We start from the raw sequence: 72,089 nt of genomic DNA, 5'->3' as shown, positions 1-72,089 counted from the left end.
ATAGTTCATTGCTGCATCACCATATTTAAAGCAAAATAAGCCGGCACAAGTGTTCATCATCAGACCTGCTTTCACTGAAGCATCATTCACAGCTTAACCTTATACCAAAAGAGAATGTTCCTACTACCTAGTCATGTATTCAGTAGTTATCACCAAACAACAGGTGCTGCAGCCTGGAGCCACTGCGCCTTGGGATACTCTTCCTGGCCTATTGAGATGACTCAGCCCTTGGAGCATGGTAAACTGTTGGAGCCCTTGGAGCTTGCTGTGATGATGGAGCCCTTGGAGCTTGCTGAGAAGGTGCAGCCCTTAGAGCTTGCTGAGATGGTGCAGTCCTTGGAACTTGCTGAGATGGTGCAGACCTTGGAGCTTTCCTTTGTCCATACAAGCTCATAAAGATGTTAGCTTTGTGTATGTCGAATTACAAGAAGAAACAAACATGTGACACTTTGCACTTACACTTGGCAAAGGGTTATAAGTACTAGCTTCACTTTGTTTCCTCTTCCTATTAGCATCCCTCTTGATGTGTGCATTTTTCTTCTTGCCTGCTTGCTTGTTGTAAGGGCATTTTCTGATGTTGTGAGTAGTTTTCTGACATAAGCTACATTTCATCTTGATTCCAACCCTGCTCATCTTTGTGCATGTTGGCTTTTCACCACCCTCTCTTGTTCTCTTAGTTTTCTTCCTGCCTGTCATTTTCACATAAGCAGGAGGGTCTGGCCTTGGCATGTCAGAAACAGGCCAACTATGTTCCCCTTCGACAGGTTGCAAGCAAAACCGATAGGTCTTCATGTACCGTGAGATTGAGTAACATGGATCTATGTAGTCATCCAAACTCTTTGTGGAGGTGTAGATAGCACGGATTGCATGTGCACATGGAAGACCGGATAGCTGCCAGTACCTTCAGCTACATGTTCTCTTGTCTAAGTTGACGGTCCATTTCATCTTATCCTTTTCCTTCACCTCAAAGCCATTCTCTCCATTCCATAGCACATAACAGCCTGCTGACCTGTCAATGTTGAGCTTCAATTTCTTAAACACATTTGGACAAATTGTGCCAGTCCATTTCTTTGCCTTGGCCTTATTTTGTTGAATTCTGACCATCACTTTGGCCCTTATAGTCTCATTCATAGAAATGATAGGTAAGAATCGAGAATCCATGATGGAGTTGTTAAATGACTCACACATGTTGTTATCCACTGAGTCACGATTGGAGCCTAGCTTGAAAAAAGCTCTGCTCCAATGCTCAGGGGAGGTCCTTGTGGCAGAACCGCCTAAATTATCCCGGCTCAAGTGCGTAAACCATCACCATAAAGGCAACATTAGCTTAAACGCACTTCAAACGGAACAATTTTTGGTCTGTCGGGTAACGTCCCGATACAACCACCGATTCTCGGATCGAACAAGCATACCTCGCACGAAGGCGAGTCCAGAGATATTACAACCACAAATTTTACAACACAGGCAAGTTCAGTAGTGATTACAAAATAGTTCAAACCATTATTACAAAACCAACTTAAGTAAAACAGTTCTACAAAACATAATTATAAGTTCAGAGTCTAAACAGCGGAAGATGAAACACGATTTCTACAACACGTCGCCAAAAGTATACCAAGCTAGCCCAAGCCGGGTATCACTCGTCATAGTCATTGCCGGCCGAAGACGTATCCCATTCTACGGACCAGCCAGGAGGCAAAGCGCAAGGATAGGTCAAGCTAGCGATCTGATCCTCAAAACTCATACCTGAAAAAGGATTTCAACAGCAAGGCTGAGTATTCTAATACTCAGCAAGACTTAACCGACAACGGGTATAAGTAGCCCACCTTAGCTAGACTATGCAAGGCATTTGTAAGGCTCTGGTTTTCCTTTGCTGAAAAGCAATAAAGAGTAGGTCCTTACTTTCAAGTTTTAGCTTCAAGATTCTAGTTGATTAACCATTCTATGTAAGCATCTACTAACCAAACATGGTGGAACTTCTAAGCAAGCATCAAGATTAATAAGAATATTGTTGCTCTTATTACTCTGTGTGGCAAAGAGATCAAGCAGTCTCATTTCATCGTGAGAGGCGGACGATTCTGAATCGAAATTCAACCTTGCAAGGGTAACCTAGCACACACGTCTGGAATACCGTCGGGTCATTCCCAAACAACCGTTAACCTTTCTTTCCGGCTTGTGGATAGTGCCACTCTCCCCGACTACAGGGCTCCAAGGCCGAACCTTGTCCCTAGAAGTCGTAGTGTTGCGCAACATATAATAAAACCTATCCCTACTGAGAGAGTGGGAGGTATATCCACTCCCCGGTCCAATCGGCTACTAGGCTTGCCGCGTACCATATTTACGGCATGTGACTAGTACTTTCAAAAACTTAACCAGCACTACCACACACCGCGACCTTAGCAAGTTCATCAACACAGACGGGGTCTCACATAAGACATAATATCGAACACAACCCCGTCCGTCGTCCTTATATTGATAACAGAAAGTAAACAAGCAATTCCTATAAAGCTCGCGAGTGACAGGCAATCACTCGACTTTTACCGTTCCTATAAGCTTAGCAGATAGTCGAACTCAGGTCTAGTGTTCAGTACATAGGTTCCTAGGATCATGCATCTAGGGTTTTCAATTCAAATCCTAAGAACTGTAAATGCACAAGTAAGTAACAACAGTAAATGATAATAATTTGAAATATAGGTTATGTCCGGGGCTTGCCTTCTCGGTAATTGCTAACTATTTCAGCGCTAGGCTCTTCCGAACTTTGGTTCGGGGCTTCAGTTAGTTCCGCAGTGTTCACTTGAGTTTCGAGATCACCTCCGTCAGATTCCGGGATCAGCTCGTACGTCCCGTCCGATAAGGCAGTCGTGTCTATATGCAATGCAAGAACAACATTAAAAACAAACATGGGTAAACGTTTATAGAGTAGTTAAATAACAAATTTAACTACACAAGGCATTATGATCAACAGCACAAAAGAAGTTAACTAACTTCACAAAATGAGTGGTGGTGATTTTCCTATACAAGTAAGTCATGGTTTGTAAATAAATTAACAAATCAGAGTACAAATAGTACTAAAATCTAACAAAATTACCCTAAACAGAACGTGAACAAAGTAATCTACCCTGTAAAAATCATGCCAAGACATTTAACCATTTAAACACAAAAAATCATTTACTACGATAACATCTAGAACAAGCAAGAATTACACAGGTCAAACTAAAGAATATCAGAAGCTCAAAATTTAACATGAGATCTACACAGGGATGATCTAGCTACTGTGAATTTTTCATGATTTTATCTACATAGAATTTATTCTGAGAAAAAAAACAAAACAGACATCAGTTTAACAAAAATCAATTTTAACTACTGATCTAGCCATGAACTGAAGCTTAAACTTCCTGAACAAACTAAACTACTCAAAAAGAACATGTCAAAATAAAATCATGATTTATTACAAACAGAAACTATTTACCATAAATAAAGTGTACTAAACAAAGATTAAAACAAATAAATAGCTACACAAGAGGACTGACCATGAAATTTTTATAGAAAAGCTAGTGTTACATAAGTAAACTACCACCAAAATTTCATAGCAATATCAGCTTTCAAGCACCAGATAAGAAAAAGATTAAACATCTAGTATTTCTTTATCTAGTGACACAAAACCATTTATACAGCAAAAACTTGCAACTAAATCCTAACATATTATGGTTCTACTGCATAGAGCTCTTCAAAAGGATTCCAAAACATCAAGATTTGCTATTTTACGAATTTTCTATGAATTGATCTAGAATTTCAAAGTTCACTGAAAATATTACAAAGCAGCCCCTACTGGCACTATTCATCTGAGTCTAGGCCTATGCAAATAACCCCCTGGGTTTTCTTTCCTTTCAACCCGAGGTCCCTGGGCCGGGTCAGAGAGGGGAGGCGGCGGTTGACCGGCCGTTTCCCGGCGAGGGGCTCACCGGCGGCGAGAGGGGAGGGGTGCGTGAGCTTCACGGGTGCAAGGCGCACCTCTGGGTGGCCTAGGGTTGCGCGGAGGGGCTCGGAAGCGGCGGCTCGGCGGAGCAGGGCGGGTCGGCGGCGGAGGCAAGCGACGGCGAGGGTGCTCCGGTGAGGTTCAGGCGAGGGGAAGTGGCCTGGGAGCTGCGCGAGGTCGAGGCGGTGCTAAAGGTGGGGGCTGTAGGGGTAGAGCGGGTCTGGGGTGGCGGCTCCGCGGCGGGGTGAAGCTCGCCGGCGTTCGGGGTGAGCGGCGGCGGCGTTCTGGGGCGTGGGGTTAGGGAACTGGCTAAAAGAGGAGGGGAATAGAGCGCGGGGCTTCTTGTAGTGCTCAGGCGCGCGAAAGATCGAGAGCTGGGCCTCGGGTTTGGGCTCTCCACGGCGGCGTCGCGGTGGCGGCCGCCGGGGAGGTTCTGGGCTCGGCGGGGGCGCGTGGCGAGGGGTGGGGCTCCAGCGCGAGGCAACAGGAGGGGGAGGAGCTCGCCGGCGACGCGTGGGAGCCAGCGCACGGCGAATTGATGGCCGGGAAAGCCGGGAAGGCGTCGGCGGGCGGCGCTGTCGGTGGCCGGCGGCGAGAAGCAGAGCAGAGAGGGGGAGATGGTCATAAGGGCGATTTTGCAATTTCCAAAAGTTCCAGGGACCTTTCTGTAAACAAGCAATAACTTTTAAACCAAAGCTCAAATGGAAAAGTGCCCAACATGAAAGTTGTTCAACTTTTCAAGATCTACAACTTTTATGTTGTGCAAAAATTTATTTGACCAAAGATTCAAGAGTTAAAATTAAAAATCGTTGAAGGATTTTTGAATTCCAGGAATTTTGTCTTTTTCAAAGCAATTTCACTTCAAATGTAGACCTTTAAGCAAAATTGACTACCATGCATTAAATGCACTGAAATTTTGCACAAACACCCTCCACTAAAACTATAATTACACAACCTATTCAACACAACTGCAGAAAGGACCTTGCATAAAATCATAATTACACATATACCCTTTCATAATTACAAAAAGATCCTTTTTAAGCATTTCAAGCACATGATGCAAAGCAAACCTACACCATTACTGTGCGGACACTTATTTAATTACTGTGCAAACACCCGGGGTGTTACAGCCTTCCCCCCTAAAAAGGAATCTCGTCCCGAGATTACAGGAAGAAAAGGGTGCAAAGAATTGGTACCTGGATTGGTTCTAAGAAAGTCGGGAAAGTTTCTTTGAAGAAAATTTTCAGTTTCCCAAGTAGCTTCTTCTACCGTATGCTGATTCCACTGGATTTTGTACATTTTAACTTTCTCCCTTCTAGTACTTCTTTCTTTTGTGTCAAGAATCTTGATTGGATACTCCGTATAAGATAGATCGGATTCAATTTCGATATCTTGTGGTTCAAGGATTTCAGTAGGTACCCTGGTGCACTTCCGAAGTTGTGAGACATGGAAGACATCATGAACGGCGGCCAACTGAGATGAAAGACGAAGTCGGTAGGCAATGGGTCCACAAGTTTCGATAATTTCAAATGGTCCAATGTATCGGGGTGCTAATTTTCCTTTTAAGCCAAAGCGTTGAACACCTTTAGTAGGAGATACTCGCAAATATACAAAGTCTCCTACCTCGAATTGTAAAGGATCTCTCCTTTTGTCTGCATAACTTTTCTGTCTTGATTGAGCTGCTTTAAGATTAACCTGGATAATTCTGACTTGCTCCTCTGCCTCCGAAACTAAATCTGGCCCAAAAATTTTGCGTTCTCCAGCTTGTGACCAATTCAAAGGAGTTCGACACCTTCGACCGTATAATGCTTCAAATGGTGCCATTTGCAAGCTGGATTGATAGCTGTTATTGTATGAAAACTCTGCCAGTGCTAGGCACTTAACCCAATTCTTGCCGTATTGAATAACACATGCTCTCAACATGTCTTCAAGGATTTGATTGATTCGTTCAGTTTGCCCATCTGTTTGTGGATGATAAGCCGAACTACGAATCAATTTTGTTCCAAGGGATTCCTGCATTTGCTCCCAGAAACGTGCTATAAACTGAGGCCCACGATCAGAAATAATCGTCTTTGGAATGCCATGTAAACGAACAATCTGATCGAGATAAATCTCTGCGTACTTCTTGGCAGAATAAGTGGTGTGTACTGGAATAAAATGAGCGGTCTTGGTGAGTCTATCAACGATTACCCAAACAGAATCATGCCTATGAGGAGTAATGGGTAAACCAACGATAAAATCCATACTGATGTCCTCCCATTTCCAGGATGGAATAGATAAAGGTTGGAGAGTACCAGCTATTTTCAAGTGACTAGCTTTAACTCTTTGACAGACATCACACTCAGAAACATATTTAGCGATCTCTCTTTTCATTCGAGTCCACCAGAAATTTTGTTTGAGATCATGGTACATCTTGGTACCACCGGGATGAATCGAGAATTTCGAAAGATGTGCTTCATCAAGGATTTGCTTTCTAAGCTGATGATCCTTAGGTACCACCAGTCGGGATTCAAACCATAGAACTCCCCTATGATCCACTCTGAAACATTTATACTTTGCTTCTCCTTGTGATAACTTTTCCTTGATGACCTTGATACCCTCATCATGTAATTGCCCCATGATGATGCTATCACGAAGTGTAGGCTCAAGGGATATATGGTTCAAACTTCCTTGAGATACCATTTCTAGGTTTAACTTCATCATTTCCTGGCATAGAGTTTCATTGAATGGTTCTACAGATAGACAGTGGCATTGTGACTTGCGGCTGAGTGCATCCGCAACCACATTAGCCTTTCCTGGATGATAGTGCACTTCTAGATCATAATCCTTTATCAACTCTAGCCAGCGTCTCTGCCTCATGTTGAGATCAGCTTGAGTAAAGATATATTTGAGGCTCTTATGGTCAGTGTAAATATTACAGTGAGTTCCCATAAGATGATGTCTCCACATCTTAAGAGCGTGAATAACAGCTGCTAATTCCAGATCATGGGTCGGATAATTCTTCTCATGATCCCGGAGAGCTCTTGATGCATAAGAAATAACCCGGTTGTCCTGCATAAGCACACAACCAAGTCCCGTACCCGACGCATCACAATAGACATCAAAAGGTTTAGTACTGTCTGGTGTAGACAATACTGGAGCGGTAGTTAATCTTGCTTTAAGAGTTTGGAAAGCTTCTTCACACTTATCATTCCAAACGAACTTCACTCCATTCTTTAATAACTCCGTCATAGGCTTGGCTATTCTGGAGAAATCAGTAATAAACCGACGATAATATCCAGCTAAACCAAGAAAACTGCGAATTTGATGAACTGAAATAGGAGATTCCCAATCCATCACTTCTTGTACTTTAGTTGGATCAACAGATATACCATCACTGGAGATAGTGTGACCTAAGAATTTCACACTGCCCAACCAAAATTCACACTTGGAGAATTTGGCATAAAGATGATGATCTCGTAATCGTTGGAGAACGATACGCAAATGTTCAGCATGATCTTCTTCATTCTTGGAGTAGATCAAGATATCGTCAATGAAAACCACGACGAATTTATCCAGCTCCGGCATGAAGACTGAATTCATCAAGTACATAAAATATGCTGGGGCGTTGGTAAGACCAAAAGACATAACCAAATATTCATATAGTCCATATCTGGTAGAGAAAGCAGTCTTTGGAATATCACAAGGCTTGATCTTTATTTGATGGTAGCCAGAACGAAGATCAATCTTAGAGAAAACCTTAGCTCCAGCTAACTGATCAAACAGAATATCAATGCGGGGAAGAGGATACTTGTTTTTAATAGTGACCGCATTGAGTGGTCGATAATCAACACATAGCCTCAAACTATTGTCTTTCTTCTTCACAAACAGGGCTGGACATCCCCAGGGTGAAGAACTGGGACGTATAAAACCTTTGTCAAGAAGGTCTTGGAGTTGGACTTTCAATTCTGCTAATTCATTTGGAGGCATTCGGTACGACCTCTTAGAAATAGGGGCGGTACCGGGTTGAAGTTCGATAACAAACTCGATGTCTCTATCAGGAGGCATTCCAGGTAAATCATCTGGAAATACATCCGCATACTCCCACACAATAGGGATATCTTCAAGTTTAATTCCTTTTGCGGCATAAGCACAAGAGTTAATATACTCTCGTTGGGGTAGATAGAGTATGGTGGCTCCTTGATGTGGTGAATCTATCTCGACAGCCCGGGAAGAGATATCTAATAGCACTTTATGTGTAGTCATCCAATTCACGCCTAGAATAACATCCATGCCTTCTAAATTTAGCAAGATCAAGTCTGTCTTTATCAATTTGCTACCCAGCTTAATTGGCACACATCTAGTGATTTGATTGGAAGCTATCTTCCCACCAGGGGTTGTTATCATAAAAGATCCCTTAGTATGACAAAAATCCAATCCTCCAGCTGTGGCAGAACCGCCTAAATTATCCCGGCTCAAGTGCGTAAACCATCACCATAAAGGCAACATTAGCTTAAACGCACTTCAAACGGAACAATTTTTGGTCTGTCGGGTAACGTCCCGATACAACCACCGATTCTCGGATCGAACAAGCATACCTCGCACGAAGGCGAGTCCAGAGATATTACAACCACAAATTTTACAACACAGGCAAGTTCAGTAGTGATTACAAAATAGTTCAAACCATTATTACAAAACCAACTTAAGTAAAACAGTTCTACAAAACATAATTATAAGTTCAGAGTCTAAACAGCGGAAGATGAAACACGATTTCTACAACACGTCGCCAAAAGTATACCAAGCTAGCCCAAGCCGGGTATCACTCGTCATAGTCATTGCCGGCCGAAGACGTATCCCATTCTACGGACCAGCCAGGAGGCAAAGCGCAAGGATAGGTCAAGCTAGCGATCTGATCCTCAAAACTCATACCTGAAAAAGGATTTCAACAGCAAGGCTGAGTATTCTAATACTCAGCAAGACTTAACCGACAACGGGTATAAGTAGCCCACCTTAGCTAGACTATGCAAGGCATTTGTAAGGCTCTGGTTTTCCTTTGCTGAAAAGCAATAAAGAGTAGGTCCTTACTTTCAAGTTTTAGCTTCAAGATTCTAGTTGATTAACCATTCTATGTAAGCATCTACTAACCAAACATGGTGGAACTTCTAAGCAAGCATCAAGATTAATAAGAATATTGTTGCTCTTATTACTCTGTGTGGCAAAGAGATCAAGCAGTCTCATTTCATCGTGAGAGGCGGACGATTCTGAATCGAAATTCAACCTTGCAAGGGTAACCTAGCACACACGTCTGGAATACCGTCGGGTCATTCCCAAACAACCGTTAACCTTTCTTTCCGGCTTGTGGATAGTGCCACTCTCCCCGACTACAGGGCTCCAAGGCCGAACCTTGTCCCTAGAAGTCGTAGTGTTGCGCAACATATAATAAAACCTATCCCTACTGAGAGAGTGGGAGGTATATCCACTCCCCGGTCCAATCGGCTACTAGGCTTGCCGCGTACCATATTTACGGCATGTGACTAGTACTTTCAAAAACTTAACCAGCACTACCACACACCGCGACCTTAGCAAGTTCATCAACACAGACGGGGTCTCACATAAGACATAATATCGAACACAACCCCGTCCGTCGTCCTTATATTGATAACAGAAAGTAAACAAGCAATTCCTATAAAGCTCGCGAGTGACAGGCAATCACTCGACTTTTACCGTTCCTATAAGCTTAGCAGATAGTCGAACTCAGGTCTAGTGTTCAGTACATAGGTTCCTAGGATCATGCATCTAGGGTTTTCAATTCAAATCCTAAGAACTGTAAATGCACAAGTAAGTAACAACAGTAAATGATAATAATTTGAAATATAGGTTATGTCCGGGGCTTGCCTTCTCGGTAATTGCTAACTATTTCAGCGCTAGGCTCTTCCGAACTTTGGTTCGGGGCTTCAGTTAGTTCCGCAGTGTTCACTTGAGTTTCGAGATCACCTCCGTCAGATTCCGGGATCAGCTCGTACGTCCCGTCCGATAAGGCAGTCGTGTCTATATGCAATGCAAGAACAACATTAAAAACAAACATGGGTAAACGTTTATAGAGTAGTTAAATAACAAATTTAACTACACAAGGCATTATGATCAACAGCACAAAAGAAGTTAACTAACTTCACAAAATGAGTGGTGGTGATTTTCCTATACAAGTAAGTCATGGTTTGTAAATAAATTAACAAATCAGAGTACAAATAGTACTAAAATCTAACAAAATTACCCTAAACAGAACGTGAACAAAGTAATCTACCCTGTAAAAATCATGCCAAGACATTTAACCATTTAAACACAAAAAATCATTTACTACGATAACATCTAGAACAAGCAAGAATTACACAGGTCAAACTAAAGAATATCAGAAGCTCAAAATTTAACATGAGATCTACACAGGGATGATCTAGCTACTGTGAATTTTTCATGATTTTATCTACATAGAATTTATTCTGAGAAAAAAAACAAAACAGACATCAGTTTAACAAAAATCAATTTTAACTACTGATCTAGCCATGAACTGAAGCTTAAACTTCCTGAACAAACTAAACTACTCAAAAAGAACATGTCAAAATAAAATCATGATTTATTACAAACAGAAACTATTTACCATAAATAAAGTGTACTAAACAAAGATTAAAACAAATAAATAGCTACACAAGAGGACTGACCATGAAATTTTTATAGAAAAGCTAGTGTTACATAAGTAAACTACCACCAAAATTTCATAGCAATATCAGCTTTCAAGCACCAGATAAGAAAAAGATTAAACATCTAGTATTTCTTTATCTAGTGACACAAAACCATTTATACAGCAAAAACTTGCAACTAAATCCTAACATATTATGGTTCTACTGCATAGAGCTCTTCAAAAGGATTCCAAAACATCAAGATTTGCTATTTTACGAATTTTCTATGAATTGATCTAGAATTTCAAAGTTCACTGAAAATATTACAAAGCAGCCCCTACTGGCACTATTCATCTGAGTCTAGGCCTATGCAAATAACCCCCTGGGTTTTCTTTCCTTTCAACCCGAGGTCCCTGGGCCGGGTCAGAGAGGGGAGGCGGCGGTTGACCGGCCGTTTCCCGGCGAGGGGCTCACCGGCGGCGAGAGGGGAGGGGTGCGTGAGCTTCACGGGTGCAAGGCGCACCTCTGGGTGGCCTAGGGTTGCGCGGAGGGGCTCGGAAGCGGCGGCTCGGCGGAGCAGGGCGGGTCGGCGGCGGAGGCAAGCGACGGCGAGGGTGCTCCGGTGAGGTTCAGGCGAGGGGAAGTGGCCTGGGAGCTGCGCGAGGTCGAGGCGGTGCTAAAGGTGGGGGCTGTAGGGGTAGAGCGGGTCTGGGGTGGCGGCTCCGCGGCGGGGTGAAGCTCGCCGGCGTTCGGGGTGAGCGGCGGCGGCGTTCTGGGGCGTGGGGTTAGGGAACTGGCTAAAAGAGGAGGGGAATAGAGCGCGGGGCTTCTTGTAGTGCTCAGGCGCGCGAAAGATCGAGAGCTGGGCCTCGGGTTTGGGCTCTCCACGGCGGCGTCGCGGTGGCGGCCGCCGGGGAGGTTCTGGGCTCGGCGGGGGCGCGTGGCGAGGGGTGGGGGCTCCAGCGCGAGGCAACAGGAGGGGGAGGAGCTCGCCGGCGACGCGTGGGAGCCAGCGCACGGCGAATTGATGGCCGGGAAAGCCGGGAAGGCGTCGGCGGGCGGCGCTGTCGGTGGCCGGCGGCGAGAAGCAGAGCAGAGAGGGGGAGATGGTCATAAGGGCGATTTTGCAATTTCCAAAAGTTCCAGGGACCTTTCTGTAAACAAGCAATAACTTTTAAACCAAAGCTCAAATGGAAAAGTGCCCAACATGAAAGTTGTTCAACTTTTCAAGATCTACAACTTTTATGTTGTGCAAAAATTTATTTGACCAAAGATTCAAGAGTTAAAATTAAAAATCGTTGAAGGATTTTTGAATTCCAGGAATTTTGTCTTTTTCAAAGCAATTTCACTTCAAATGTAGACCTTTAAGCAAAATTGACTACCATGCATTAAATGCACTGAAATTTTGCACAAACACCCTCCACTAAAACTATAATTACACAACCTATTCAACACAACTGCAGAAAGGACCTTGCATAAAATCATAATTACACATATACCCTTTCATAATTACAAAAAGATCCTTTTTAAGCATTTCAAGCACATGATGCAAAGCAAACCTACACCATTACTGTGCGGACACTTATTTAATTACTGTGCAAACACCCGGGGTGTTACAGTCCTCATCATGTCCTTAGCCCCTTCTGGAGTTTTTTGAGCTAACTTGGCCTTATTATAGTAGAATATTATCTGACAAGATGATTTTGCACACCTCCAAATTTTTTTTGAAGCTTATGTCCTCCATATTGTTTCCTCCAATTGGCATAGATGTGCCTTGCACACATCCTATGTGATGCCCTTGGAACCAACTCACTGACAGCTTTCAGTAGTCCCTGCAATACAAATGCAACAATTTCAGCTTTTTATGAGTTCATGAACAGACACACAAGCAACAAAATTAAAGAGTGCAATGTACAAAAAGATTACCTTTTGTTGGTCAGAAATGAGAACCCATACTTCACCTCCATTACTGATATTCAAGTCTTTCTAAAGCAAACCAAGAAACTAGTACCAAGAATCATATGTCTCCAGTTCGACATATGCCCATGCAACAGGGTACATCTGATTGTCGGCATCCCTTGCAATAGCACATAGAAACTCACCATTGGTTGTACCCTTCAAAAAACACCCATCAAGTCCAATTACTCTTCTACAACCAGCATTAAACCCCTTCTTACATGCATCAACGCACACATAGAATCTTTGGAACAGTTTCTTCAGAACAATGTCAGGGTTCAGCATCACCACCATAGTACTACCAGGGTTGCTTCTTTCTAATTCCAATTTGTAGTCATACACCTTGGAATACTCTCCTTTGGTACAGTCCAATGCTTCTTGCAGAACCAAAGCTTTTGCTCTCTTGCACTTGGCAAGGGACACATCACAGTGGAATTCAGTAAGTATAGACTGTCTGATTAATTCAACCTTCCATGTGGGGTTATCCCTGATCTGATCCTTAAACTTGTTAGCAATTCTGCTTGAGGTCACCAGCTTGTTATCCCTTCTGGGTGGGCAGCTATGATCATCAACAAAGGTCACTACTTTGAACCATTCAGACCTACTGGTTTTAAATCCATATATCAGCCACTTGCAACCTTTCCAAGAGCATACAACTTTTACCCTGTTCTTTTCATCTTTTGGAAACAACAAATGCCTGTGTGTTCTTAGTCCATACTTCACAAGAGCTCTCTTGAAATGTCTGCTTGACCTGAAAGCCATGCCAAGACTAAACACTGGTACATGAGCTTTTCTGTCAAACCTGTTCTCCGTACTCTTCCTCCTAACAGCCTCCCCTTCACTATCCTCATCATATGAGTAATCATCACTTGAGTTCATATATGGACTGTCATAATATTCTAAGTTCTCTTCTTATTCTGATCCAACTAAATCTTTGCCTTTAATCTCCATCTTCACTTGCTTGGTAAACTTCCTGACTTGTTCTGCTTCATCATCATCATCTCCAGAGCTGTTCTCATCTTTTGGTTGATAGTCATCATCATCATCAGAACTCTCTGAACTACTACCATCTGTCTTTCCCTTGTCTGCAGCCACATGTTTAGGTGAAGGTGACTTGTAGAATTGTCTGAATGAATCCAAGCCCTTGACTCTTTGCTTCTCTAGGGTTGTGACAACATTGGTAGGCATGGATGTAGGAATATCAACATCCATTTCCTTTGCCTCATCCTCTGCTTCATCCAATGCCCAGTCTTTGGCCTTTTCCTCCTCAACTTGTACCACCTCCTCAGCATATATATCAGCAACTCCACCATCAGTAATGTGTTGAGCAATCTCACTGCAAGACTTGTCATTATATAGCAATCTCATCCCTTCACCCAATTCCATTCTTGGAGGCAACCAGTGCAACTAAGCTCCACCATAGCATGTCACATGATCTGCAAGGTGACCTCCAGTCTCCGGTAAAGAAAGCTTGTTGGCTCTGTATGGGAATTTCATATCAATGAGGAACTCTATTTTATTTTTGTATTTTTGAAAAGAAATTGTCGGTGTCCCGACCCGGGGCCCGGATCCCAACTAGTAAATGCTGCGTGTTTCCTCGTCCCAGATGATGATGCAAGAAGCAACACAGTAACGCATGGTTTATCCTGGTTCCAGCCGCGGGGCCGTACGTCCAGCAAAGGGGGTGTGCGAGGGCACCGTATTATCTTGCACCCGGAGTGCTTGTAGTAGGGGGTACAAGCGAGGCGAGAGAGGGAGGGAAACTCCCAGGTCTCTGCTAGAAGAGGAGTTGAGTGTGGCGATGATCGTGAATGTGGGTGACCGTGGTCGCTGATGTCCAAAAGCGTCCCATCTAAAGGAAGCCCGCCTCCTCCTTTTATAGTCACAAGGAGGGGCGGTGTACATGAGTGGGGGCATAGAAGTCGTTGTTTTCCCCCGAATCGCGGGGTACAGTGGCCGAATGTAACGAACATGGCACCATTGATGCCATTTCGAGTGATTTTGGTGATCGAATGACAACACAACACTTGGACTAATATGATTGTTAAGATGATCATTCTCAGGCTTTTAGGTTCAAGTGATGACAAAGAGAAAGAGAAGATAGGCGTAGCAAGGCCCGATGGACTGCCCCTACGGGGGTTCCGCTACCCGGTTAGCGGACGGGGGTCGAGGGGGAGCCGCCCCTCGCGGGTCTCAGGGCAGCGCCCTGAAAGCTCTTCGATTCAGGAGCACCGGAAGAACCGACGCCAGGGCATCGGAGCATCCGATGGTAGTCGGAAGAACCGACGCCTTGATACTTTGGTGCAGAAGGGAATCGAAGCCAAGTCAGCCTATAGGCACCGGTTGAACCGACGGTCCAAAATAGGGCATCGGTGCAATGGCCGTCCTTTGTACCAGAGACGATGTTGTAACGAACATGGCACCATTTATGCCATTTCGAGTGATTTTGGTGATCGAATGACAACACAACACTTGGACTAATATGATTGTTAAGATGATCATTCTCAGGCTTTTAGGTTCAAGTGATGACAAAGAGAAAGAGAAAATAGGCGTAGCAAGGCCCGAAGGGCAGCCCCTACGGGGGTTCCGCTACCCGGTTAGCGGACGGGGGTCGAGGGGGAGCCGCCCCTCGCGGGTCTCAGGGCAGCGCCCTGAAAGCTCTTCGGTCAGTAGCACCGGAAGAACCGACGCCATGGGCATCGGAGCATCCGATGGTAGTCGGAAGAACCGACGCCATGGTACTTTGGTGCAGAAGGGAGTCGAAGCCAAGTCAGCCTATAGGCACCGGTTGAACCGACGGGTCAAAAAGGGGCATCGGTGCATTGGCCATCCTTTGTACCAGAGACGATGTCAGGTGCCCAGGAGAAGTGTCTTCAGCACCGGTTCAACCGATGGGGCATCGGTGCATACCACCGGTGTAATGACGTCAGCGTCCAGGAGAAGATTCCTTCAGCACCGGTTGAACCGGTGAGGCATCGGTGCAAAGCATCGGTTCAACCGGTGGTCTCTGCGTCAGCCATCAGGAGTCCAACGGCTACTTCGTGTTATGAGTGACCGGATGAACCGACGCTACCCTGCCAAGAGGCATCGGTTCTTCCGGTGGTACGCAGATTTTCAGCTAACCGTTGGAGCAACGGCTACAAGACTTGGTGGCCTATATATACGCCTCACCCCGGCCATTTGAAGATTGCTGGAGTTGCTGGACATCCCACACACACCCAAGAACATCTCCAAGCCATACAAAAGCATCAAGATCATATCCTTAGCCCTTAGCACACTTTGAGAGTGTTGTGTAAAGGATTAGCTCTTAGTGAGTGAGTTTGCAAGGCTTAGAGCCTTTGTGCTGTGGTTCATTAGTGAACCAAAACAAGAGCTTGGTGCGCCGGCACCTTGGAGCGTGGAGCTCGCCGGCAACGTCATCGACCCTCCGACTTGGTGTGGAGCGGCGACGACACCTTTGTGCGGGGGACGTGGAGACCCCCATCCTTTGTGGAGAAGCTCCTTAGTGGAACCCGGGGCCAAGGTGACCGTGATTGTGTTCACGGAAGAGACTTGGTGGCCGAGTAGCAATACTCTTAGTGAGTGCTACAACAACGTGGATGTAGGTGTGCCTTTGTGGCTAACCGAACCACGGGATAAACACCCGCGTCAAGAGTTTGCTATCTCCTATCCCGCTCTTTAAGCTTCCGCATTTCATTCTAGTAATTTGTATGCCTTTACTTTCATAGAATAGTTTCTTGATAGGAAAGGCTATAGGTTGCTAAACTCTTTTGGGATAGGGGTTTTACACTAGAACAACCTAGTTGCACATCTAGATAGCTTGTTTTAGTTTAAGCTTTGTGCAAACTAGTTGGAGCCATAGGTCTAAGTTTTTATTAGTGCCTAATTCACCCCCTCCCCCTCTTAGGCTAGAGCACCCGATCACTTTCAGATGTCAAGTGCCCAGAAGAAGTTTCTTCAGCACCGGTTCAACCGACGGTGCATCGGTGCATACCACCGGTGTAATGACGTCAGCATCCAGAAGAAGTTTCTTCAGCACCGGTTCAACCGACGGTGCATCGGTGCATACCACCGGTGTAATGACGTCAGCATCCAGGAGAAGATTCTTTCAGCACCGGTTGAACCGGTGAGGCATCGGTGCAAAGCATCGGTTCAACCGGTGGTCACTGCGTCAGCCGTCAGGAGTCCAACGGCTACTTCGTGTTATGAGTGACCGGATGAACCGACGCTACCCCGCCAAGAGGCATCGGTTCTTCCGGTGGTATGCAGATTTTCAGCTGACCGTTGGAGCAACGGCTACAAGACTTGGTGGCCTATATATACGCCTCACCCCGGCCATTTGAAGTGTGCTGGAGTTGCTGAACATCCCAAACACACCCAAGAACATCTCCAACCACCATAGAGCTTCATTGTACATCATATAGGCTTAAGCACACTTGTGAGAGTGCTTAGTGCTTGTTTAGGGATTAGTTCTTGCGAGAGCTCCCTTGAGAGAAGTCTTGCTGCGGCAAGCAACTTGTGATTCGTCGTGTGACCCTCCGTCTTGGTGTGGAGTGGCAACGACACTTTGTGCGGGGGAAGAGGAGGCCCCCTCCTTGGTGGAGAAGCTCCGTAGTGGATTTCGGCCGGGTGACCGAGAGAGACGGTGGCGGTGCACGAGACTCGGTGTCTTGTGGGCACTTGCCTTTGCTTGCCGGCATCGCCATTGGTGGCGTAGTGCAAGACGGTGATCGGAAGAGCCTCGGTGTCCCGTGGACGTAGGCATTTATGCCGAACCACGTTACATGACCGTGTCTACTCGGGAGTTTGCATCCCTCTTGCACTTACCTCTTTACTTACCGTATTACGTTTCCGCACTTACTCTACCTTGCATACCTTTACTTTCCTAGTTAGTTTGATTAGGATTAGCTAGGTTGCAAGTCTTTTTAGGGGTAAGTAGAGAGTAGCATAGATAAACCTTAGTCTAACTAGCATGCATAGGACGTGTTAGGTTTATCTTATGCAAGTAGTTTGAGCCCTAGGTTAAAAAGCGATTAGCGACCCTATTCACCCCCTCCCCCTCTAGGGTCGGACACCCCGGTGATCCTTACACCGAATACTATAGAAAGTACACTATGGAGCTTGGCGTTGGGCGTGGCGATCGTCATGGCCATCGTCCTTGGTCCCGCGGAGATCGTGCCGGCGTCTTGCCAACCCCTATAGGCGGAGTGGTCGTCGCTGTAGGGCATACAATTCTCCAGATGTGGCATTCCGTGGGTCCTGCGGGTTAGGATCTTGCGTACTCCAGCGGCGGCGGGGCACGCGGCGGTCCCGGACCCCCTGGACGGAGTGCTGTCGTGCACTCTAGGAGGTCCGGGAGACACGTGGAGGTCTCGGACCCCTCGAGGGGGGAGGTCCAGGCTCCTAGCGGTGAGTGATGGGCGTCCCTCTCCGAGGGGCTCGTGGCGACACCGGACCCCCTCCCGAGCAGGAGGTGGTCCGGGGCCATACGTATGCTGAGGTAGAGTCCGGTCGGCCGGAGTTGGCAGAATAGTGCGGGGAGCAATGCCGGGCACGCTCCGTCCCGCGTCGCAGGTCCCATAGTATCGCCACAGCGCCCGGGATGGCGGAGCAGTGACCGGAGTTGGTGGATGGGACTCCGGTCACAGCCATCGTGGGAAATGGCGGTCTGACACCATCTGTCCTGGGCGCTGTGGAGGAGTGGTTGGCACTTAAAGCCTCCGTACGACGGGCGGGTGAGCCACAGGGCTGTTTGTCCCTTGCGCCGAGGGGTGGCCTCGAGCGAAGCGGAGATGAGTTACTCCCTCGAGGGCGGGTTCGCTACCCTCGAGCGAGGCGAAGATGATTCGCCCGCTCGAGGGTAGGTTCGCTACCCTCGAGCGAGGCGGAGATGTGGGGCGCAGTCGAGAGGTCTCGACGGGAGCCCTCGAGCGAGGCGGAAACCACCCCGCGGTCCGAGGGGAGCGTGGATGGGCCGCACCATGTCGGTGGGCCATGTGTTTGGGCTTCTTTGAGTCCTTTCCTTTCTTCCAGATCAGAGGAAGGCCGTGGGCCTTCGTGGGCCCAGTTGCCTTAACATGTGTTTGCGTTTTAAAGCGATCTTAGTACCCTGATTAGGGTGTCCCTAATCGTGATACCCGACAGAAATACTTTGGATATCAAGCATCACATAGGAGAAGATCGTAGCAACTCTTTTCAGCCATATCATAACCCACAACAACCTAGATTTGAATTCTGCTTTTTGCTACCCACAAGTTTCAAGATTAAGGTTTGAACAACTAGCCACCAAACTCAAAACTTAGACATAGAACAAGGTTGAAACTAGGCATAAGAAAGGAACTAACAGAGCAACTATTCATCATCACAACAAGGAAAACTACACTTGTTTACTACACATATTGGAAAGCAAGTAAATATTTTTGGGTTTTTCTAAGTTTTGCCAATTTTTATTTGACTTTAGGTATGCAAATTTTTATGGATTTTCATAATTTTGAAATTTTTTGTTTGGTTTCACGCAAAGGTTTTGAAAGTGGTAAAGGGTAGAGTTTGATACAAGTTACCTCTCGTGGGGGTCCTCCCCCAAGTTAGCTTCAGGCTCACTGCTGTTGGTAGGGGTTGAACCCAGCCCAACGGTAGTAAGCCCTCCACTCCTCCTGGATTTGTTGCTATTGCTGTTCCATGTTGTGGATCCTTTCGCCTGTGTGTCGCTGCCTGTTCTGGGTTGACTGGATGTGCTGGCCTAGAGACTCGTCGATGTTGTTGGTGCGCATGTTCAGCTCGACCATCTGCTGAGTTAGAGTAGTGAAACCACTGGACAAAGCTGAACGTCTAGCAGAGATTGGGGGTCCACTGGAACTGGAACTAGTGGACCGGCGCCCTGGGGCCTGCTGTGTCCACTCAGCGGAGCTAACACTCTGCCATGACAAACCTCCAGCCTCATATTGTCGTTGAGGCTGAAGTTGTGGCTGCTGAAGTCCTTTCCTTCTGATTCTGCTTCTTGTGACCCTGCCAGGAAGACCAGAAACACTTTGCCTGCGGCATTCCTCTTGTGGGACAAGAGGAGTGGTTAGCGAATGGCAGTTTGCATAACCAAGAGAAAAGAAAATCAAGGAATCATCTGGGCCTTTCTTGAGTATATGACCTTGAACCAAATAAGCCTCATCGATCATAACACGAGGATCCTCAATGAAGGGAATGGGGTTCCTGTCTAAGATTCCCATATTTGATGCGATGCGGGTAACCAAAGAAGTGCATTCAATAGGACCAGTCATCCTAAAATTTGTAAGACATTGCTTAACCATTGCTCTTCTAGGGGAGACTCAGATCTTGTTGACCATGGCGTATAATATCATCAACTCATCGTTGCGCATAGATCGTGGATCTTCTCTTGGAAAGAGAGTGATGGCCACCCACTTGTGCATCAAATAAAGAGTCGCATTTTGGATGTCATTGCACCAAGGTGCAAACTTGCCATGAACAACTTGACCCAAAATCAAACCCCAAAACTCATGTCGATCTAAACTGCGGCAAGCTTTTTTAAGGGAAAACGGCAAGCGGGCATTAAAATCAAGGATGTGGCTGAAATTTTCCCAATTAAAATAGCGTTCGATTCCAAAAAGTCGGAAACAAACACCGTCATCCACCTCTTGAAGAGTGCAATGAAACTGGATGGTGAGAAGACGAGAACCATTCTCCTCAATGGGCACAAAGTCATCCCATCCAACCGCATGCCAAACATGAGCGAAGTCGACGTCCATACCTGTTTTCTCGAGGAGATATGGATCGAAGGCTCTGGTGTGACCAAAGCTTCGATGCTTGATCATGGCCTAGGCTTGATGCTCGCGGTCATCGCGCAAGTCGAGGTACGGTGCATCATATCATCTTCATCTATCTCCATGTCCTCGGCTTGTGGTTCTTCAGCTTGCTCCTCGAATTGTTCTTCCTATTCGTCTTGTTCATAGTCCATCATGGTCGGTGTTGGTGTAGATTCAGGAGAATGACAAGAGCTCGACTCACCCAGTAAATGGGATGAACTTGACCTTGTCATCCTTTTGAGTGCTCCGGATAGTTTCCGACCAACACCTTTCATGCTTGCAACAAGAACAAACAAGAACGACTTGGTTCAAGTTATGTTAGTGAAATGAAAATGAAACTCTTACCCGAAAGTTGCTCCTCCAAGTGTATATACAACCTTGCAGCAAAGAAATGAGAGAGATTTCTTGCAAGCAAACTTTAGCCAAAATCCAATGGAAACTTGAGCAAGAACTTGTGAGAGAGAGTGAGTGAGAGAGGGAATGAAAGAGTTAGTGTGAGTGAAGCACACCCCTCTTCCGGCCTCTATTTAAAGGAGAAACTTGGCGTGCACACCATGGGAGACTGGCCAAAATGGTCAGGTAGCCGTTAGAAAAGGTGGGGCCCAAGAGCCGTTGCTCCTGGGGCGACCGACCTGTGGGGTCGGTCGGCCCCCTATGGGCCCCCCTGACAGTCAGCTTTTGCCAGATGCTTCCTCAATGGTATTAAACTTTGAAAATGTGGTGCACGACCAAAGTTTGCTCGAAAGAGATGTTCAAGTTTATTCTCCCAAGGATTTCGAAACTCAGAAAATATTTTTGGTATATAATTTTGTAAAAAGAAAAGTGCTAGAAAAAATTCCAGCATACAGAATTTTTTTTTTTCAAAATTTAAACATACAATGGAAAAACAAAAGAGGTGAAAGAAATTGAAAAGGGCGAAAAAATCAAATATGAGATAAATACCAATTTACCTTTGGCAATGGCGCGTCGTTTAAAGTCCTACGTGCATGACTTTTCTCCGTCATGTTTACCATTGGTGGGCTTGTCCAGAAGAATTGGACGAAGCCGAACCTTCGACCTTCTGCCGCACCTTCTTTGTTTTCTTCTTCCTTATAGGTCTGGTGGGTTGGTGTTCTGGCTGGGGTAATGGTGCACCCCAGAGTGCTTGCCCTTTGTTATCTTGCTATATCAGGAAGTGCTGCTCTTCCCTGTACTTGAACTTCAAAAACATGTCCTCCTTGCCGATACGAAAGTGGATTTCTCCTCTTCCGACATCGATCCTTGCCCTGGTGGCCTTCAAGAATGGTCACCCAAGTACGAGGTTGACTCCGAGGTCACCCTCCATATCCATTACCACGAAGTTGGCAAGGATGAAGGAATCTCGCATTCGCACCAGGATATTTTTGACTATCCCTTCGGGATATCGAATGGACGAATCTGCGAGCTGCACGAGCATAGTTGTTGGGAAAAGAGTAGGGACTGAAGTTCTTCATAAATTACTGTGGGCATAATGTTGATGCTCGCCCTCAGATCGCAAAGGCATTGCTCGTAGTGTTTGTCGTAGATCGAGCAGCTGATCATGGGGACCCCTAGGTCCTCTTGCACTGCTGCCACTAGCCCATCCCAAGAATCGTTCTTTGGGGGATTGTACCTACCTGCATGGTTAGTGCGTGGTGGCTTCCGGGATGGGTTACCCCATCCGGTAGACACCATGCTAACATTTTCAATGGGAGTCTTGGGTTGCCCCGTGATCTTCCCGCTTTCAACAGTAGGTAAAGAAGCAGCAATTTGAACAAGTTGGGTTTTTATCATTTTATTGAAATTTGATTGGTTTTTAAGCGTTGAAGACAAAGTTTCAAGCTTTGCATTTAAACTTTCTAGGGTTTTATCATTGGCTAAGATCTTTTTATTTACATTTTCGTTTATTTTAACTTGGCCAAGCTCGAGTTCTCTCAAGGGAGGTTGGTTCGAATTGAAAGAAGGATTGTAATTATTACCTCCCTGAAATGGTGGACGTGGCTGGTTCCACCCCTGGCCTCCTTGCTGTGGACGATACCCGTTGTTGTTGTTATTGAGGTAGGCACAGTCTTTATGGGTCTCGGGGCAGTCTTTCCCCGAGTGTCCATTATTGCCACAGAGTTCACACGTAAAGTGCAAACCCATGGCGTATACGGGAGCATGGATTGGTAGCTTGCTCCCTTCCTCCATTTTCTTGATGAGGAGGTCCAGCTTTGTGGCAATCATATCTGTCTCCTTGATGGTATGCATGCCCTTTGTGCGGGGTTGGAGTTGTTCATCACTCCACCCTTGATTGGAGACCATTTTCTCGACCAATGCTTTGGCTTTAGCGATGGTCAGGTCAACAAAGGCTCCTCGAGCAGCAACATCAATATTGGCTCTTGATGTCATTGTAAGCCCGTTGTAGAAGCTTTGTAGGACGAGCCACTCGCCCATGCCGTGGTGGGGACAGGCCAGGATGTATTCCTGTAGCCTATTCCAAGCTTCTGGGATAGATTCCATCCCCGTCTGCTGGAACCCTAAACCCTAAACCCTATTCTTCTGTGTAGGGCATTTGTTTTGCCCAGCGGGAAGAACTTTGCGAGGAACACCTTGGAGCATTTATCCCAGGTGTCGATGTCTTTTTTCTTGTAAAACCACTGTTTTGCCACGTTGGTCATCTATGGGCCCAGCTGTATCTCAAAACGTGTTACTGTATGCATGCCGACGAAATACGTCCATTTGTTTATATGCAAGTAAACTGATACATAGAAGAATAGATGCATTGCACGTGGCCATGCACAATTATATTGACGTGATTAATAGCCCAAAACTGACATTGTGATTACATGATTAATTTATATCTGTCGAGAGTTCCATCATAATGTTAAACCCACAAATTAAAGCAAATAAGCCATGCACGTGCTACGTGTTCATTCTTAGTAACAATAAATCATTAATAGCCTCAAATGATTCATGTGATACTTTAGATGCCAAAATTTCATCATACATGGTGAATGCTTCTAGAACTCCTCAAAATTGTTGTAGTATTCCACTTTTTTTTTGAGGAGAAAGAGCACTTTTTATTACTCAGAAATAAAGTTACACTCCTGAGCAATAATTTGCTCTACACAAATTGGCACCGTGAACCTCCAAACCGCAGAGTGTGTTGTTCGCTTCGCCAACTGTGCAAGCTCATGTGCCGCACGATTGCGCTCTCTTCTCACGTGGACAGTCGTCCACTCTGGGAGCATATTGCCAGCCTCCCTCGTCTCTTCTAGCAAGAACTTTAGCCGCGATCTCTGGAAATTGCCGTGTCGGAGCAGACCCACCACGTAGTTGCAGTCCGATTCCAGGATCACTTTGCTGGGACACCATTCGGCAGCTAGCTGCATGCCTTCCCGGGATGCTAATGCCTCCACCTCTTCCGCATCCGACCCGTGTGCCAGGTACATCCATGCAGACAGGATGACGCTCCCTATCTGGTCCCGGATGACGACACCTATGCCTCCAACTCTAGTGGAGATCTCAAAGGCCCCATCAACATTGACTTTGCACCAGCCATCTCCAGGCTTTTCCCACTGAGTCACTCTCATGGTCTCCCTTTCTCGACGCCCTGCAACTAGAGAATTGCTTATTATTGTTTTACCTTTTGTGTCGTCGAGTCGATGGTCTTGCCGGATTGAGCATAGCTCCGTCCAGTGCTTCGTCAGGAATCCAACTGACTTTGCAAAGGAGAGCTTTTCTGTCTCGTGTGTAATGTTATTGCGCACCTGCCAGGTTCTCCATAGCAACAAGACTATTTTTGCCCTTGTATCAACATCCTGATTATTGACGGAGACGACCAGGTTTTCCGGTGTCAGGGAAAGGAAAAATATTCTCATCCGGTAACATCCAGACCGCTCTCATTGTGTCTCTTAGGGTCTTGGCATGGTTGCACCTGATCAGGGCGTCCATGCACGATTCCTCCTCAACACCACATATTTTTCACATGCTGGTAACCTCTATTCCTCTCCTCTTTTTATTGTCCTGCGTAGCTAGCCCATTGTTGGCTACCTTCCATCCAAAGATGAGCACCTTGTGAGGTAGGGGAATTTTCCAAAAGGATTTCCACACCAGGCTTCCATTCTGGTTGCTCGATGACATTTGACGTGTGCCATTTTCTTCGCTCTGGAGATCTCTAGCTAGCTTGTATGCACTTTTCACCGAATAAGCACCTGACTTTTCATGCAGCCAAGCAATGAAATCCTCTGCTTTTGATCGGGGCAATTTCAGCTGGAGAATTTGTTCTGCATCATGCTCCATGAAGTACTTGTGTACAACGTCAGTTCTCCATGCCATTCTTTCTTGGTCAATAAGCTGTGAAACCCATTTAAGGCGGCAAGCCCGCCTCCTCCATCCTGGTCTCCTGGACCAATTTCTCGGGAACCACGGGTCTCTCCAAATACGAACCTGGTCCCCCGAACCAATCCTCCAGCACACTCCTCTTTTTACCAACTCTAGTCCATGAACTATCGCTCTCCATGTTGGCGACTGGTTTGTTGGGAAAGCCGTATCCAGCAAGTTGCCATTCGGATAGTACTTGGCACTCAGTACTCTTGCACATAAGCTTTGGGGACGTTCAATCATTCTACATGCCTAGCGGCCGATCAGCGCCTGGTTGAACAACCTGATATCACAAAAACCCAGTCCACCTTCTCCTCTTGATCTGGTGAATCTGTTCCAAGGAATCCAATGCGTCTTCCTTTTACCAGTCAACTCTCCCCACCAGAACTGCCTGATCCGGCGTTCAAGGGCCCCATGCAGCGATGCCGGTAATAGAAAGACACTCATCACATACACCGGAATAGCTTGCGCTACCGATTTGATAAGTACTTCCTTGCCGGCTGCTGACAGACATCTCTCATCCCATGCGTTGCATCGTTTCATTAGACGTTCAGTCAGTGCTTGGAACCTCTCCACTTTCATTCTCCCTTCTGGTGTGGGCAATCCCAGGTATTTTGCCTCGAAGTTAACAGTACGTACATTCAGCTCCCGTATCAACATGTCCTTTACTTCTGCACCTTTGTTTAAAATCGAGCACTTATCAAAATTGATTAACTGTCCTGTGGCCCTGCAATACCTGCTTAGAGCCTCTTTAACCCATCTTGTTTGCTCTAAGGAAGCTCGGAAGAAGAGCAAGCTGTCATCTGCAAAAAGCAGACTGGTGATTTCAGGGGCCCGACGGCTCACTCTTAGGCCCTCGAGTGCTCGATCTGTGACCCCTTGCTGCAAGATTTTGGATAAACCATCAGCAACAAAAAGGAACAAGTAAGGGGATAGCGGATCACCTTGGCGTAACCCACGGGTCGGTTGGAACGTGTCCAGTAGGACACCATTGAAACGGACGGTGTAACGCACAGTGGTGACACATGACATGATCCATTGTACCCATGTCCGATGAAAGCCCAGTTTCACAAGAACTTGTTCTAGATAATTCCAGTCGACCCGATCATAAGCTTTGGCAAGATCCGGCTTAAAGGCGCAGAAATTGTTCCTATCTGTATTACCCTGCTGAATAGCATGCAAGCACTCAAAAGCGATTAGTACATTGTCAGTTATTAAACGCCCAGGAACAAAAGCACTTTGATTTTCATCTACTAGTTCCTCAAGGAGGGGCCGCAACCTGTTAACCAGACATTTGGAGACCACCTTATAAATAACATTGCATAGACTAATCGGTCTGTATTCTGTCAACTGCTCTGGGTGGGCCACCTTCGGGATGAGTACAATAGCCGTATCGTTAACACCCTCAGGCATACGACCTTCTGCGAAAAAGGTTTTTACCGCTACAACCACGTCGTCCTTTAGGACACCCCAATTCCGCTGGAAGAACCGAGCAGGAAAGCCGTCTGGCCCTGGGGCTTTGATAGGGCCGATCTGAAAAAGTGCGTCTCCAATTTCCTCTTCAGAGAAGGGTTTGCATAGCTCCAAATTCATATCATCTGTGATTTGCCTCGCAAAAAGATCTGCAACCTTCTGCGGGTGTACACTAGGGTCTTTAGTATATAAATTTTGGAAGAACTCATTTACCATACCTGCCATCTCTTCATGGGAGGAGCACCATTCCCCATCCATCTTCTTTAATCTCCTTATACGATTTCTTCTTGCTCTCCATGTTGCTTTCTGATGAAAAATTTTTGTATTGCGGTCCCCCTCCTTCAACCATGAAACACGTGACCTCTGTAACCAGAGCATTTCCTCTCTGTACAAGAGCTCATTCATCTCATGGATAACGTTCCTGGTAGCTGCTTCATCATCTCCTGCAGCCTGCAACTCAGCAAGGTTAGAGCGCAATTGTTCAAGTTTCTTACGGACTGATCCGAACTTCTTCGTGCTCCATTGTTTTAGGGATCGCATCACCCCCTTCAGCGCACTGCAGATCGTCCCCAGATCACCCCTGGTACTCTCTCCCGCCCATGCCTGTTGAATGCAGTCCTCCAGTGATGCATCCCGTTCCCACATGATCTCGTAATAAGCCTGTGGTCTGGGCCTGGTCCCATTTTCCTCCTGTAGTACTTGCACGAGCAGGGGACAATGATCTGAGCAAGGGGATGTTAGATGATAAACAGTAGCATTATTGAAACAGTCCAACCATTGCTGGGTAGCCACCCCTCTATCTAATCTGACTTTCACATTGCGATTCCCAGTTTTCTTATTGTCATAGGTCCAAGGGACCCCAGAGAAGCCCATATCATGCAAATCACATTCCTCCAAAATATTTCTGAAATTTTCCATTTGTTTCTCCCCCCTTTTAGTTTCTGAAAAGTGTTCAAATTGCCACATAGCTTCATTAAAATCACCCAAAACCACCCAAGGATCCCGCGACCGGTTTTTTAGGCGCTGGAGGATTTCCCAAGTACGATGCCTATCCTCCACCCGAGGTTCCCCATAAATAAAAGTAGCTCTCCGTGGGGCAGAGCTCGGGCTTTCCCTAACAGAGACATCGATATAGCGATCACCCATCGACAAAAGATCAATAAGAATGTTCTCATCCCAAAACAACGCGATGCCTCCTCTCTTACCATGACTATCTACTACTAAACAACCTTTTAGGCCTAATCTCCATCTAAGACTCTTGACACGACTCTCACTTATCATAGTTTCTGAAAGAAAAACAAGCTTGGGGTTATGACTACGCACTAAGGCGTCGAGGTCACGAACTGTCCGGGAGTTCCCCACCCCCCGGCAGTTCCAGACTATCGCATTCATTTCTCCTGACGGGGCTCCTCCAGAGCACCCGTCAGGTCTCCTGGCTGGCCGGCGCCAAGCTCGTCTTGATCTGCCACCTTCTCTAGAGCCTCATTTGCATCATTAGTGAGTCCATCATCCGCCTTGGCCCTACTCCCATGCATCAGCCCATCCCGTAGCTCCTTGATCGTCGCAGCAATTCCTGCTACAAACGCCTTCTTCGCCTTCTTCTGTTTATTTATCTCCTTGACTGGGCTTGGCCCTTTTGCACCCACCTTCCTGTCTTGTGCACGTAGAGCTTTTGTCATCTTTAGCTTTTCCTGGAGTGAGCGTGGCCCCACTCCCTTGACGCCATTCAGTGTAGACAGTGAGGCGTCACTTGATCCAACATAGGAATTAATCCCGGACACCCTCTCGCGCAGTCCACCAGCTTCCTCTTGCACTTCTGACAAGCCCGCATCAGCATTCATATTTAACTTTTGCACACTGTTAGACAGTGCATTGCTGACCTCCGCTGCCACTTGCTTGGGGCCGGCATGGTTGTTGTTTGTCAGATATAGCAACTTGCTTCCCCCGCCTCTTGCCGAAGTAGAACCCAGTCCACCTTTTGTCACGCTTGAGGCTGCCTGCACTTTGTCTCGCTGAGAACCGCTAAAATTCAGAGCACGATTTGGCCGCTGACTTGCTGGCACAGTTAGCTCCCGCTTTTCCCCCTTCTTTTGTGGCGAGCGCCGTAGCCAGTCACCAAATTTCCTGACCTTGGTGGACTCATCATCATCATCCTCAGTCTCCTCCTCAACATCTGGACACTCTTTCTTGGAATGCCCCATCCTCCCGCATGCAAAGCAAAAGAAAGGTACATTCTCATACCTAACGTCGAAGCTCATCTCACCGGACCCTTTAACCTTCACTTCCACAGTTGGCTTTATTGGCTCATCAAGAGGATAAGCCACTCTAGCACGTAAGTAATTCTTTACCGGTCCTTCCACCACCAAGACATTGGAGCTGACTTTCTTTGCTAGAACTCCCGTGAACACCATGCTCATCAGATGAGCCGGGACGTCGTAGAAACGAACCCATAGATTAATGGAATCAATGATAACCTCTGACGGCCTGCTGAGACCATCATAAGGCACAACGATCAGAGCGTCACCCTTATGCCTCCATGGACCACCATTGATCACGTAGTTATATTCCTCCTCCACATCAAATTCCAGAATATATCTGTTGTCCTCCAGGGGTCTAACCAGGATTGGATTCTTACACTTCCAAGCCGCACCCATCTCAACAAATAAGAATCTAGAACGATGACTAGAATAGAACAGCGCCATGGCATACCACTTTGGAGCCTGCTCCATCATGCCTTCGAACGGATCGAGCTCGAACTCATCATTCTCCCCTGGCACCTTCTCTTTCCCCTTCGCCTCCTTCTGCATGACTTGCTCCGTTGCAGCCTGTACATCCCCAGCTATCATCTTCTCCCCTGACTGGGTATCATCCAGCGGCAACTCCGTCTCCTTCGCCATATCCTTTGGCAACACCGCACCCTGCATCATCTCGCGCCAGTTAATCGCGTTCTCTACCGGGTCTATCGTCGCTCACAGCTTCGGGTGGGCAGATCCCTCACCGGGTTCCCTTTGATCACCCCCACTGACAAGGCAAGTCAAGACGTCGGCAAAGAAAATGGAAAAACCCTAGCAGATGGGAGAGGCAGGTTGCAGATGTAGGCAACAGAATGACGTCCTGAAACAAAAAGGAATCGGTCTTCCACCGTATCACGAGCCAACCTCCAAAACTTCCCCAGGAAGTAAAAGACGATCTCCCACGGACCCTATCGTAGCAGATAGGGAAAACGCGGAGTAAAGAACAGGATCGGATCCTACCACGACTTCACCGCAGCCGCACGACCAGCAACCAGGAAGAGACTTTAGCGATTACGAGCTCTTTCTCCCCTGGAAATCCATCTAGGAGTCCGGGCAGATTAGGTCGCCGCCAAGTCGCCAGGAATCGCCTTCATCGCCGCTCCGTGTTTTCCGTGGGTTGTTGAAATAAGTCCCTGCCGATTAATTTCCACCTGTTGTAGTATTCCACTTCATTGTTCTCTTCTGAACAACAATTAGGTAAGGGTGAGTACTCTTATAGTTGGTACTCAGCAACCCTGCCAGGAAGACCAGAAACACTTTGCCTGCAGCTCTCCTCTTGTGGGACAAGAGGAGTGGTTAGCCAATGGCAGTTATACAAGTGATACCCCGCGTTTGGCAATGGGATTTCATTTGCATAACTGAGAGAAAAGAAAATCAAGGAGTCATTTGGGCCTTTTTTGAGTGTGTGGCCTTCAACCAAGTATGCCTCACCGATCATAACACGGGGATCCTCAATGAAGGGAATGGGGTTCCCGTCTAAGATTCTCATGTTTGATGCGATGCGAGTAACCAAAGAAGTGCATTCAATAGGACCCGTCATCCTGAAATTTGTGAACCATTGCTCTTGCAGGGGAGACTCGAATCTTGTTAACCATGGTGTATAGTATCATCAACTCATCGTTCTGCACTGGTCGTGGATCATCTCTTAGAAAGAGAGTGATAGCCACTTATTTGTGCGTCAAACGAAGAGTCGGATTTTGAATGTCATTGCACCGAGGTGCAAACTTGCCATGAACAACTTGACCTGAAATCAAACCCCAAAACTCATGTCGATTAAAACCGCGGCAAGCTTTTGCGAGGGAAACTGGCAAGCGCGCGCTAAAACCAAGGAGGTGACTGAAATTTCTCCAATTAAAATAGCATTCAACTCCAAAAAGTCAGAAAGAAACACCATCGCCCACCTCCGAAGAGTGCAAAGAAACTGGATGGTGAGGAGATGAGAACCATTCTCCTCAACGGGGACAAAGTCATCCCATCCAACCGCGTGCCAAACACGAGCGAAGTCAACGTCCATACCTGTTTTCTCGAGTCTCGCAAGTCGAGGTACGGTGCATCATCTTCATCTATTTCCATGTCCTCGGCTTGTGGTTCTGCAGCTTGCTCCTCAAATTGTTCTTTCTTATTCATCTTATTCATAGTCCATTGTGGTCGGTGTTGGTGTAAGTTCGGGGGATTGACAAGAGATCGACTCACCCCGTGAATGGGATGAACCTAACCTCATAATCCTCTTGAGAGATTCGGACAGCTTCGGTCCTGCAGCCTTCATGCTTGCAACAAGAACGAACAAGAACGAACGAGAACAACTCGATTCGGGTTATGTTAGTGAAATGGAAATGAAACTCTTACCCGAATATTGTTCCTTCAAGTGTGTAGGCAATCTTGCAGCAAAGAAATGAGAGAGAGAGAGAGTTTTCTTGTAATCAAACTTGAGCCAAAATCCAAAGAAAACCCGAGCAAAGTTTGTGAGAGGGAGTGAGAGTGAAGAGAGTGAGCATGAGAGCTTCACACCCCTCTCTCGGCCTCTATTTAAAGAGAACTTGGCGTGTGTACCCGAGGAGAGGAAGGCCACAATAGTCAAGTAGCCGTTGGAGAAGGTGGGGCCCAGGAGCCGATGGCCCTGGGTCGGCCGACCCCAGGGTGGGCCCCCTGGTGCCCCCCTTTGGCCAGGTGCTTCCTCAATGGTCATAAACTTTAAAAATATGGTGCACAACCAGAGTTTGCTCGAAAAAGATTTTCAATTTATTTTCCAAAGGATTTTGAAACTCAAAAAATATTTTTGGTAATTTTGTGAAAGGGAAAAAGTGCTAGAAAAATTCTAGCATGCAGAAAACAATTTTGAAAAATTTAAACATGTAGTGGGAATCAAAACAAAAGAGGTGAAACAAATTGAAAAGGGGAAATATGATGCAAAAGATTAGATAAATACCAATTTACCTTTGGCATGGACATGTCGTTTATAGTCTGACGTGCTCGACTTTTCTCCATCATACTTACCATTGGTCGGCTCGTCCTGAAGAACTGGACGAAGCCGAACTCTCGACCTTACGCCACACCTTCTTTGCTTTCTTCTTCCTTTTAGGTTTGGTGGGTCGGTGTTCTAGCTGGGCTTCTGGTGCACCCCAGAGTACTTGCCCTTCGCTGTCATGCTGTATCATGAAGCGCTGCTCTTCCCTGTGCTTAAATCTGAAAAACATGTCCTCCTTGCCGACCCGGAAACGGATTTCTCCCCTTCCGACATCGATCCTTGCCTTGGCGGACCTTAGGAAAGGTCGCCCAAGTACGAGGTTGACTCCAAGGTCGCCCTCCATATCCATTACCACAAAATTGGCAAGGACGAAGGAATCTCGTATCCGCACAAAGATGTTTTTGACTATCCTCTCGGGATATCGAACGGATGAATCTGCAAGCTGTTGGTGTTTCTTATGCTCAATAGAATATAGATTCCGCAAGCGCACATAATCACCACTGTACCACTTCATCTTGGAGTATTCCAAGGTATCGTAATTTTCCTCAGGGAAGCACTATGGTAAAGAGTATCGAAGAATCGAATGACAAACTTTACTAGAAATATCAACCGACTAACTTAGTGGGGCTAAGCCTGATAGATAAGATAAGATAATGGCCAAGCAATGACCGTCTGACACAGGAGACTCTAATCCTTAGAGAGGTAAGTAGCTAGGAGGACAACGAGCGAGAAAGACTCCTAAAATACTTCTAAACTATCAAGCTAGCCTCTCTAGACTAAACCTTGCTTCTAACTAGTTATCGGGAACCTAGAGCTTACTTCGGCAGCCTCAGGGAAGGACTCAGACTGGGGTGAGAAGGGAGTCCAACGGCAGTCGGCACTACTGCTATGAAAACACCCGAACGTGGTATACTACAAGGGACGGACAGGGCTGTCACCACCTGCCGCCTACCACAACGGTACCGTGGGGTGGAACACACTTTCTAGCTAACACTAAGCTCGGACACCACGTCCATTCTTGGTGTTAGAATTTCTCTTATTGTAGGCAAGAGAAATCCCCCTCAACCTAGGGACCTAACTTGAGTTCCCTAGTCCGGGCGAGAAAACCCGCAAGGTAAGATCCCGATAAACAAGAAAGATATAAAGCCTAAGCTAAAGGAATTACTTCCGCACACAAGTAAGATAACTTGAGAAGATAAATAATGAGGAAAGTAAAGCTGACTCAAAAAGATAAAGAACATAACTATATTGATAAATGTCAAAGGAAATGATACAAGAGCTTATACCGACTTCCGATGACGACTCCGGAATCCCGAGACAAGCTCGACTCGACTCTAACTCCCAACTACCTAACCTACTCTAGAAACTAAGAATGAAAGAAGACAACTCCTTGGTGTGTGTTCCAAGTGAGGGATGAGTGCTCTATTTATAGCCTTCCAGGGTTGGTTCTGAGCAGGTGAAGCATGTGGCATTGGTTGAAGGCAGTCGTAGCAGTTAAGCTTAACTTCCACGCGAAGACGGGACGCCAGAGGCTGCAAGGTGGGGCCGGCCGGCCTCTCCTAGGCCGGTCGGCCTGGAGATGTGGCCATCTGGCCACCGCCTTCTCCTGGATGTCTGTGATCACTCCTTGATGTCGGTGACAGTTGCTTGGATTGTACGCAGGCACGTGCTAGGCCGGCCGGCCTCCCTCTGGCTCTCCTCGGCTCTCTGTAGCACCGACATTGCAAGTGTACGCTTGTGATCTTCCTGGGAGGTGGATTGCTGACTTGGACATGTCCTTGCACTGAATTGTGGGTCCTTTGATCCGTGTGCAAGCCTTTCGGTCCATTCGATCAAACTGACATCCAATCCTCGACTCAGATGCATTTGAACGTGTCACATTGCCCCTAGATCGAAGAGGTGGCATGGTGTGTAGACGTGCCAGGCCGGCCGGCCTAGGAGAGGCCGGTCGGCCTGGGTTTTTGCCCAATTTTGTCCATTTTTGGTTCATCTGCTCCTGAAATCATAACTCATCCAAAACTTGTGGAACTTATTAAAATTAAATAAAATATGTATTGAACATGGTGCAAAGCTCAATTTATTTCCGAGAAGTTGATGGTCAAAATGGAAAATAATGGCCGTCAACACAAGCTTGGGCATTATGTTCAAGCTCGCCCCCAGATCGCAGAGACATTGCTCGAAGTGTTTGACGTAGATCGAGCAGCTGATCATGGGGACCTCTGGATCCTCTTGCATTGCAGCCACCATGCCATCCCAAGAGTCGTTCCTTGGGGGATTGTACCTACCTGCATGGTTAGTGCGTGGTTGGCCTCCGGGACGAGTTGCCCCATCCGGTGGACACCATGCTAACATTTTCAATGGTAGTCTCGAGTTGCCCTGGGATCTTCCCGCTCTCAACGGCCGAAAACAAAGCAGCAATTTGAGCAAGTTGAGTTTCGATCATTTTATTGAAACTTAATTGACACTACAAGAAATGTGGTGATCTATGACGGAAATTTTATGATATTTTAAAAGAGCGTCACAATTGCACACAATCTATGATAATTTTTAATATTTCGTCATGAATTTGAAGATATGGACCATAGGCCCAAAACTTAGTGACGTTTTATTGAATTCATCATAATTGAGCCCACAAAACATGACGTTTTAACATTAATGTCATAGAAATCGTCATAGTTATCTTAACTATATGTTTTGATATTTTTCATTTTTAATTCAATTTTTGCTTCTCTTATTTGATGCTTACGTGGCAGCCTAGTCAGCGCACACGAAAAGCAAACTAAAAGTCTTAAACCAAATTTCAACATTCTACTAAGTCCTATTCTGCTCCCTATCCTCCCGTGGTACATGCATATGTGATTGAATAAAAAAAGTGATTAGAGAAAATTTGAATATGGCGTTTAAACCTGTCATCCTGCAGTATGCATATGTGATTGGGAAAAAAATTGGCGTGCGAAAAAAAGTTAGTGTTAAATAAAAAGTGGAAACAGGGAAAAAAAGTTAGTGTTAAATAAAAAGTGGAAACAGGGAATCGAAACCTGCATCTCTGCTTTGGAGGAGAGTGCAAATACCACCACAACACTTCTACATTTGTGTTATAGAGTCATGTTGTAATTATACATAATGTTTAGTCAGTGAATAAATTTGGCAAAATAACGGCGCCACTAGGATTCGAACCAGCGTCTTGACGCTCCAAACCACAAGTATGCTGCGCCTCTGTTTGTGACTAAGCGAGTTATTATTTAGGTTTATCTAACTACTGCGAAAATAGATCTGCTAATAGAAAAAGCGTGCGGGGTGTGGAGTTGGGGTTCGAACTTGGAAAAATAAGAAAAAATAGTGAGGCAATACTGAATCGAACCGTGGCCATGAGCATTAGACGCGCAAAACTTTTACCAAAGGAGCTACATCTTATGTTGTGACATTCACTGGTATTGCTGTATTTATACAAGTATCGCGTATTGTAATTTCGAGAAAAAAGATATGCATTGAGTAGTGGAAATTCGAACCCAGTTCACGGAGATGAGAAACGGGTGCCCTACTAGGGCGCTAGGACTTCGCTTGTGATTGTATAGGTAACAAAACATTCATATAGTTTGTTTGAAACGTAGTCTGTAATGAAGAACAGATGTTTGATTCATATTTTTCTTTTTAATCTGCAATTAAATTTTATAATTGGTATTTCTCCTGCATAAGAACTCCAAATTTGATGGTTCTTTTTTCTAAACTTTTCTAAAATCATGATCTTTCATTTAATGGCCTTTGTTTATGTTAATTACTATTTCCTGGATCTTTTTCATACGGCTTGTTTTCTTCCACCTAAATTGAAAGTAGAAAAAATATGTTTTTTCACAAAAATTGGTAATGTAAGTTCATATTTTCTAATGATATGGTGAAAATAAGGCTGTGTCCAAATTTGAAGTGCATACGAGTTCAAAAATATGATGAGGTATTCAAATCTCAAAGTTTTGACTTGAATTACAGGATACTGTGTGAGAGATGTATCCGTTATGACCAATATATACTTCAAATATCATAAATTTTTTAAAAAAATTTATGTCAAGATTATACATTCATAAAATGATTCTATAACAATTTACATAATTTTTCAGTGAAGTTTTAGGTATTATTATCATTATTTTGTTACAAGGTTGCAAATAGAAGTTTGAATTATACCTAGCAAACATTTAAAATTTTCTTCCATTTTTAAGATATGAGCTATAATTAAATGGATATACTGAAATATATTTTTTTGCGATTTTTAGATATTATTTAAGATACTTGTGGTTCAAATAGTAATTACTTTCATCAAGCATGCAAAATTCATTTAAATGGTAGAAAATACCAAATCTGTTCGAAAATTCTTGAAACTCCTACAAAAAAGATTATAGGTAGTGTATTATATATAAAAATATATTGGTATATATAAGATAATTATTTTTATATGTTATTTACAATGGTGCAATAAAATGGAAAAATAGAAAATTGTTAGGTATGGGCTGTTTGTAGCTCGGCCTACTAGGCCCAATTATTGCTGACCATCCATTTTCGATCCAACGGCTGTAATCATGATCACATAGTATAAAATCAGCGGAAACCCTAAATCCTCACATCCATTCCCCCTCCCCTCACCGTGCGCTGCGCCGCGCTCCCTCTCCTCCCGAGCACCCCGCGCCTGCACCTCCAAAGATCTGGCAGCGGCGACGGATCTCCACCTCCACAGGCGACTACGGATCTCCACCCCGCATCCTCAGGCGGCCGAGTTGGGCTACTGCGTGTGCAGAGCATCCCGGACGCGCGGCCGGGGGCAGGAGCGCCGGCGTGGTGGCCACTGCGCTGCGGCGGTGGCAGGCGTAGGACGTCCTAGAGCGGTTGGGCTCCACGCTGCTCGCTGGGGCGTCGGTGCTCTCCCTGCCGGCGATCCAAGCTAGTGTGACGGGGGGCCAGGCCAACACCACGCTCCGCCGCATGCCGGCCCGCATCGAATCGCAGTCCCACCTGCGGACTCAATGCGCAGCCGCGCGCGCATGTTCGACGCGGACCAAGTCACTGCCATCATGTCTTCTACCCGCGCGGGTGTGCAAAGGGACGAGGGTGCGAGGAGGCCATCGGCACTCGGCCTGCTCCGCTTTCGGAAGGAGGACGCCGATGCCTGTCGCGCTTGCGCTCAACCTAACCTCATTTGCCTCTCCTTCCTTTTCTGAGGAGCCGCGAAACCCTTATGGGGACTCTGACTGCATATTCTCGTGATCTCATTGCTGCTGGTGGTAGGTCGTGGTGCTATAGCAGGGGCGTGGAGGGCAGGCAAGAGAACTGAGGTGACGGCGTGTTGGCAGTGTTAGGTTAGTTTCTCTCTTCTTTACTTCGTCCTCTGAATAGCCTACCAGATGTAGAAATTTGTTAGCAATCCATTTTATCTGAGTTTGCAATTACCTCATCTGACACACAAGACAAAGAAGATGCTCACAGAGAAGGCAACACAAATGCTCCAGAAATTAACTGTATTTTCTCACCACATATTGAAACTTCTCAATGGTGCAAAAATGTGATACTGACTTCTGTGATTTGTGAATACAGTTTTGGACCTGTTAAACCAAGTTAGCTACTGCTTAGTACACACGTTTCTTGCTAAAAAGTAATGGGAGTAGCACTTTTTGCATATCTAATGGTGATAGTTCAAGTGCATTTCATTTTATGAAATATTGAATCACACTTTTCTTTCAAGAAAGTGACTTAGCTCAGGATACTAAGCCTATTTCTTCTTTAGCTCCTTTTCATGGTGCTAAGAAGCAGCGTTAAAATCTTAGTGCATTCCTGCATAAGGACCTACATAGTCTTCTATGTTTAGATTCAAATCATTTCTATGTTTATTTTAATAATCTATGCCCACACCTCATGAACTGTGTGCTAACCTTTTTTCAATGTGTATGCTGATGTCTGACAATAAGTTGTTTCTTTTTCCAAAAAATGGTCTTTCTCCGTGTGCAGATCAGGAGGGAACAGCTCATCAGTTCTGACTTCTGAGAAGCTCAAGTAGCTCCTAATGGTACACAGTTAACATTAGGTACTTGTATGTGTGCATTCTCTGTTCAAGGAAATTGTTCTGCCAAGCTTTAAAATTGCTAGGAATAGAGTGTTCCTCATAGTTGCTTATCCATGTTCTCTGATTTAGGTGTGCGTCCTCTGACCTATCAGTTATCTGCATCATGATTGAATGGTTTTCTTTTAGTTACTTGTCTAAATTTTTTATGGATTGTACAGCTGCAGCCAGAAGAAAAAGAGAGGTGCATGGGCAGTTGATCCGGATAAAGATAACATGTTGATGCTGTTGTCCATCTCAAACAAAATAGGAGATTATGATGATGATGCTTCTACCATGTTCTCGACGAGTGTTCAGGTTAATTGAACTCCTGAGGGATTTTTTCTGATTAGTTGAGCTTTCAGTTTTATTCCTTTGCATGTTTCAGTAGTGATAGGAATTCGATCCATCTTTGCACAGATGGTACATATATTTTTTTCTTCGAGTGCTTCTAGTGTCAGAGTGCTTCCATGTTTTTTTTATCCTGCAGAATACTTAAAAAAATCTGCTAGTTTCAGTATTTTCCATCACAAATATTGCCTTCTGATTAATATTTGGCAATGTGCTCTTCCATGTTAGGATGAAACGGAACAAGGAACAAGTAATGCGAAGACATGGGAATTTCGAGGCAAATATTGGAACCTTTGCTATTTTTGTTTCTAGTGTATTGCTTTTGATGCAAGATGACAGCATGTAACTTGCTATTTTGATGTGCTTCTCAATGTAAATATGAGATATTCTATTTGATTTGATGTTGTGGTAAATGGGCTGAAAATTTTAGTATATCTTCTAGACTAAAATGGCTATTCTATTAAAAGGGTTGAAAATTGGGCCCAATTTGATGATCAGTGCAAAATTGGGCTGCGAAAAATGGCCCTAGCTCTAAAATGGGCCTATTAACAAATGGGCTGCTAACGCATTATCCATGTCAGCTGCCACATGAGCACCACTTTCCATGCCAGCAGCCATGTCAATTTACACATCATTATTGCCATCGACATCATTGCCATGTCATTAGCCACATCATTTTTCATGTCTTCAATGTGTGACGTGGCAAATGATTTTGTGACGAAAATTATACTGTTTGTGACGTTTATTTTCATCACAAAAACTGGGTTTTGGTTGGGATTTGGGGGCCCGGGTGAATTCTATGACGGTTTCAAAACGTCATGGATCGAGCAATTCATGACGAAAATTTAAAAAACGTCACGAGGTGTGATCTGTGACGCTCAATACATGACGCAATTCGAGATCGTCATAGATACTGTTTTATGACGGGTTTTTAGTGATCTATGACGAAATTTAATCGTCATGGATCAACAGATTTTTTGTAGTGTGATTTTTAAGAGTTGAAGACAAAGTTTCAAGCTTTACATTTAAACTTTCCATGGTTTTGTCATTGGCCAAAAGCTTTTTGTTTATGTTTTCATTAATTTTACTTGACCAAGCACAAGTTCTCTCAAGGGTGGTTGGTTTGAATTGAAATTCAAATTGAAAGATGGATTGTAGTTGTTTTTTTGATGGAAAGACTGTGGGGGAGATCCCCACATCAATTTTATAAATAGGAAAAAAACAAATACAACAGGAGGTTACTTACAACAGCACAGGAGGGAGGGCGGGAGTATACGGACCAAGACTCAAGAAATCTACTCTAGCCATTGAATAATACATGGACACTGATCGTTCGAAACTCTCATGAGTTGGAGTAACACCTGACTTTTAAAAGACCTAACCCAAAGCCTAATTGTTGGTGCGCTATTATAAAAAATCTTGGAGTTCCTGAGCTTCTAGAGCTCCCAAGCTGCAATGATAAAGATCTCCATAAAGTAAGGCAGTTGCAAAGTCGTCATGAGGGCTAACACTCGGTCACTGATATTTTCCACGTCCGGCCAAAAAAAAACCCAATTTAGACTAGCAAGCGGCAGCAAAAGGACAGTTGAAGAAGAGATGATCCGTGTCTTCTTCTGTGTTCAAAGTGCAAAGAACACACCAAGAGTTGGGTTCAACATTAAAGTGACATCAAACAAGCATATTCCTTGTATTCAGCCGATCCACAAACATGAGCCAAGCAAAGAATTTCAGGCGTGGAGTACATTTGGACTTCCAGACTTTCTTAAAAATCAAGGAGGGGTGAAAATTCTGAAATACCATCTTGTAGTAACGACGAGATGAGTAAACTTGGTTACCCCATAAGAAGAACCATCGATCCTTGGAGTTCAAGTCAAAATCCACATTCTGCACATAATCATGCAAGTCAAGCAGCTCTTCAAAAGCAACTGGAGAGAGAGGCAGATTAAAGAGAGAATATAGATCATCGGTCAACACAATTTGCTTGACTGAGATTTCTGTGTTGGTGGCAAAGGAGAAAAGATGTGGGTACTTGACAGAGAGAATGTCAGAAGCCCACAGATCATCCCAGAAAGACACAGACGGGCCATCTCCAATAGTACATCTAGCTACTCCTCTATAAAGTATACTAAGCTTCAAAAGGTCCTTCCACTAGAAGGAGCCAGTGGCAGCAGCAGCATGGGGCACTTTTGTGGAATAATATTTATGCCAAATTAGATGCACCCAAGGGATATCCTCTTTGCAGTAGAATTTATGAAGTTGTTTCAGGAGTAGTGCATCATTCTGCAATCTGAGATTGAGAACACCAAGACCTCCCTTATCTTTTGGCTTCTGAACCATTGACCAAGCAGCCAGGTTTCCACCTTTCTTTGTAGCATCATTCCTCCTCCAAAGGCATTGCTTTCTGGCATGGTCAATATTTTCAATTACCCCTACTAGTAACTTAATAGAACACATAGCATAGGTGACTCTAGGAGTGAGCACCGAATTGATCATCTCCAATCTGCCAGAATATGACAAATAGGTTGAGCAAGCAGAAAGACGCCTTTCAACTCTATCCATTAGAGGAGTAAGATCCTCCATTCTTGGTTTTGTTGTACCCATTGGCAAACCAAGGTAAGTGAAAGGCATAGTTGCAATCTGACAGCCAAATGCATTAGCTAAAGCAACTAGGTTACTTGCAGCAACATTGACTGGTATCATGGAAGATTTAGAGAAATTCACTTGCAGTCTGTTGACTGAGTAAAGGTATCCAACAAACTTTTGAGGTCAGCCCTCAAAATAAGAATAGTGTCATCAGCATGTTGAACTACTGGGAAATCATTGGTTGCATGGGAGATGGGCATTGTAAGATGTCGTTTGTGATAAGCATCATTGATCACATATTGTAGGAGTTCAGCAGCTAGGACAAAGAGCAAGGGGGAGAGGGGGTCTCCCTGCCTAACCCCTCTCCCACATTTGAATTGTTTCCTAGGGACACCATTCAGTAAGATAGATGAGAATCCAGAGGAGAAAATTAGATTTATCCACTGAAGCCATTTGTTTGGGAAGCCCTTAGTTGTCAGTATGATGATATCTCTTTTACTTTGCTGGCATTGGTGTATGTACTCAAAACACCAAGATATACAATCATAGATTGATCTGGTCTTAATAAAACCATATTGGTTTGCATGAATGATCTGTAAGATCAGTCTTTGTAATCTCTCAGCTAGGATTTTTGTCAGCAGTTTGATACTGCTATTAAGCAAGGAGATTGGTCTGAAGTCATTGACTGATTCAGGATTTGTCGTTTTAGGGACAAGAGTGCTGAAAGAATTATTGATGCTTTCCAGCAGTAAAAGAAACTTTGACACAGACCATAGAAATCTTCTTTAATTATAGGCCAGCACTTCTTCATAAACATTCCATTGAAGCCATCAGGACCAGGGCTTTTATCCACTGGCAGCATCTTAATGATTTTATCTATTTCTTCTCTTGCAAAAGAAACTATGAGACTATCCAGGTTTACTGTCAAGGAAATAAGATTGGAAAGATCAAAGGCCATTCTTGGCTGCATAGAGATGCCCATCCTGCTTTTGTATGCCATTAGAAGCAGTCCAGCCTTCCCTTCATGATTAGTAATCAACACCCCATTTTCATCCTTGAGCTGTGTGATTGTGTTTCTCCAAAAAGAAATAGTAGCCATTGCATGAAAAATTTTTGTGCATTCATCTCCAAACTTGATTCTATTGGTTGTGTAGCGTTTCTTCCAGTAAATATTCTTGTATCTGAGCAAAGTCTGCAACTGTTTCTTGATTATTGCTCTGAGATTCCATTCAGGCACAAAGAGGACCCTACAATCCTCTAAAGAGTCAAGAAAGAAGACTACTTTGTTGCAGGTGTCAATTAAATCAGAAAGATTGGACAAATTCCTGCTCCAAAGCTTCAGATTGTATCTAGTATTTTTAAGTCTCCCCGCTAGACTTAAAGCTGAATCTCTATTATTTCTGATTGGTTTGCTCCAAGCATCTTTCACTACATTAAAGAAACCTGGGTGTTCTGGCCAGAAATTTTCAAATCGAAAAAGATTTGATTTTGGAATGGAAGTGCCAATGACTATTTTGCAGGGGATGTGATCAGAGGTCATTGGTAAAACCATGGTATTGGGATAACTAAGGGTCCAGTTGACTGAGGTGAAGAGCCAATCCAAGTGCTCTAAAAGAGGATCATGTTGCATAATGCTCCAAGTATAAGCTCTACATTTGAGGGGTAGCTCCACCAGACCCAAGTGGCCAATGACATCATTAAAGATTAAAGTATCATGAATATTACCCCAGGCCTATTTCTATTTTCAAGAGATCTATAAAAATTAAAGTCTCCCAAAAATAACCAATCTTCTGAAAAAGATAGGTTCTGAGCTCTCAACCACTGAACAAAAGCAGAGTGCAAAGGTTCCTGACAAGGGCCATAAACCGACGTCAACTTTCAGCAGGCACTATTATGCTGCGAGGTGAAGGAGAGTGTTAAGCCAAAGGGACGTTTCTCCAAGGTAGCACCAGCAAAAGTTGCACTATTCCAGAGGACTAGTATTCCACCAAAAGTACCAATTGAGGGGACAAAATCATATGCATCAAAACGGCGAGGAGCAAACTTCCTGATAAAGGACATCTCGAAGTGCTCTATTTTCGTTTCCTGTAAACAGACTATGGAACACCCACTTTCCTCAATTTAATTTCTGCATCATGTTTGTCCACAACATTAAGCCCTGTAATGTTCCAACATAAGATATTCCAATTACGTGAATTTATCATGATAAACATAATAGCAAGTAACAAGCAGGACACAACATAGCTTAGCCTGATGGAAAGAGCACACTTGAAGTACAAAGTTGAAGCGTCCCCTCATAAGAGAAGACTTAAATGTGATACAAACATCAGTCCCAGGAGGCTGATGACACATTTATTACATCAGATGGTTCATCACCGTACAACTCTACGCGGTAGTGAGCAGAGAAGCGCCACTATCGCGAGGATTACAACCCACACCCACACAACGATATTAAATATAAAAAGGGGGTCATCAGAGTCTTTCGCCATGCAGTAACTCCTGCGGGTGACCCTAATCCACAGGCAAGGCTGGGTGTAGGATGGTACCCTACTCGACGTCGTCAGGAACGAAGTCTGGATCCTCCTCTGTAAAAATTAAGAATGGGATGAGTACAAACGTACTCAGCAAGTCCAACCACACCCACGGAGGGGGTATAAACAGAGTATAATGCACATGGTAATTCAAGAATAAGGTTAAGGTTTACTTTTGCGGAAAACAATATCTTATGCAAGGGTTCATTTAAAAGAAAACATTGAAAAAATAGTTTTCTTGTACGGAGTAACACATAGGGTTGATCCACACAGGATCCAAGTTTTAAGACTGCTACCGGACTCCTCATCCGCCGTAGCACACGGCACAATTGCTGGACACATTTCCAAAACAACTCACGCTAACCCATCCCACAATAAACACTAGTCATGTGACCACACCGTAACTCGCCCAGTACCGTGGGCACGGCTATTCGAATAGATTTTAACTCTGCAGAGGTGTGCAACTTTACCCACAAGTGGGGTACCGCAACTCGATCACCTTAGTGTCGGTGCAGATCCCAACAAAGCCATTACCCACCTTAGCTAGACCTGACTAGCCATCACGGGATGCACCAAGGGGTCATTGACCTATCACAGAGGTTGTAACCGGGGCATAAGTCACACAGAGCTAATCCCTTCTCCTTGATCACCCGTTGCTCTCAGCTCTCCTGATGACTATCAGACTAACTAGTGGGGTTTATGCTAAGACGTTGCCCATACAATGGTCGAGTGGTTTGCACGATAGTGGAGTTAGGTGAGATGACACACTAACTCGGTCCTTAGTTGTGACAAGATGGATATCTCCCTTCCTTGCCCTGCCACACAGGCACGAGCACACCAAACGACAAATCACACAGAAATGCCATCCATCGCGTCTAAACTCATCTTTCAAAAATTCTTGTTTTATCCCTTCCCCCCCCCCACACACACACCCCTTTTCTTTGTAAAACAAGTTGTATTGTGTATAAGATCCTAAGCGTTCTAGTAGCGATTAACGTCCAAACAAAACACATTCAGACATTAATCTAGGTGGTCAAGGAATGGTTACAACAAATCAAGGGGTGGTTATCCAACCGTGTTTTTGGCAGGCAAAACATATGCAACTTTGTAAAAGCCGGCAGGTGGCACTGGGCCGGCGTTGCAGTGCTCGTCGGTGGCCAGGGAGTGGGGAAGGAGTACCAGGGGGGCTCGGGGCTCGATTTCCCTCGCTCACCTCGGACTGGAGTGGAGCAGAGAGGCGGGTCGACGGGAGGCAGGTGCGGCGGCGGCGCTGGAGCTTGGGAGGAGGTGCGGCTCGTGGTGATGGCTGTTGCGGAGCTCGAAGGCGGGGCTGGGGTTCCCTTTATAGCCGCCGGAAGGCGGTGGGGGGGGGGTCGAGTCGCAATAGTGGCGGGTTGGTGCCGTCCGGCGAGCGGCGCGGCGGGCCTTAATGGCGCTCGGCCGCGTTCGCGCGTCGCGGAGCGGCGTGCGCGCCGAGAGCGGTTTCTAGGGGCGGGGTGCGCACGTGGGTGGCTGCTATGGCCGACGTCGGCCTCAGCTCACGCCCCCGCGTCGAGGTGGCACAGACAGCGGCGCTGTTCGCGCACAGCGCGCTCGGCGGGCGGCGCGGCGGGGCAGGCGACGTGACGCGTCGCCCAGCGACGAGCGGCGCGGCGGCGTTCTGGGCACGCGGTTCGCATGGTTGCGCACGCTTGGACTGGCACGGTGGGGCGCGCAGTGATGCCACGGCGGGCGGTGCGGCCGTCCCGGCCCGGCGCGGAGAGCGTCGCGTGCAAGTGGGCGCGTGGGTGCGAGCGCGCGCGCGGGAGGGGCAGGCCGGAGCGGGGCGCGCACGAGGAGGGAGCAGGGAGCGAGGGTGGCGTGGGTGGAGCATGCGGTGGCAAGCTGCTCTACAGCGTGAGAGAGGAAAAGAGAGAAGAAAAGAAAAAGGAAAATGGGAAAAAGAAAAAGAAAAAGAAAGGGAGGGAGAGAGAGAGAGAAAGAAAAAAAGAGAGGGAGGTGGAGAGATTCGCGCCGCGATCACGGCGCCTGCCGGCCACGCGCAATGTTGCGTGCGCGCGCGGGCGAGGCCACAGGGAAGCGGTCGGGGGTTGGGAATCAGACACTTGGAACAGATAGAGATTCCGGGGAAAAAGGGTTCGGGGTTTAGGAGAGTTTTGAGCTCGACGAAGAAATTTTTTGCAAATAAATAATTTAGCACGTGATTTAATTTTAACGGATTTTTGGGATGTCACAAAAGTCCAAAGAACAGAGAACCAGATAAAGGATCAGGTCCACAAAAAGTAAAGAAACTGCAACCAAGTCCAACCACAGGGTTCTGAGCACTGAGAAAAAAGGGCCAAGAGTTTAAGTTCAGGAACAAAACGCCCATCCAAGGGATGGGCCCTGACCAAAGCCAACTAAAAAGAAAGCTTGTAGCTGCAAACAGATCAAGCTTTTGTGTTGTCATCTGGAACCTTGTCTTGCAGAAGTGCTTCTGGTGTGATCTCACTAGGAGATACACCACAGTTGAGGCCCCATCCCTGCAGAACATCCAGAGGTACTGAGGCAGGTATTATATCATCAGTAGGCTTCGGTGGATCATTGAGCGAGGGCACTGTTGCTACTGTTGCTTGGTTCTAACATCTTCTTCTTTTGTGAGGTGTATCCTCAAGCTGGACATGCTGGAAACCTTCAGGATTGTGGATCCTCGGACTTCTCCTGCTGCCCAGAGAACTGAGTGGCTTCCTTGGTTTTCCTTTGAAATCAGGGAGGGAAGTGAGACTTTCCCAGCAGGTCTAGGGGGCAAGCTTGAGGCAGTGGAAGAGGCTACATCATCCAAAAGAGGTGACAAACATTTTTTTGCTGGGACTTGTGCTTCAGAAATAGGCTCAACTTCTGGAGCAACAAGCATCTCTTTAATAGGTTCCTCTTGGCCAGAATGAAATAGAGCAGAAGAATCATCATGAGAATCCATAGCAATAGAGCCATCATCTTGAGAGTCCAAAGCAAGAGATCCTGACGACTGAGAAGTTTGAGAGGCTGCCCAGATCTGTAGCAGAACTGCATGTAAAGAAGGCTGGAAGGGAACAATAGCAAGCTCGTTGTTCACAGAGACCGAGTCACTTGAAGAGTGGGAGTCCAAATTCTGCCTCAAGTTGAAACTCAATAAGTCAACTCTGTCCAGGATGACTGGAAAGTGGACTGGTGGGATGGGAACACATGCAGTCTCTGAAATGCCAATGACTCCATCACCCAAAATGATTTCCCTGGCTGAATCTGTAAAAACTAATGTGAGGTGACCTCTGTAGAGGATGAAGAAGAGGAGGAGCCTTCCAAGTTACCAGATAGAATGTCATCGACTATGAGTGTAATCTCAGGATCATTAGCCCTCAGGTAATGAGCTGAAGAACCTGACTGGTCATAAGACATTGACTCTTGTTGCTGTAGAACATCTTGTGGTGCCTGTTGCTGACCAACATTATCTGCCTGATCTACAGGCCAATCATCCCAAGCATCATCCATAACATCATCATTGTTTCCCTGATTCAGTAAGTCATTTTGAACCTCAGCCATCTGCACATCATTAAGTCCATGATCATTTTGAATTTGCTGAGTAGCACCATGCAACTCATGTTGCCAACCCTGTGGTGCATTTTGATTTGCAGCATGGATAGGTCCATTAACTGGATGTGGATTGCCATCAAAAGGGACTGGATCCTCATCTTGTGGAAACCCATCCGGGAATTGACCATTAAGAATAAAGACTGGCACAGACCAGGATCTTCCCATACCTGCCAACAAGGAGCCCTGGGTCACTACTAAGCTTCTGGGAACGCGTTCCGGTGCAAGAAGCAGGCATCTAGCAAGAACTCTGTATTTATTTGGACCTTCTAGCCAAGTGATCAGACGACCAAAAGGAGCAACAGTAGCTCTGACAAATTCCAGCAGTTGATAATCTAGAGGGAAACCCAGGAACATAATCCAACTCTCTCTGATATACGGACAAGATCTAAAATTCCTGGCCACATCATGCTTAAGTACCCTGATTAGACCATGTTCAGACTGAATGGGAGAAGCATCTAACAAACATTCCCTTTGGATTGGATCATCAAACTGAAAAAGCCCTAACCCCAAAGGCGAGGGAAAAGCGGAGACAACTCTCACTGAGAATTCCTCCTGGAGGAAATCAACCACCTCCTGAATTAAGCCATGGACCTGCGCTGGGATGGGCTCCACCTTGAGCACCAAGATAGCGTATTGCTCATGTCAGCGAGGCGGCTCTCCACCAAGAGCGACACGAGCGCGAGCAGGGCGCTACCGATTGTGCTCAACATGTAGACCAGCAGGGGCATACAACATGGGGTTACAAGGAAAGTTTGCCATGTGCGAAGCTGGGTGGTCGAGGTTGGGGACAATGGCGATGGCGGAGGCGGTGGTGGTGGCGGTGGCGGTGGCGGTGGCGGAGTGATCGTCGATGGAGTTGCACTATTGTTTGGGGAAGGTGGGGGATCGGAAGGCAACTGTGGATTCTTTGAGACCACCGCACCAGAATTGGGGGAAGAATGGGCCGAATCCAACTCTGGTACTGACTGAGTAGCAGAGGCTTTGGGGGCCCAAAAGATCTTTGGATGAGCCTTAGTTAGACACCAACGGGCTTTATGTCCATAATGGAAGCAAGACTTGCAGCGCCATGACCCAATGCAACGCCGGGCTAGGTGCCCGTGCGCTAAGCATTTGCCATAGAAGAGATCCACCTTTGAATTTGAAAATTGAAAATCAGCAGGCAAAATATCAGGAGGCAAAGAACACTCCTTGAATTGCAGATCTGTAGATCGACCAGGAGAACCACCAAGATCTTTCCGAAGTCGTCCAAAAACTCTGGAGAATCGAACTGTTGTTGGGACCAAGAAATTAGGCATTGGGGGATCCTGTATCAGTTTTTTAGCAAAACGAATACGTCAAACTCGACGAGATGCAACATCCGAACGAGGTTTTTTGTGTTTGCGAGAAATCACATGAGTCCATTCATGAAGATACTCTTGTTCCCATAAAAATTTCTCATGCTCCTAGTGAGGGGCACCATTGCTCCAAAGATGAAAATAGACATCAAAGCAGGAACCAATATATCGATGAAGATTATAAATTTTGAAGCCCACAGCTTTGCAGGAAACTGAGAAACAAAAATGCCAATCACTTTGAAAAGCGACACGAAGATCGTAGTTGTTACCTCCCTAGAATGGTGGACGTTGTTGGTTCCACCCCTGGCCTCCTTCTTGTGGACGGTACCCATTGTTGTTATTATTGTTGTTGAGGTAAGTGCAGTCTTCACGGGTTTTGGGGCAGTCATTCCCCAAATGTCCATCGTTGCCATAGACTTCGCACGTGAAGTGCGCACCCATGGCATAAACGGGAGCGTGGATCTGTTGCTTGCTCCCTTCCTCCATCTTCTTGATGAGGAGGTCGAGTTTTGCGGCAATCATATCCGTCTCCTTGACGGTATGCATGCCCTTTATACCGGGTTGGTGTCGTTCATCGCTCCACCCCTGATTGGAGACTATCTTCTTGACCAATACTTTGGCGCTAGCGATGGTCAGGTTGAGGAAGGCTCCTCTAGCAGCAACATCGATGTTGGCTCTAGATGTCGTTGTGAGCCTGTTGTAGAAGCTTTGTAGGACGAGCCACTCGTCCATGCCGTGGTGGGGACAGGCCAGGATGTATTTTTGCAGTCTTTCCCAAGTTTTTGGGATGGATTCCATCCCCGTCTGCTGAAAACTTGATATCTTCTCGCGTAGGGCATTTGTTTTGCCCAGCTGGAAGAACTTTGCGAGAAATGCATTGGAGCATTTGGCCCAGGTGTCGATGTCTTTTTCCTTGTAAAACTACTATTTCACCTTCCCCAGCAGGAAGAAGGGAAACAGACGAAGCTTGATCACGTCGGCAGCGACACCCCGTATCACTACGTTGTCGTAGGGCTCTAGGAAGTTCTGCATATGCGCGTTGGCATCCTCATTTGGCTTGCCATAGAACGGGCTAGCCTGCACCATGTTGATGAGGCTGGATTTGAGCTCGAAGTTCACGTCCCCAACATTGATGTTGGGTTGTTGACGCTCACTAACGATCATTTCCAGGCATCAACTTGATCAGAAAATCATGAGAGTTTGTATTTCTTACATGCATCTTTATCCAATAAAGTCCCTAAACCACACTTTACCTTCTAGAAAATGCAAGTTGTGTTTTTGAGCTAATATGTAGGTTGCAAGCACACTTTGGCCTGACATAAAATCATAGACCTGGCCCGTGGGCCCCACCGCCTCATCCAGGCCACGTGGCGCCTCCTCATAGGTCCCCTAGGTCGGTTGCAAGGGTCTCACCCCATGGCTCCCTGCTATAAATACAAGGGGGGTAGAGATTATGACACACACACACACACACACACCACACTTACTCTCCTCTCTTGCTCATCTTGCATAGTCTTTAGGTTTAGTGGAGTTTAGGAGAAGTCTACGAGTCTTCGAGTCGCCGGATCTGCTCGAGTCTGGTATGGGTTCATCTCTAGCTCTCTCTTGTAATATTCGGTTGTTTGTAATAGAATTAAACTATGGTTACCGATACCTGCTCGAAGTATGTTCAGAGTTATCGGATATATGCTTCTTGATATGGTTGCGTTATTATTCAATGCTTGCATTGTATGATCACCCTGTGCTTGAGATGGTTAGTATTTCGTGCTTAAAACTCTATCAACTGCTCCAGTATTCGTATGTTTGCTCTAGTGTGATGTCTATCCATCCGGAGGGTGGGGGCTCCACGCGGGACACTAGAGTATCCCTTACTAGTGTAGACATGGTGTCTAGATTAGCTAAGAGTTGCTGGATGTCAACTATACCCACGGTTTGTAGAGGTAGCCGGCAGGTGGTGACAGCCCTGTCCGAGCCCGAGTAATCCTCTACGTTCGGTATGGGGTGTAGGAGGTGTCAGACTTGGGACAACAGTACTGCTTATAGACATAGTTCTAGAGTAAGGGATAGCTCATGGATGTACCTTACCTCTTTTGTAACTACCCGAATAGGCATAGAACTAGCTGTAGTATAAAGAAAACTACCCGATTATGTTGTAGTAGGACTCCAACTGTACTCGGCTAGGACTTCCATGTAACCCTGTCCCCCCGGATATATAAGGGCGGGCAGGGACCCCCTCCAAACAATCATCAACACCTAAGGCAATACAAACCACACAGGACGTAGGGTATTACGCAAACGCGTGGCTCGAACCTGTCTAAATCTTTGTGTTCCTTGTACCATCGAGTTCTAGAGCAGTCGATCCCTACCTACAAACCCTACTGCTAAGGGTATCTCTGAGCAGACTTGGCGGTAAACACCGACAGCTAGCGCGCCAGGTAGGGGGTTTGGCGAGTTCACCAACGAATTCGATAGCTGGACCAAGCAACGCAAATGGCGTGCTAGAAGGCACGACCTTTGTTTTCGGTTCCTGGGCTTGCACGGCTGATGGAACGGGAGGCTTTTCCAGCCACCTTGTCATGCCTAACTCGCCTAAATCGAAAACTCGCTCCCAACTCACCGACATCCGCGAGTTCGCGGATCTCGACGAGGAAAGAGTTCCACCCTAACTCGACTCGAACAACCCAGAAAACATGTCAACTCAAAACCGAACTCCTGGTTTGGTCGAGTTCGACATAAATTCTGATTCCGAAAAGCCTCACTTTTCCAAAACTCTTGGAAAATACCTGGCACATCTCAAGACAATCAAATGCCCTAAAATCAAAAACTCAGAACTACTTGCCGGAGTAGATCAAGTTTCACGATCAATTGAGGCCTGCATTAAACTTGCAAAAACTGCTCTCAGCTCATCTGTGCCACAGCAGAACCCTAAAGCACTAAACCCACTGCAGAAGAGGTTGGGCGATATGCTCTCAGGGGTCGATCGGGTAAATCTGAAGCTTGCCAACTGCATTAAGGTGGCTGAAAGCACTCTGCAAAACAAAGAACTGAAATCGGGAGGAGGAATCTGCAGGGGAGTTGGTGAGACAAACCCCTGGCTTGTTCAGATGGGAACGTCTATCTCCAGGATACCTCAGAGCCCTTCACCGAAACCTGCTCACACTCAGACTACGAAACCGGTCGAGTCCAAGTTCGATCAGGACTTTGATCACTTCATGAATGGTCTCGAGAACTTTGAACCATTTGACGATCTTGAAGAGTGGTCAGACAACGTCGAGCTGTTCATGGACGCTATGGACAAACCAACTGAGCATGCCGATGCTCTTTGGGAACTGGCCAAGCTTAAAAAAGGAAAAGCCAACGCTCCAGAACAATCCAGCGACTCAGTCTATGACAAACCCTGGATTAAGGAGCCTGAGGGGCTAACTCCTACTCAATCATGGCTACACTGGATGAACGAGAACGCCCTCCGTGTAGAGATGGGCATACCGCTTCTCGCTCACCCAAAACATACATACTCAAAAATCGGTGGGCTAACCGACTCCGAATCTGAGTACTCCTCCGATCCGGAGGAACAACTGGACGACCTAATCCAGTATAGTAATCAAGTCAAGTCCAACTCGGCTAAGAACCTCAAGTCCGATCAGGACTCCCTCCCTAACCTGATTATATATGAAATGCCGCAAGGACGGACGGTGCACCTCAGGAAGGCACAAGATCCCAACGCTTCTGCCTCACAGCTAGCGGATCTGCCTTACTAACAGAGCACTCCTTTAGACCCGTCCCCAAGCAAACAAGACCAAGAAATTCAAGACCTTTGCCGTGAAATCCTCATGGTTCGTATCACCAAAGAACCTGAGGGCAATCCCACGGAGCATCTCAACCTTGATGACTACAATTTTGATGATTTCAACGAGTACCTTTCCGACAACACGGAAACTACTCTTCCTACAATCACAGAAGCCTAAGTCACTATCAAGGAGGATCTATCCGTCCTCCCCCTCCCCCAGCAGTGACCGTCACCGTCCAACTAGAGAAGTAGCATCCAACTGAAGATCTCTACGAAAGTCATCGCCAGCTCAACCAGAAGAGGGCGTTCAGGTGTCAGTGCCTTGCTAACAGCCTACAGGAATAGCAAGGCGACAACTACGACTACTCCAACTGCGACCTCCACAGTGTGATCAACGTTGGGGGTGATGCGCGCAACATCATCATCTCAAGGAGAAAGGAACGGGAGGAAGTCGAGGCATATAGCCCTTCTTCCAACTACTACATCCCCCCAACGGCTTCCGCATCCTTCAAGAAGCACAAGCCGGCAACCTTCAGTACCCGTTCTCAGGGTAAACCACGCACCCAGCATCAAGCTGAATCATCTCAGAACGGAAACATGATCAACAAAGTACTGCTACGCAAGTGCTTTATCCACCCAAAGAGCTCTCACACGATCTTCCAGTGTGACTCACTCCGCAAGGCCCTTGGGGCACCTCTCCTGAAGGAGACCCCACCAATAAATCCAGTCGACCCTTGCATTGACTAGCTCTACCCTAAATCTAGTCGACCCCCATATTGACTAGTACTATCTTCGAATAAGTTTTATTCAGTTATGTAAACCATTGCTCACGTCCAACGAGCAAGTGGTAGGTCTTAAGAGTCAGAGTCTGTGACTTTACAGTTATTGTAATTTTGACAAATCCAAATAAAGTTGATTTCTCCTATATCGACTACTTGGCTCTCGCTCACACGACCAATACCCCACCTCGAAAGTCTTGCTCGGCATTAGAGTAGCTATCTAGTAGTTTTTATGGTTCTCACTTGAGTGCTTTTCTGACATTTATGTCTTGGGCAATCCGATGGGGTTCGTACCTAACAGTTCTGTCCAAAAAGACATTCTAGTCCTCCGGTAGGACACCCTACTCACCCTGCTCGAGTAGGTCTTGGATACTCTTTCGGCACCATCATCTTGGGCAACCCGATGGGGTTAGTACCTAACAAACTTGCCCTAAGAGTTACACCAGTCCTTGGTTAAAGGACACCTTACTCGCCTTGCTCGAGTAAATTTTGGATATCTTTCTGACATTTCCGTCTTGGGCAACCCGACGGGGTTCGTACCTAACAGTTCTGTCTTAAGGATTACTCCAGTCCTTGGTTAAAGGACACCTTACTCGCCTTGCTCGAGTAAGTTTTGGATATCTTTCTGACATTTATGTCTTGGGCAACCCTACGGGGTTCGTACCTAACAGTTCTGTCTTAAGGATTACTCCAGTCCTCGGTTAAAGGACACCTTACTCGCCTTGCTCGAGTAAGTTTTGGATATCCCTTTGACATTTACGTCTTGGGCAACCCGACGGGGTTCGTGCCTAACAGTTCTGTCTTACGGATTACTCCAGTCCTTGGTTAAAGGACACCCTACTCGCTGGCTCGAGTAGGTCTTGGATACTCTTTTGACACCTTCATCTTGGACAACCCGACGGGGTTAGTACCTAACAGACTTGCCTTAGAGCTACTCCAGTCCTTAGGTAGGACACCTTACTCGCTCTGCTCGAGTAAGTTTGGGATGTTTCTAGAATATTCATGTCTTGGTTAACTCGATGGAGTTCAATCCTAACAGTCCTATTCTAGAAATCAATCCAGTCCATTAATAGGACATACTACTCGATATGATCGAGTAGTTCGGGCCATTTTCGTAAACAGCTGCATACTATCTAGGTAACCAAACAAGGTCTATCCTAAATGGTCAACTACAAAAACCCCTCAAAGAGTACAGATAAGCCCTTGATACTCTAAAATAAGTTGACACAAGTTTCCCGCTTGCTTGGTTTACTATGGGAATCTCCGTTACAGAATCTTTTTGCCTCGAGTACTTGATAGGTACTACTCGCTTGCTTGAGATACAAAAAGAACTGCTGTTTTCCCTTAGTACTCTGAGTAGTTGTCGAGATCTGTCTATCTTCTTATCTATCAAGAAACTTATTATACCTCCTAAAATACTCAACAAGAGTTTTCTCCTTGATTGGACAACAAAGTCCATATTAGCTTCGTGCTAATAAAACATTTCCTTTGAAAAGGAAACCCATACTAAGCTACGACTTTGAACACCCTTATAGTGCTATTCCCACTTGGTTAATCCCGAGGGATTCAATACTAACCGGTCAGCACCATGGTTTCAATATAGAACCATACAAACTCAACCCTATTCGAGAATACTATGCCTCCCGAGGCACTTATGGATACAATGCATCATATCTACTATTATAACTGAGTGGGCCCGATGCTGCCTACACTCAGGACCCACGAGTACAACCACTCGACACAACAAGGGATTCCACAATGCTACCACCAAGTACTTAACATTACACAAATATTCAACATTTGTTCAATGTACTTCTGGCCCACACGCCAACTCAATTACAAGAAAAGCTTAAGGAGACTCTGTCCTGCTCAAGGCTTCTACAATCTGATCAGCCACCCCGGAAGTTTCTGCCAAATACTGACAGAACTGATCATCAGTACAATCAACCTTGGCTTCTCGTCCAAGAGCATCCAGACGAGTGGTTGGCCAATAAGATTTCACCAGCCCAAGTACGTGACCTACGTACTGGCTGGTAATGTGGGAGAAAAACCTCTCGAAGGCTCCAGGAACCCTGCGAAGCCTCCCGGCCAGCGTGAGTGGCTCATCTCCGTCCCTTCCCGGGATATCCATGGCCTCCGCTACCTCCAGAGCGGCATCTCTGACATCTCTCAGCTCCACGAGTTCTCGCTACATCGAGTCTCGAGACTCTGACAAAGTCTTGAGTTGTTGCAGCATCGATGCTGCCTCACGGTCAGAGTCCTCCTTGATCTTCTTGAGCTTCTCTATTTCATCTGCGTTTCGGTACATAAGAATCTTTAAATCCAGTACCAAGCTTTCCTGAATCTCTAAAGATTTGGCACAAGCTGTGTAACCGATAGAAAGAAAATCTTATAAACACTAAGCAGATCTACTAGTCGAGTGCATATCAAATGCTAAAGACTAACCTTTCTTAGATTGGGAAAGCTTTTTCAGCTTTCCTTCAAGAGCAGTCTTCTCAGATGAGAGCGTCTTAACCCTCTCCTTGAGAGCATTTAGCTCTGTCTCATATGGCGTCTGGATACCCTTTCGTCCTAGTGCCTCCTGCAAAACAAAAAGATCAGTATACTACTCGATCTACTATAAAAGTACTCGAAGCATTCGACTACTTACCTCCAGCAGCTTAAAAGCATGCTCCACCTTCTCTCGCGACAAGTCACTTCCTGATGTGACTTGGGAAGTACTCGCCACAACAACATCCTTCTTGGGCACTTCTTCAATCCTTCCTACAGTATTCCCCATGTTTTGGGAATCTAAAGGAAGAACATGCTACTTAATTACATTAAGAGCAAACAAAAGGATACCTTTCTACAAGGCACTAAAAGCTTACCTGCAGGGGTCTCCGCAGGCTGTTTATCATCACCTCCCTCAGGAAGCTTCTCACCTTCTCCTTCTCCTGGAAGCATGCCGCTTCCGCCATTGTTGACGCTCCTTAGCGCTCCGATTTGTATACCGCAAGCGCACGGTTCGTGTAGCTTTTCCCTTAGAGTATTCCCCCAAGGTTTATCAATCCACGGAACCAAAGATACAAGAAACAATCTACTAACATAGAGATTCCTTTGTGTTGAGATGGTGAAAAACGAATCTAATCTACTAAAACGACAAACGCCGAAGGTAGCAAGAGAAAGTTAGAGATAACCAATCTATATCACCTAGATCATGCATATGTTGTAGTTCCAGCTAGATGTAGTGAAGCAAGATAGATGTGAATCTCAATGAAAAGCATCTTTAAACCCAAAATCTCCAATCCGATCCTTTGATACCCACATCTACTAAAGAAACGCCCTGTCACGACGCCCCCCTTTGGACGAAAGCACCCTGAAGCAAGTCGAACCCCCTTTGGTAGTTCCGCCATGAACCTCTAGCCACCATGACTACAAGATCATGCTAAGTGATCTATCTCGATAGTAGATCTAGGATGAAGCAAACCCAAAGAAAAGAACGAAATCGAAAGAGAGAACATGGTTGCTAAACATTCGGAATCACAAATAACTTCACCATGAATGATTGTGCATCACAAGATCACAACCGGGGCCTTACCTTGATCTTGATGATCCTAGCTCCAGAACTCCGACGTGGTCTTCCTTGCAAGGTTCCCACGTCAGCTTGGGAAGCCCCTAGACAACTAGCACGACCCTCGGCTCTCGGAGAGGTGTCCCTCTATCTTCTCTGCTCCTTGGCGTCGTCTCGTGAATTGATCTCTGCTTGAGCCTTGGGGAGGGGTCTTTAAATAGCCCCAAGAAACCCTATGTCGAAGGGGAGGCCGAGAAGCCCTGGAAAAGGCCTGGGCCGGCCGGCTCAATGGGCCCAGGCCGGCTGGCCTGGCCCATTTCCTTGCCGCCTTGCGTCCTCCTTTCTCCCCAAGTCTTCTGGAGTCTTCTGGAGTTTATGCCTTTCGCGATTGCACCCCGTGGGACGTCGTTATCTTCGAGATATCTTCGAGGAAAAGGATAGGATGGAAAATCCTTCCTTAAATCTCTCTTTCCTTTGCTTAGCCCCGAAGTATCTTGATCTTATCTTGTGGGCTTTGTCCTTTGGGCTTCATTGGAGGGTGGATGTGCTTGAATGGGCCTCTAGTCTTCATGGCCTTTGGTCCTTTGTTCGGGCTTTGGCCTTCGTCTTTCTTCGTGTCATCGCGTGATCGTGGGCCTCGTCATTTCATGCTCCAAAATTGGTCAAAAACCTGCAAAAACGAAGTACCACCAAAATATATGTGCAAATGCGAAAACGACCAATAATCGGGCCGATGTTAGGATGGTTAGTGATTTTGATATTAAATTCATGCCATTATCAAAGTTAAACAGGGGATAAAATGGATACTTAAGGAGCGCCAACATTCCCCCCATGCTTAAACCTTGCTCGTCCACGAGTAAGTCTTTGATAAAAATCAGTGTTGCCTTTCGGTGTCCAATCCCTGTACTTGATCATACACGAGAAAACACAATGCTCCCAAAAATATTTTGCAGCTAATAGTTCAAGTTGTAACCAGCTTTTTCAATGTGGAAGGTAGATACAAGTTAAATGCTTCCCCACAATTATTAAGCACATTCTCTCAAAATTAAACAAGTCTCAGAATTAAGAAAGTAAGTTCCATAAATAATGCTAAACCAAGATCAATAATTTAAACCTCATTGCAGTTTGCTAATGGAAACTCTCAGCTCATCTTGTCTCTCAAACTTGTTAGAACTTTCTCCTTTCTTTATCTCATATGTATGTGTGAGGCTTTATCTGGAGCTCTGGAAAGGTTAGTCCTAATAAAAGATATTATAATCAAGATATTATCAAAACAAGAAATACTTCTTATGGATTTACCGAGACTCGTCAAAAAGACCATTGGAAAATAATTTCTTTGTGGAGAGGGAGAGAATGGAACGCACACTTTAGATGGTGGACATGTGCAAATGGCAAAGGTTGATCCCAAGGCACAACTGAAGTCCTTGTTATCGGATTGCACATGGTTGGAATAATTGAGTATAGAATAATCTTCAAAGTACTTGGAGTTTAATGAAGCAAACGGGACCGAGGAGCTTTTCATCATCATTCATTTTTTTTATTTTTTTTTATTTTTTTCTTTTCTTTTCTTTTTTTTTGCTCCTCAGAACCATTGGCAACACAATGCACTTACTCCACCTCCCCCCCATGCTTGAACGTTTGCTTGTCCTCAAGCAATGAAGTGATGATAACTTGATGGAGTGAGTGCACAAAACTCGTATCAATTCTCTGGACTCAACTTTGGAATTCAATGGGGCAGGCTGGCCTAGGGGTGTTGGGCCGGCCGGCCTACTGCCTGTAGGCCTCCACTTCTTCGGATTTTTCTGCTGCGAACTCTTTGATGCTTCCCAAGCTTATGTTTTACTGGATTTTTCTCTTGATTCCACTGTTTTGCCGTCGAAATAATAATATATACTCAATATATAGGTTGTGGTCAAGGAGGTGTTTCACAAAAAAAGATGTTTTTGGTTAAGGGTAGATATCCAGCGAGGTTTGCGATGTTCCCGGTATAGAAACTCACAATGCATGGATAGAATGGCTAGCAAAAGAGAGGTACACAAAAATACGGAATGGTCAGCTTCTTAGTCTCGTACCAAAGAAGATAATTCTTGAATTAATTCACCTGAAATTAAATCTTGCTGTATGGTTTGTCATGATATAACATTTAGGATTTTAGAAGGGTAGAGCAATTGCAAAAGGTATCATTGACAAGGTTAGCTCAAAATTAAATCCGAATTAAATTTTCCTTGACAAGCTTAAGTAATAGAGCAAGAATAGAAAGATGTGGGTCTTAATTTATCATAACCTCCACAATTGAATTAGCTGGCATTTAATTAATTTTTCAGATCATGTTAGGGAGAGCATTAGTTTAATCATGCATAAACCAAGCACAAGAAAGTAGACAAGGCGGCAACGTCATCATATTTTAACATGGCACAAACTTTCTATCATCATTACTAACCATATCATTAAAGCGTGGGTGATGCATTTATTTATCATGGTGATGAAAGCAAAAGAAAGCAAATTGCACACATGCTGAAAAAAATAAAACAAAAAATTACTATGCACACTCAAGCTTGCACACATGCTGAAAATAAATGAGAAGAAATAGAAAAATCCAAACCACACGTGCGAGCATTTTATTCATGTTCTTGTCGTCGATCACTCTCCTTGATTGCCTCTTGCGTCATATCCTTGGTCATAATATTGTTGAAATTCTCCTCCATTAAATTGTTCCGGTGGCACTAGGCCTAGAAGTCCCATTTGATATGCAATTCCCACGGTTCCATCTTCTAGTTGGCTTGTGTGCCTCCGGATGGCGTCTGTGTCTTCCATGTTTCTTCTTGCATAGGCACCCATGATTCTCATTCCTTGTTCCGGTTGAGGGAGGTCAAAAAATTGTGCTCCAAATGATGGGTCGGGCATCTCTCCTTGGTATGATGGGGGTGGGTAGCCATAGTTGCTAAATGGTGGGGGCGCCGGGTACACTGGTGGAGGCACCGCCAAACCATGTCCCCATGCTTGATCTTGATTTCCTTCCCATTGACTCGTCCATCCTCGCGGGTGTCCTTGTCCACTTGATGCACCTTGAAATTCATTCCTCCAATAAGCGGAACTTGGTGGTGGAAGCTTTACTTCTAAATTTTCTTGTTGTGCCGACTCCGATGTTCCTTCAATCAACCTTCCTCTTTTTGTTTTCTTCACTTTTGGTCCAATGTTTTCAACTCGCCAATCGGTCCTTCCTCTTGCGAATAATTCAAGCCTTTGATCGGGGAGGTAAATATCCATCTCGGAAATAGTGAATCCCTTCTTTTCACCCCCTCCGATATAATGGCCTTGCCTCAAATGTTCAATCCCTATATCTCTTCCCGGGACATAATATTTTTGGATCACCGCTAACCACGGATTCATGGCTCGGGCTATTAGTGTAAGATAACACCCCGAACCAACTTCTCCTGTGCCGGATGATGCTTCACAAATCCACCTTTCAACCATGATGTAGGTGGGATCAATCACTTGCTTCTTCACCAATGCTGCATACATCCAATTCAATTCTTGGTCGGTGACCTTTGATTCTCTCATCCTCCCGAGAATTCTTTTGCTCACCCAAGAGTGGAATATTTGGAGGATCACATTACTTATATTCTTCCTTTGGCAGTTGACATCTTTTGCTATCTTTGTCCAAAACTCATCGAGCTCTCCATCTTTGACTCCCACCATTTCATTTGCATTGCTTTTGAACCCGAGCAAACTCCCTATTTCTCCATAGGTGATGATTTTTTCTTCATTCTTGAGCCGAAATTTCAGACATGGAACTTCTTCATCATCCACCACTTCCGTTGTTTTCTCCAGTGTCATGAACATCTCAAAAGCCACTTCTTCTTGCATGTCTATCGTAACACCGTCGGAAAATAACTTCCAACCGATGTTCTCCAAGAGCTGGTAGATGTCATGATGGAATCCCAATTTCTCCAATGCTTCATCATCAAAATCATAATTTGCTCGCAGTCTTCCCTTCATGAACTTGAGCCTTTCTTCTTCTTCCTTTGACAAGATAATAAACCCATATTCTAAATTCTTGGGCTTGTATGGTGGTGGTGCGGATAAACTTGTCGAACGCCGTGGAGGAGGTGGCATCCCTTCGGTGAATCTCATGGAGGAGCCTCTCGGGTCTCTCATCCCACCAAGGAGCAACATGTCGCTCCTCGGTGCGGAGTTGTCTTCCTCCATGCTCCGCGGAGAGACTCGGAGACCGAGTGCCTCCGCGAAGAACTTACCGATGTGTCGGATGTTGATGAACGTGTCCTTCTCCTCCTGGTGACGAACCTCATGATGCCACTCATGGTGACTCCTTGCTACACACACTAAAAAACAAACACACCGGGGGTTTCTTGCCGGCGGGAGAACAATATATCGAAGAATGGAGCAAACTAGGATTTGTGGCGAATTTTCGGAGATTTTTGGAGTTGATTTTGGTGGACGAATTTTTTAGGGCTCTAACTTATGTTTCTGGGTGAAGAACTTGAAAAACATAAGCAAGGAACTGAGTGAGGAGCATACCTGTGAAAGGGGAGCACTAGAGCACTTAAAAAGAGGCCAGGCCGGCCGGCCTAGGGCATTACTGGCCCTCCTTTACTTCATCTTTCTCTGGTGGCTTCCTGGTGCAATTATTTGCTTCTGTCCAGTACATCTTTCATGCTTTGCACCGTCCAAATCCTGTGAACCACTGCTTTTTTTGCCTTTGATGTCCACTTGCAACATTATTTCTTCACTTTGTGTCATTCACCTTGTCCCATGCTTCATCATTCATCACATGGTGTCATCTTTACTGAAAATCACATGTCCTTCCCATGCATGGCTGCTCCCTTCTTTGGATCATTTGCATGTGGTGGTAGGTAGAGAGCACAATTCCTTCCCGTGAACTCACTTTGTTCAATAGATGTTAATCAAGCACATAAACCCACTCCAAATCATTCTTAGATGTTGAATCCTCCTCTAACTTCGAAATTTCAGAATTAACTCAAAGCATGCAATGAGATTAAATGAATAATCAGAGGGGAATTAAAACATCTTTACATTTGTAAGTCGAAAAATATTTCCCGACTACATTAATTTTGGTTGCACCGGAACCGTTCACTTTCATGAATTGATAGCGAACAATATCGAATTCAACTGTGGGTCTTGGGTTTAGGTTCTAATTTTTGCCAAAATGAGAGAGAAATTTTTGAAAAATGGAACAATTAAAGTTAGGAAAATTCTAGTCCTATGATAATGAAACTGAAAATTCTCTCTATGTTTGAGCGAACCTACGCATCAAGAATAAATAATATAAACATAGCGCGGCTCTACTCTTGTCTTTTATCTCAACTTGGTCCGGCCGTCATGGAGAGGACGGTCGCCAAAAATAGGTATAGAATTTTGGATGTGGCTTTCGCAACAAGAGGCAAATAAATCATAGGATGGCTCATGTCATTGGTTTAAAATAAGAAACAACATCGAAATGACCGACGAATAAAATCCAAATCGAATAGTTCGACCGAACGACCAATTGTTCAAAAGTTTATCATGTCCTTGCGTAGCAAAATTCTTGACTCACTTACCCAAATCTCTCGCGGGCTGTCCTCCCGGCAGCTTATTCTTGACTCGATGAACAGGTTGAACTCCCGGCAGCTTTATTCTTGACTCGACGAACGGGTTGCCTCCCGCAAAGCGCTTCGTTTATAGTCTATAGCTAGACTTTCTTCTTCTTCACTTCGGACCAACGCTCGATGATGGCGCTGCAGTCTTGGGTACCCACTTCCGCACAATCCTTGGTGCGGGTTTGTCTTCCAGGTTAGTGTTCTTTTTGGTCTTCATAGGCGTGCTTCTAGCTTTTATCTTGACGGGTGCAGCGATCTTCTTTGTCACGATGGACGCGACGACTTCTTTCTCCTTCTTCGCTTCCTTCTTGTTCGGCTCCTCCTCTTTCTTTGGCTTCTCCTCTGTGACATGGCGGTGAGGCGGAACATATTTGACATTGATCATGTTGCATACCTCGATGCGTGGACGAAACTTGAACTCGCTTGTGGTGCCATTGATGTCGAACTTGATCTCCCCTTGCCAATGTCGATGTTCGCCCTTGCAGTCTTGAGGAAAGGCCTCCCAAGTATGAGAGGTTCCTTGCTCCCTTCTCCCATATCGAAAATCACAAAGTCAATGAGGACTAAGTGTTCTCCAATCTTCACAGGCACGTCTTCGGCGATTCCCAAAGGATAGCGAACGGAATTGTCCGCTAACTCTAGGCACATGGCGGTGGGTTCCGGCTCCGGTAAGCTTAGCTGCTCGAACACGTTCTTTGGCATGACGCTCACACTTGCGCTGAGATCACAAAGTGCTCTTTCGAACATAAGAGATCCAATGGAACAAGGGATGGTAGGACATCTGGGGTCTCTCTTCTTCTCAGGAGCTTCATTATCGATTGCCACGCTACACTCCTCGGTTAGCTTGATGGTGCTTGGCGGTATCTCGCGCTTGTTTCCCATGATGTCTTTGAAGTAGCAAGAATATGTTGGAACTTGTAGAGCATCCAAGAGCGGCATGTTGATGCTCAACCTGCGTACCATGTAAACAAATTTGTTGAATTGCTCATCTTCATGTTTACCTTTGCGGTATCGTGGCCTTGGCGGTAGAATCTTGGTGTCTATATCATCTATTTCAAACTCTGGCTCTTCGGTGACTATCTCTGGTGTAGGAGTAGGAGCCTTCTCCTTGATGATGGTCTCCACTTCAGCTCTAGCATAGGCTTCCTTGCTCCCGCCGCATGTTCGGGTTCTTCGGTCTCCTTTCCCGAGCGAGTTTGAATTGCCTTTGCCATCTCTGGACCTTGAGGTTGCCCGGGCAATTTTCCTTTGTTGCTAGATAAGCGTCCGGCGAGCTGGTCTACTTGCGTTTCTAGCATCTTCATCATGTTGAGTACTTGAAGGTTAGAGCTCCCGACCTCCGTCACCTTGCCATCAATGTTCTCCAAGATCTTGTCCATAGCCTTGAACTTGGTGATGGTGTCCTTGTTGATCTTTCCTTGCTCCTCCATGAACTCCTTCAATTATATACGAAGAGGCACCGAGTTTTGTATGGAAGAGCTTGCATTAAATTGGGGTCTACCTTGCCCTTAGCGGAAGTTGGGTTGCGGGATCCATTCTCCCTTCTTCATGTAGTCGAGCATCTTGGCTTCCTTCGGGCAATTCTTTTGGACATGGCCGTACTCTCCACATTCTTCACATGTAGACCTTGCTTCGGCCGCCTTTAAATCAATAGCTTGGGCTTCTCTCTTTTCCACTTCCATCTTCTCCAACCTTCTCATAAGCGAGTCGATCTTCCCTTCTAGCACTTCTTCATGTTCCACTTGCAATACACTCTTCGCGGCGCCCACGGCTTGGAGTGGTTGTAGGCGCCCCGATGATGCCCATGCGTCATTGTCCGCCACCTTCTTGAATAGCTTGAAAACTTGAGTCGGCGTGAGCTCAATGATCGATCCTCCTGCCGATGCATCAATAATCCCCCTTGATGCAGTAGTGAGGCCTTGATAGAACTTATGGACCACATCTTCCCTTGAGAACTTGTGATGAGGTACGACGCGGATGTAGTTGTTGAAGCGCTCATAGGCTTCCACAATAGTCTCCGTCGGGGCTTGCGCGAATGTAGCAATCTTGTTGCGCAGAATTTGGGTCTTGCCCGGCGAGTAGAACTCCGTCATGAACTCCTTCATCAAGGACTCCCAATTTTGCACCGAGTGTGCCGGTAGAGAATGAAACCATTGCAGCGCTCTCTCAAGTAGATAGAACGGAAAAAGCCTCGCTCTCATTTGATCTTGAGTCAGTCCCTTGCATGTCGAAGGTGCGGCATAGTTAGAGGAACGCTTAAAGATGTAGATTAGCGTCTTCTTTTCTAGTGAAGGGCGAGCTTTGCACCATCCTTATGATTGAAGTCTTGATCTCGAACGGAACTCCGATGTTGTCGAGATTTTGGATCGGTAAGTCCCGAATGTCCGGAGTGCATAGCTCTCCGATTGTACGCTCCTGCTCCAGTAGCGCCATCCCTTGGTGAAGTGGCGCCTCCCTTGGACTTGTTGGTGGAGTCGCTTTAGGTGAAGACGATGAACCGGCGACTTCTTCTTTTGGATCTACTAGTTCTAGCTTCCTTGATCGTGCTTCTCGTCTCCTGTGCCTGTAAATTTTTTCTGAATCATACACAAAATTTTCGGGTTTGTTGGAGAGGCTCCCATCCATGTCCTGTTAGGGGTTAGTGAAAAGAAAATATATACGAGATCTAAAAAATGAATATACAAGATCTAAAACATAAAAGAAAAATAAAGCGAACTCTAGATCAGATTGATTTTCGTGGAATAGATCCGTTTTTTAGTTAGCACAAAAAATAAGAGATCTAAAAAGGTCAAAAATAAAAATCAAGAAAAAGAAATATTTACGAATGCAAGTAAGATTGGATCTTAAATCGATGGTTCCCTGGCAACAGCGCCAGAAAAGCTTGTTGACGCTCCTTAGCGCCCCGATTTGTATACCGCAAAGGCACGGTTCGTGTAGCTTTTCCCTTAGAGTATTCCCCAAGGTTTATCAATCCACGGAACCAAAGATACAAGAAACAATCTACAAAAATAGAGATTCCTTTGTGTTGAGATGGTGAAAAATGAATCTAATCTACTAAAACGACAAACGCCGAAGGTAGCAAGGGAAAGTTAGCGATAACCTATCTAGATCACCTAGATCATGCATATGTTGTAGTTCCAGCTAGATGTAGTGAAGCAAGATAGATGTGAATCTCAATGAAAAGCATCTCTAAACCCAAAATCTCCAATCCGATCCTTCGATACCCCTATCTACTAAAGAAGCGCCCTGTCACGACGCCCCCCTTTGGACGAAAGCACCCTGAAGCAAGTCGAACCCCCTTTGGTAGTTCCGCCATGAACCTCTAGCCACCATGACTACGAGATCATGCTAAGCGATCTATCTCGATAATAGATCTAGGATGAAGCAAACCCAAAGAAAAGAACGAAATCGAAAGAGAGAACATGATCGCTAAACATTCGGAATCACAAATAACTTCACCATGAATGATTGTACATCACAAGATCACAACCGGGGCCCTACCTTGATCTTGATGATCCTAGCTCCAGAACTCCGATGTGGTCTTCCTTGCAAGGTTCCCACGTCAGCTAGGGAAGCCCCTAGACAACTAGCACGACCCTTAGCTCTCCGAGAGGTGTCCCTCTATCTTCTCTGCTCCTTGGCGTCATCTCGCGAATTGATCTCTGCTTGAGCCTTGGGGAGGGGTCTTTAAATAGCCCCAAGAAACCCTAGGTCGAAGGGGAGGCTGAGAAGCCCTGGAAAAGGCATGGGCCGGCCGGCTCAATGGGCCTAGGCCGGCCGGCCTGGCCCATTTCCTTGCCGCCTCACGTCCTCCTTTCTCCCCAAGTCTTCTGGAGTCTTCTGGAGTTTATGCCTTTCATGATTGCACCCCATGGGACGTCGTTATCTTCGAGATATCTTCGAGGAAAAGGATAGGATGGAAAATCCTTCCTTAAATCTCTCTTTGCTTTGCTTAGCCCCGAAGTATCTTGATCTTATCTTGTGGGCTTTGTCCTTTGGGCTTCATTGGAGGGTGGATGTGCTTGAATGGGCCTCTAGTCTTCATGGCCTTTGGTCCTTTGTTCGGGCCTTGGCCTTTGTCTTTCTTCGTGTCATCGCGTGATCGTGGGCCTCGTCATTTCATGCCCCAAAATTGGTCAAAAACCTGCAAAAACGAAGTACCTCCAAAATATATGTGCAAATGCGAAAACGACCAATAATTGGGCCGAGGTTAGGATGGTTAGTGATTTTGATATTAAATTCATGCCATTATCAAAGTTAAAGAGGGGATAAAATGGATACTTAAGGAGCACCAACAGCCATCCTCTGGGATTTCCTCATTGGCCCTCTCCAAGTTCGGCAATGGAGAATCCAGAAGCATAGCGTTGGCCATCGCCTCCGCATCGCGAGCACTCATCTCAGGAGTACTCGGGGGCTTCCCCAGCCCCGGCTAAGAAGCCGAGTGGCTCTCAGCTCCCATGTTCTCTCCCAGGACCGCATCTCTACAAAGACAATGTAGTTACAAACTACTAGATTCAAAACAGACCCTACACATACAAGTTCTAAAGAACTTACGCAGGAGCTCTTATTAGGGCAAACCCCTTGATGCCAAATTTGCGGGCAGGCTTTGCGATCACGACCAGCTTACCCGCATCGACGGTCTTATTTACATCGGAACTACTCGCTGAATGAGTAGCCCCAATGCCACTCGACGGGTGCACTGTGGTGGAGGGGACTGTCTGTTCCACCGCAGCATCATCCCCAGATGCTGAGGTCCGTGGCACCTTCGGCCGGACTGAGAAAAGCAAAAACACAAATCAAAACTTGCAAATCGACAACTAGAAAGTACTCGATTGCAAAATAACTAGCTACTTACTTGTAGCTAGTAGTATGGGAGGAGCTGCTACGCTTCCTCGCCGCTGACCGAGTACTCCTTGGGCGCTCAGTCTGGGCATCAACACTTGGAGTGGGGCTGTGCTCCCCATCACTCCTTTCCCCAGACGCTGCCTCATCTGCACAACCAACTCTGGATATCAGTACTGTTTATATGAAATCTCATATGAGCATACTAAAATTTGATTAACAAATCAAGGAAATTAGAATAACAAAAGGGCGAACAAATGCCTGGTAGCGAAGGACTACTCTTAAAGCGATCCACATCCTCATACAGAAAGCAAATCCTGTCTGATTTACACTATGGTTGTAACACCCTAATTTAAATTTCAGCATTTAGTGATAAATTTAATTGGCTTTATTTAATTTTCTAAGGTTTATATGATTAGTCTTGCTTTTAATCTAATTTTGTTTTACAAGTAATTAAATTTTTTTCTCTAGGTTTAATTTTGTTGTTGCATTCATGCTTGTGCATTAAATTATTTGTTTGAGTGTTAGGGATGAATTCAAATTCGAATTTGAATTCAAATAGTTTGATAGATTTGAGTTGATGGGAAATAGAATAGAAAAGAGGAAGGAAAAAAAAAGAAAACCCACCAGCCCAAAACCCCAGCCCAGCCGGCCCTCCTCCTCTCTTTCCTTTTCCTCACTCCGCGGCCCAGTTTCCCGGCCCGATCCGCGACCTCCCTCCCTCCCGCTCTGGCCCAAGCCGCACGGTCCTGCTCCACCAGCGCACATCCCCACTCCCTCCGCACGCGCGGCCCAGCAAACCCCCGTGTCCCACGCTCAGCGCCAGCACCGCGCACGGCCCGCAAAAACCGCACCCCGCCGCTTTGCGACTGACACCCCGGGCCCAGCTGTCGGTTTTGTCTCCCCCGCACCGCGCACTCGCAACCGAATGCTACGATCCCCGCCCGAGATGCTCGCTGGCCTTCCTTATCGATCGCGCACGCCGAGATCCCGGCGCCCCCTCTTTAAACCACCCCGCAGCACGCCTGGAAACCTACCTCGCCACCACATCAAGCCCCAAACCCTAGCTCCACCGCGCCCACCTAGCTCCGCTGCGCAGGGTCCTCTGCGCCGCCGTGGACTGGCCGCACCACCGCCTCCTAGCCACTGCCGAGCACTGCAGCAGCTCCATCTCGACGCCAGAAGTCTACCCAGGCCGACCTTACCCGACCTCAACGCCTGCACGCGCCTGAATTCCACCGGCGAGCATTTCAGGTGATCCCTGTTCGCCGCCTGATTCCTCACCGCCGTTGACTCTCCGGCCATATTGACCCCTTGTACACCTCCGCAGCAACACCCCGAGTCGACTCGAAGGCGATCCGAGGCCCGGAGTACCCTTGCAGCGCCCCGTCCACGAGCTCCATTCCTTCACCGCCGCTTGCCATCGACGTCGGCCTCCCTGCACCGCCGCACCGCCCGATCCGACCCTCAGTGAGCAACCCCTCAGCCTCCTCTACCTTCTGCGCTGGCTATTAGGGTTGGTAGAGCACCCCAGGCACCAGAACACTGGCACACCGACGCAGCGCCGCAGCCGCACCGTGAACTCGCCATGGCGAGCTCTCTGCAACCCCGCACAGCCCGCACGAGTCACGCACAGGCTTGCCTGTGCTACAAAGATGCCTTAGGCACGTTTTTGCACACCTGAGTGAGCCCGGCGCAGCGCGAATGCGCGCACGCCGGTGAGGTCCCCCACACAGAGCCGCCATCGCCCTTGCGCACGCAGCCTAGAGCCCCGCCGTGCCTCGCTAACGCCTCAGGTGGATCATGCATGTCGTGTAGATCATCCCAGACCCAAACCCGAGCCGGTTTTACCCCCGGAGCACCGATTTCGGTGAAGTCCGGCGAGTTCCCGAGCCGCGCCGCCGCGGGAAGTGGTCGCCGGCGTTGAGCGCCGCCGCCCCCGCGCGAGAGCCGTCTAGATCCGTTCGATCCGAAACCAACGCTCCGGATTAGATCTAGCTCTGGATAGGGTCGGATCGTTAGATCAAGATCTGACGGCCCAGATCCGTAGATACCGGTTCGCCATGGCACTTTTGCTAAAGGTCCAGAGGCTTTCAAAAATAATTCCAGATCGGCCCAAAACTTTGCACGGACCCCCCTGATTTTTCTAGAATTCGAACCCGCCATCCAGCCCCTGTCCCTTTGCGCGTTAGACCCCAGATCTGATGTTTAATTACATTTAGGTCCTCGGTTTTGCCCAGAAACCCCCTGTAGCCCTGTTTTTCTCGCACATCAGTCCCTGGGTCTTGTTTGAAGCGTAGTTTTCACGTTCTAGCTCCATTTTAGGCGTTCTTTATGTCCACGCGATCGTTGTAATGCGTAGAATAGTTCTAGCATAGTTTTGTTTGCTGTTTTCATGTATTGTTGTACTGTTTCTTAGTTTTTGCTATTGTTTGCATGTATGTTTATGTTGTGTATTGTTTTTGGCCATGTGTTCGTGAGTAGACATTGATCCATCTGAGGAGCCCCAGTACCAGTACCCGGAGCAGACATCGTCTGAGCAGTTTGAGCAGCAGGAGCAGTTTGAGAAAGGCAAGTATAACATGAACAACACCTATCACTTTAAATACATTTTCATACTGCATTTTAATATTGTATGCCTATAAGGATTTTTCCTAGCCACTTTTTTATCTTGTATATATCCCTTGGGTTGCATTTTGGTTAGTTATGCTAGGTGCCGCGCTATAACACACTTGGTCCTTTATAATTAATTTGATTAATGGTATATGCAACTTAATTCTGAGAGTGGCCCTCTGTGTTGTGCTTGAGTGGCTCACGTCTTGTTAAAATTGGTTTTTATAGAAACATGGTTTAGGGGGCCAGCACGGTGCTTAGTGCTTGGTTGGCCACTCTCCATAAGGACCGGTTCATAGAGCGACAACCTGGGACAACAACGCTACAACAAGACTGGAATGGAACGGTCTTGGCGTAATAATTAGGTCTTTTTGGTTTGGAGTAACTTACCTGCGGGGCAGGGGAGGTAAGCTTCTATGGCCCTCATACTGAGTGGCCTCGTCTGTGCTTGGTCTGTGCACCTGTGTCTTGACGCCCACTAGACCTACTCCATAGTCGCCGATCCACCCTCGCGGTTACTCCTTACCAACGAGATTCTTTGTAAAGGCCTCGTAGTGAGTTTGCTAGTCATCTCACCTAAGGAAGTGTGATGAACAACTAGCGTAGCTCATGACTTGCGGGTAAAGATGTGCAACCTCTACAGAGTGTAAGACTGGTATACTAGCCGTGCTCACGGTCATGAGTGGCCCAGATCCTCCTTTTGATTAGTGGGGTTATCTTCCGTTGGTTAGGAGGGTTTCCCCGGGTGGTTGGTTTGGTTTGGTTTAGTTCTCAGTAGTATCATAATTAATTCTGATTAATTACTATGTAATTGGGTTATGGTAACTCATCAACTTGTAGTAAATAGCTTTAATAAAATTTTGCCAAGATTAAAAGCTAATGCAGTTGAGTTAGCCAACCTTAGAGCCGCATAGTTTATGTTATACTTGTTGAGTACAAGTTGTGTATTTACTCTTGCCTACTCTACTCTTTTTCCTCTTGGGGATACTCTACTGCTGCTCAGTTCCTGCCGACGCGAGGGAGTTCACTCAGAGCTACCAGGAGTACGAGGACTTCTAGGCGTTCGTCTCCCAGTCGACGTCCCTGTGGCGCTCTGCTTCCGAGAGTTTCTCGTATATGTTTTTACACTTCCGCATACTCTGTATCAGACATTTTGTCATTAATGTAATAAATAACATTCGTACTCGCTTTATTATATCTTTTTACGTGATATGTGCTGTGATATATTATTCATTTTGTTGTATATACGTGTGACTTGATCCTGGCACGTATATGATTGCTCAGTTTATATCCTTTTTATAAACCGGGTGTTACAGAGTGGTATCAGAGCTATATCGACTGTAGGACAAAAGTCTAGATAGAACTGGACGAGTTTTAGGTCTTCTTTTCTCTAGCCTTGTCTGCTGAAACTATTTTGCTATTATATTCCTTAAATTCTAAGATTTTTTATTCATCTTGCCTTGATCTTCTCTATAGAATAAGTTTTCGTAGATCTCTGGCCTGAAGTAAGTCGACTGACCATTATAAGTGAAGTTAAATGACCCCTTTATAATATCACGATAGACCGTTTTGCGACACGTTGTGTTAGTCGTGTGGTGTGTTAAACTCAACTAAAGTATGAACTTTTGAATGCTTGTTATTGTGCAAATGTTTGATTTGGGTTTTTGGTTGATTGCATAGCTTAGTAGTTGAAATTTATTTAATTAAAATTAGTTTTAAGTTAAAGTTAATTAATTAATAAAACGAGTTAGATTGTTGGGGGTAAAACCGTCCACTCTATCATGTCTACTTTATCATGTCTAAGTCTTCCTTGCAGAAATATATCATATCCATCTGAAATTATTTCTGCAATACCTTTGCTCATACATCTTTTGTTCAAATCAGATGGTGAACACCAGGAGCACCGGTTCCGGTTCTGGCCAGCAGCAAGGGCAGAACAACCAGGGTACCGGGATGCCGATGCCTCCACGCTTGAACAACATTGTTCAGGCACTTCAGTAGGCTCACACTCAGCCTCAGCCTCCTCCACCGCCGCAGACCCGCGACAAGCGTGCCAAGTTCCTGAGGGGTCGCCCGCCGACGTTCTCTCACACGTCTGACCCACTTCAGGCAGACAACTGGCTCCGTGCAGTGGAGCGCCAGATGGACATCGCCCAGTGCGATGATCGGGAGCGTGTCTTGTACGCAGCAGGACAGCTGCGAGGGGCAGCTTTGGACTGGTGGGAGTCCCACCGAGTTCAGGACCGCGAGGCTTTCACATGGATCCAGTTCCGGGAGCGGTTCCGTAGCCACAACGTCCCCGCGGGCGTTATGAAGATGAAGAACAAGGAGTTCCTTGCGCTTAAGCAGGTAAACTCAGATATAATCTTTCAGCATTTCCTTTTGAGCTAGTATCCCCCTTGTTCTATCTTTCCAAAGCATGAGCTGATCATTCATCATACATCTGTCCTTTTCACTTCAGGGAACTATGACGGTCACGGAGTATCGTGATCGTTTCCTTCAGCTCGCTCGCTACGCCCCTGCTGAGGTCGCGGATGATCGCGACAAGAAGGAGCACTTCATGGAGGGTCTGGAGGACTACATCCAGTACGTGCTGCTCAACCTCCGCTTTGACGACTTCAACCATCTGGTTGACAGTGCGCTCAACACGGAGCGCAAGCACCTAGAGATGGAGGACAAGAAGAGAAAGATCATTCCTGTTGCTTCCGGCAGCAACACCCGTCCTCACCTCCAGCCGCCCCAGCAGTACCAGCAGCTGCAGTACCGGCCTCCCCAGCTGTACCAGCAGAGGCCGCAGCAGTACCCGCCTCGACAGCAGCAACAGGCAGGTCAAGGCCCGAGGTTACCGGCACCTCCGGCTCGTGCTGCTCCACCAGCTCCGCCAGCACCTCAGGCTCCACAGCAGGCAGCTCCTCCTGCCGGACAACAG

General features: G+C 46.0%; 1 long non-coding RNA gene across 1 annotated transcript; it reads left to right on the top strand.

The window, feature by feature from the left end:
* The first annotated feature begins 36,098 nt into the window (after nt 1–36,098).
* LOC120651501 lies at nt 36,099–38,351 on the top strand. The gene is made up of 4 exons (XR_005666212.1): nt 36,099–36,829; nt 37,476–37,551; nt 37,749–37,884; nt 38,146–38,351. It is a non-coding gene; the product is annotated as an uncharacterized LOC120651501 (long non-coding RNA).
* Nucleotides 38,352–72,089: the final 33,738 nt, after the last annotated feature.

Source organism: Panicum virgatum, chromosome 9K, assembly GCF_016808335.1.
Source record: "Panicum virgatum strain AP13 chromosome 9K, P.virgatum_v5, whole genome shotgun sequence".
NCBI lineage: Eukaryota > Viridiplantae > Streptophyta > Magnoliopsida > Poales > Poaceae > Panicum > Panicum virgatum.
This window is presented reverse-complemented; position numbering and strand designations above follow the sequence as displayed.